General features: G+C 46.0%; 1 pseudogene; it reads left to right on the top strand.

Moving 5' to 3' along the window:
* Nucleotides 1–20758: 20758 nt before the first annotated feature.
* On the top strand, nt 20759–26313 carry LOC119321706 (annotated as a pseudogene).
* The last annotated feature ends 38424 nt before the right edge of the window (nt 26314–64737 follow it).

The following is a 64737-nucleotide window of genomic DNA, read 5'->3' as shown; positions in this document are numbered from 1 at the left end:
GAGAGAGAGAGAGAGAGAGAGAGAGAGAGAGAGAGAGATCAAACACATAGCTACTAGTACATACCCTCGGCCCCGAGGCTGAACTACTCCCTCCTCGTCATGGAGACTGCCAAGATGATGAAGATGGCCTCCGGTGATGATTTCCCCCTCCGATAGGATGCCGAAAAAGGGTTTTAGATGAGATATTGGAGGTACAGAGGCTTGCGGCGGCGGAGTCGCAGTTCTGGGGGTTTCTGTATGTATAGGAAATTTTGGCGTTGATCTCATGGCAAGAGGTGCCACAGGGAGCCCACAAGGCACCAGGGCGTGCCCAGGGGGTGGGCGTGCGCAGTTGGCTTGTGGGGCCCCTGTGGGTCTTCTGGTGCTCCCTCGAAGCTTCCAGCTGGGTCTCTTTCCTTCTAGAAAAAACCATCAAAAAGTTTCGCTGCATTTGCACTTCATTTGATATGGATTTTCTGAAAAACCAAAAACAAGTAGAAAACAACAACTGACACTAGGCACTATGTCAATATGTCAGTCCATGAAAATCATACAAAAGCCATATAAAAGTGCACCAAAACCATATAATATTGTTGTAAACATGGCATGGATACTGCATAAATCATAGATACGTTGGAGACGTATTAGCATCCTCAAGCTTAATTCCTGCTCATCCTCGGGTAGGTAAATGATAAAAGAAATAATTTATAAAGTGTGATGAAGGAAATATGCCCTAGAGGCAATAATAAAGTTATTATTTATTTCCTTATTTCATGATAAATGTTTATTATTCATGCTATAATTGTATTAATCGGAAACATAATACATGTGTGAATACATAGACAATATAGTGTCACTAGTATGCCTCTACTAGACTAGCTCGTTGATCAAAGATGGTTAAGGTTTCCTAACCATAGACATGAGTTGTCATTTGATAAATGGGATCACATCATTGGGAGAATGATGTGATTGACTTGACCCATTCCGTTAGCTTAGCACTTGATCATTTTAGTTTACTGCTATTGCCTTCTTCATGACTTATACATGTTCCTATGACTATGAGATTATGCAACTCCTGATTACCGAAGGAACACTTTGTGTGCTACCAAACGTCACAACGTAACTGGGTGATTATAAAGGTGCTCTACAGGTGTCTCCGATGGTACTTGTTGAGTTGGCATAGATCGAGATTAGGATTTGTCACTCTGATTGTCGGAGAGGTATCTCTGGGTCCTCTCGGTAATGCACATCACTATAAGCCTTGCAAGCAATGTAACTAATGAGTTAGTTGCGGGATGATGCATTACAGAACGAGTAAAGAGACTTGCCGGTAACAAGATTGAGCTAGGTATTAAGATACCGACGATCGAATCTCGGGCTAGTAACATACCGATGACAAAGGGAACAACGTATGTTGTTATGTGGTTTGACCGATAAAGATCTTTATAGAATATGTAGGAGCCAATATGAGCATCCAGGTTCCGCTATTGGTTATTGACCGGAGACGTGTCTCGGTCATGTCTACATAGTTCTCGAACCCATAGGGTCCGCACGCTTAACGTTCGGTGACGATCGGTATTATGAGTTTATGTGTTTTGATGTATCGAAGGTAGTTCGGAGTCCCGGATATGATCACGGACATGACGTGGAGTCTCGAAATGGCCGAGACATAAAGATTGATATATTGGATGACTATGTTGAACTTTGGAAGTGTTCCGGGCAAGCCCAGATTCCGCAAAATGCCATGAAATTTGAGATGGGATCCATGTATGAGAACAAAGTATGGACTTTGGTTGACTTGCCCGATGATCGGCAAGCCATCGAGAATAAATGGATCTTCAAGAAGAAGACTGACGCTGACGGTAATGTTACTGTCTACAAAGCTCAACTTGTTGCGAAAGGTTTTCGACAAGTTCAAGGAGTTGACTACGACGAGACTTTCTCACCCGTAGCTATGCTTAAGTCTTTCCGAATCATGTTAGCAATTGCCGCATTTTATGATTATGAAATTTGGCAAACGGATGTCAAAACATCATTCTCGAATGGATTCCAGGAAGAAGAGTTGTATATGATGCAACTAGAAGGTTTTGTCGATCCAAAAAGTGTTAACAAAGTGTGCAAGCTCCAGCGATCCATTTATGGATTGGTGTAAGCCTCTCGGAGTTGGAATAAACATTTTGATAGTGTGATCAAAGCATATGGTTTTATACAGACTTTTGGAGAAGCCTGTATTTACAAGAAAGTGAGTGGGAGCTCTGTAGCATTTCTAATACTATATGTAGATGACATACTATTGATTGGAAATGATATAGAATTTCTGGATAGCATAAAAGGATACTTGAATAAGAGTTTTTCAATGAAAGACCTCGGTGAAGCTGCTTATATATTGGGCATCAAGATCTATAGAGATAGATCAAGACGCTTAATTGGACTTTCACAAAGCACATACCTTGATAAAGTTTTGAAATAGTTAAAAATGGATCAAGCAAAGAAAGGGTTCTTGCCTGTGTTACAAGGTGTGAAGTTGAGTCAGACTCAATGCCCGACCACTGCAGAAGATAGAGAGAAAATGAAAAATGTTCCCTATGCTTCAGCCATAGGCTCTATCATGTACGCAATGCTGTGTACCAGACCTGATGTGTGCCTTGCTATTAGTTTAGCAGGGAGGTACCAAAGTAATCCAGGAGTGGATCACTGGACAACGGTCAAGAACATCCTGAAATACCTGAAAAGGACTAAGGATATATTTCTCATTTATGGAGGTGACAAAGAGCTCGTCGTAAATGGTTACGTCGATGCAAGCTTTGATACTGATCCAGACAATTCTAAATCGCAAACCGGATACGTGTTTATATTAAATGATGGAGCTGTCAGTTGGTGCAGTTCTAAACAAAGCGTCGTGGCGGGATCTACGTGTGAAGCGGAGTACATAGCTGCTTCGGAAGCAGCAAATGAAGGAGTCTGGATGAAGGAGTTCATATCCGATCTAGGTGTCATACCTAGTGCATCGGGTCCAATGAAAATCTTTTGTGACAATACTGGTGCAATTGACTTGGCAAAGGAATCCAGATTTCACAAGAGAACCAAGCACATCAAGAGATGCTTCAATTTCATCCGTGACCAAGTTCAGGTGGGAGACATAGAGATTTGCAAGATACATACGGATCTGAATGTTGCAGACCCATTGACTAAGCCTCTCTCACAAGCAAAACATGATTAGCACCAAGACTCCATGGGTGTTAGAATCATTAATGTGTAATCTGGATTATTGACTCTAGTGCAAGTGGGAGACTGAAGGAAATATGCTCTAGAGGCAATAATAAAGTTATTATTTATTTCCTTATTTCATGATAAATGTTTATTATTCATGCTATAATTGTATTAAACGGAAACATAATACATGTGTAAATACATAGACAATATAGTGTCACTAGTATGCCTCTACTAGACTAGCTCGTTGATCAAAGATGGTTAAGGTTTCCTAACCATAGACATGAGTTGTCATTTGATAAACGGGATCCCATCATTGGGAGAATGATGTGATTGACTTGACCCATTCCGTTAGCTTAGCACTTGATCATTTTAGTTTACTGCTATTGCTTTCTTCATGACTTATACATGTTCCTATGACTATGAGATTACGCAACTCCCGATTACCGGAGGAACACTTTATGTGCTACCAAACGTCACAACGTAACTAGGTGATTATAAAGGTGCTCTACAGGTGTCTCCGATGGTACTTGTTGAGTTGGCATAGATCGAGATTCGGATTTGTCACTCTGATTGTTGGAGAGGTATCTCTGGGCCCTCTCGGTAATGCGCATCACTATAAGCCTTGCAAGCAATGTAACTAATGAGTTAGTTGCGGGATGATGCATTACAGAACGAGTAAAGGGACTTGCCGGTAACAAGATTGAGCTAGGTATTAAGATACCGACGATCGAATCTCGGGCTAGTAACATACCGATGACAAAGGGAACAACGTATGTTGTTATGCAGTTTGATCGATAAAGATCTTCGTAGAATATGTAGGAGCCAATATGAGCATCCAGGTTCCGCTATTGGTTATTGACCGGAGACGTGTCTCGGTCATGTCCACATAGTTCTCAAACCCATAGGGTCCGCACGCTTAACGTTAGGTGACGATCGGTATTATGAGTTTATGTGTTTTGATGCAGTGAAGGTATTTCAGAGTCCCGGATATGATCATGGTCATGACGAGGAGTCTCGAAATGGTCGAGACACAAAGATTGATATATTGGATGACTATGTTTGGACTTCAGAAGTGTTCCGGGCAAGTTCGGACAAATACCGGAGTACCGGGGGGTTACCTGTAACAGCCCTAAAATTGGGTTATAAATTTTTGAGCTGTTATTCCTTCCTGGCACTCATTTTCAAAATCTTTCTCCTGAGTTTTTTGGATGACTCTGAGAATTCTTGTCATTTTCAACCTTTCAAAACCTTGCTCATGTCCTTTTTAGTGGGCAAGACCTCATTTGCCTCAGCTCCAACTCTCTCAAACCCTAATTCCAAATTTTTGGAATTTGATCATGACCTTTGTGATTACAAAGGATCTATCATTTTCCTTGAGCAGTTGATCATCCCATCTGTTCCCAGAGACCGTCCTATCCTTTTCAACCTTGGATATGCAAAAATATTGCCAAGTCCCATGCAATATTTTTGAATTATGATTTATTCCTTTTCTTGCCTTTCTGAGGAATAAAATCCAAAGGCATAGCTAGCTATCTCCTAAATTCATGTAAATTGGTGGAGTTGATATTTATGCCTAATCCAAGCTCTAGGAAAGATATTGGCCATAATTAAATAAGGAAAATTGCCTTTTCCTATTTAATACCAATATTGCATTTCTGCCATTTTCTAAAAGAACTATTATTTTTATAGCAGATAAAATTCTCACATAAATTGTGGAGCTTTTCCTTGCTATATAATCACTAGTTACATCCTTATCTCATGTTCCACAGTTCAAAAATTGGGCACAAGATCCAATGCAAGTTTCCGCCTTCTCCAAAATTTTGCAAAGGAAGTGCTTTATTCCTAATTCCAATTGAGCTGCAATTTGGCAGGGTATTTAACCTTGATAAAGAACCCATGGATACCAAAGATAAGCTCAATCCATTCATCTTAGCTCCCTATGCAATTTTTCAAAATTTCTGACCAGATTGTAACTTTGTGAAGGAAGTTCCTTCATAGAGTTTCCAAATGGGATGAAACTTTGCAATCATCTCAATTATACCAAATCATTAGCCTCCACCCAAATTCAGATCATTTCATTGATCTATGTGAGCACAGGAGCAATTCTTGTTTTCTAACCAAATTTTCAGTTTGTGAAGCAAGTATATTTTATCTTGCTCCATTATGGCTGAAAATATTCGCAAGCCTTATCCTATCCATATAACCCACATACCCAAGAGATTGGATCATTTCATGTAGCCAATATTTTCCTAAAAGTTTCTCAAGTTTCTGGTCAAAAGTGATGCTTGTGAAGCAAGTACCAATTTGGCAAGTCCATTTGGTATGAACTTTTTGCAGCATCTACATATGACCAAATCATGAGGAATTGCCAAGTGGTATCCCAATCAAACACTCCTAGTGAGTGCTCCTTCCTCATTTGTTTGTTGGGCCATATTTGAAAGTTGCACTGCAGCTATGTTAAATACTTGCCCAAATCCCTTCCAACTTCCCAGACCGTAGTCCTTTCTAGCCTAAACCTCCCAGACATCAAGTTTAGTCCTTAATCTCTCTAGTTTGATCACCAAGATGTGGCCAAGTTTGCAACAACAAACTTGTCAAGCTTGGTTCCCTCTGCTCGCCACACCTTTGCTCGTTCCATCCCCTCAGTATTAATGAGCTTTGGAAGGAGTTCTCCGCTGACAAGGGTTGGCACTTAGTTGACGACCAGAGCGTGCAATGTCGGTGGTGACCACGGGAGTAGCAGGCCAAAATGGTGGTCTCGCCACTGTTGGCTACAACATCACCCCTCCGGCTGGCACTGGCTCGTCCAAGCTTGTTAACCAGCTCAGCCTCATCATCGCCGTGTGCCTTGACCCGTTTCCCCTTTGTTTGCTTCCTCGTTGAGCCGTCGCCGTCGCTGAACACAGTGAGCTCCCGTGTGCGCTGTCGTTTCCTCGCTCCTATCCGTTTCCCCCTCTCGTCCGCGAGCATCCCTCGTCTCCATGACCCCCTGGCACTCGTCCGCGTCCCCCTCGCCACCTTCCTGCCGCTCCCCATGACCCTTGGCCGCGCGTGTGCTTCGCCGACGCACGGACACGTAGCCATGCTGCGTGTCGCCTCGCCCCTCCCCCTCGAGCTCTCCCCGCGGCTATTTAAGCACGCCCCCGAGCTCCTCGCAGTCCTCAGCCCCTCCCCAAGCCTCTCCTCGAGCCCCGGAGCTCCTCTTTTGCCCCCATGGCTGAATGGTCGCCGCCGATCCCCTCGGCCGTTCTAGCCACCTGGCCCATCCCTTGCCCCGTCCGAGCCCTCCAATGGAAGCGCCTCGCTCCAGCACCCGTCCCTAGCCCCTCGCCCCGTCCGTTCCCCCATCGGAGCACCTTGCTTGACGGCGGCCGAAGCCACCTCCGGCGCGAGCCCTGCTGCTCCTTCTCCCGTGCTCCTCGCCGGCAACAGAGACCACCCCGAGATGCGCCATTTCCTCCTAAGCTCGTGGGTAGGTCGGCCGTCGTCTGCGATGGTCGGAGCCGTCGGCAATCACCGTCGGGGCGGATGCCTCCCTCTGCCAGGCGCGCGCCCGAGCGGGAGGTGGAAGACGCAGGACAGGCGGGCCCCTCCCCACGTGACCCCACCTGGCAGCGACCCAGGCGCCCGGCCCCGCTGCCCCACGTTAACCCTGCCTCACCACGTCGGATAAGTGGCGGCGCCCCGCCGTGAGCCGCTTTCCCCGATCGAAAACGTATTTTCGGAAAAGACACTTTCTATTTAAACCGCTAGGGACCTGTTTGTAGAAATATTTTACGGACTAGTCACTGAGCTTTAAATGTCCGTATCTTTTCAACCGTAGCTCCAAATCAGGTGATTCCAAAGCCCACATCTTTGTCTCGTCGCGCCCGTTCCATTACCATCATTTTCACTATGGTTTTACATATTGAAAATGACCACTTTGCCCTTGCCCGTAAACTGCCCCCCTCCGAGAGAGAACTGTTTCCGGCAACTGTCTCCGTGATCGTTTCACACTTTTTCTGGAGTAACCCTCGACCCCTAGGCAAGCCAACCTCTTATCATGAGCCCCGAACTTGCATGTTGACTTTGCTTGCACCTCGTGTGTGTGTTTTGTTGCAGTAGTTTCTTGTCTGTTCCGTGTGCTGTTATTTTAGTCATGCTATATGTTTCTGTTATCTGTCTTGCATGCTTATGTTTTCATAAAATAAGTTGACATGCTAGTTTGATGTTGTTACTGATAATATCATGCCTCTGTCTAGTTTAGTTTCATGTTAGTAGTATCGAATGTTATGATAATTCTGTTGCACTGTTAAGTTTGCTAGCACTTGGTATTGCCATGTTTCGCGTGCTATCATTGTTCGTATGAAATGCTTGATGTTTTGCTACTGCATCGGTATGTTGCATGTTAGTAGTTACATTCATGTTAATAATGCTCGCATGATGATTGATGATGGAGAAGTTAATAATATGACTTAATAACAAACCTCCTCCGTCATCACTGGGATATCGTAGTGCCACCCAAGTCGAGCTTTCTCCAGTGCAACCACATTTACCTTATGGGAAGGTCTTGATTCGGTCCTTTGTCGTGGCTCTCACCGGTGCCTCGCGCGAGGGAAGGTTATGGGCTCGCGCTACCCTGATCAAGTAGGCGGACATAACCTTGTGTGCTCGTTTTTGTTTTTATGGTACCTTGTCCCCGTTTGGGACCGTTTTGCCACGACAATGGCTGTTGTTGTCTTTGGTAGACACGGGGCCACCCAAGACCTAGCCCTGAGGGGGAGTTGGTCGGAGTGGCCGGGGAGAGTGCATGACAAAGGGAGGGTTTCGTCAGAATGCTTTGGTCCACACGTATGGGAGTGCGAGGCCAGTGTTCCATAGTGTGGGTTAAGTGTGCTACCTCTGCAGAGTGTATTCAATCTATCGATAGCCGCATCCTTGGTCATGGGCAAAAGTTCATAGTAGGTCACACTATCAGGTCTCGGTCGAAATGGAGGATAAATTTGCTAATAACTTGTGTGATAACTAAGATGTGATAAATCTTGTGATGACTTGGACCATGAGATAATCGTGAGAAGTCATGATGATGTGTTGGTATGACCCCGAGAAGAGGTCTCGGTAAATCATGAGTGTGCTCTGAGGAGCCGTGGCAGAGTAAGTGCTTGTTGCATAAGGTTAACACGGCATGTCTTCACGGGAGGTAACTGGTAGTTTATTTTCAGCATAGTTTCCTGATGCCATGCGAGGTTTTGATATGCTATGCTTTGTTGTTGCTTTGCTAGAAGTAAGTTTGATAGCCATGCTAGTAGATGTTGTGCTGGTATTCATGCTTAGTTTGATTTATGATTAATATCATGCCATGCTTAGAAGTTGTGTAGAAGTAGACTGTTGCATATGCTTGGTTCTTGCTTTGTCATCTGTTTGTTTGGATGCTATGTATTTGGTTGTCTTGAAGTACATTCAATGTACTAACCTGGCGTGTCATGCCAGTTTTGTAGGTCGTGCCCGAATTGTTCGCTTGTTCCATCGTGCTAGGCCGTAATCTTGCCAGCCCTGTGTGTTATGGAGCCCAGCCAGAGAGAGATGCTGCCAAACCAAGACTTCTGCCGCCATTTATATGGACTTCCGCTGCCATGTAAATAGCCTTAGGGCTATGCCAGAAGATTGTATTCATCAATGATGTAATCTTTTACACATGTATTTGATGAATATTCTTGTACCTGGAATGCTGTATCATGGACCTGTCGTGCATCAGGTGTTATCCTGGGCTGACGTGCGAAGGCCCCATGCTCCATGCGGATCGGGGTGCCATAGGAGATGGTATCAGAGCAGCCACGCTGACATAGATTATCCTAGCATTAGATCACCGCTACCATCAACCCGTAATGACCCTAAGGGATTTGACCCATCCCTGGCGTCCGGCATGGCCATTGTTAATCAACAGGTGGCGCAGTCGGGACCGACACGTCCTCGCCCCACTGTCCCCATCTAGTTATCCATGGAACATGTAGTAATCCTATCCCTTCTAGTCTGCCGCACCCTTCGCCATTAAGGGAAAGGGGCCGCACCATGCAGGCCTGTCCCGCGTAGCTGCCTATAAAACCCCCTTTCCGCTAGCCATATCGCTCGCTCCTCAGTTCGCCATGTCCCTGTCGAAAAGCTTAGCTAGTAGCTCCCCAACCATGGCTCGCATCTTCAGAGATCCCAAGTTTTACACCCGCACCTGTGCCGTCAACCACACTGGCTTTCCACCCCTTCTTGCCGAGATGCTCACCAAAGCCTTTGGCTGTAAGGCTAGCCCCGATTACCTGGTGTTCCAATCGTCACCCGTCCCTCACCTTCATCGCTTTGATGCAAGAGTGCACATCAACCTAGGTCCCGCAGTAGATGGCCAGCCTTTGGTTTTACAGGGTAGAGCCATGCCTACCTCTGATTTAGCCATTTAGGCCGCTGCTGTGGAGGCTATCCTACACCTCCGAACCAAGTTCCCGCATGTAGCAACAAGGCGGGAGTTCTGCTTTTTCCCCGTTGTGGCAAAAGCAGTAATGCAACCTTCTCTTGTTAGCCAAGGAGATGATCCCGCAATCGCTCGCCTGGTGCAATATATCACTGCCCAGGGGATGATGATTTCAAAGATGCTTGCCAAATTTAGAACCACGGACAACGATGTGGTACGAGTTGTCAAGGAAACTTACCGTGAGGCTTGTAAATTCGTATCTCAAGTCATTTGCCCAACACCATCCGAACCAGTGCTATCCTCTCAGCCTGTGCTGTGGCCCAAGCCAAACATCGTCACCCTCGACAAGGCTCTTTTACGGATCCACCAGCAGCATTTGCTTGGAACGATTTCAGCCACACCTCCTGCAGTAGAGCCCCAACCCATAGAAGTGTCGGACGAGGAAGATGGAGATTGGCTCAGTCTTCGTCCTCCAGGAGAGCCCCAGTAAGACCAGTCCTCTGCATGACCTAAGTCAAGCGGTCAGTGGTTTCTGCTAGTCGATCGGTCTGTTGGTTCATCTTCGATATGAGGATAGAACCATGTATCCCACAACGAGTAGTTTTGATTAGCTCGTAGCGCGTTTGTGCCTTGATGTATGCTGGTACTTTTGTAACCCGTATGCGGTGTTATTTGCTTGCTTGCTTTTGTTTGTTTGTGTGTTTGTTTTTGCTTGTCTCTCTGTCAAGCAGAAATGTTTGACAGGGTTGGCAATGTTTGCTAACAAGATTTTAATCAGTACGACACATACACTAAAAACAACATTGGCTCGTTCCGAGTCTATAATAAAATACGTGCTGGTGTAGGTATATGTATACGAGGAGTACATATACCCACTAGCATTAAAACACCTTAGTATGATTTTTCTGGTGTGTTTTTCCGTTGCATGTTTATTGCATCTGTATGTTTAGATTTTACTGCATACTGCACGCATACCCGGTTCACCCACGAGTACAATTGGGCAGTACTCGGGGAAAAGCAAAGTCACATACCCCTCTCTATCTGTGCATACCCCGTGTGCCAGATTTTCCAAACCTAGAGCCTCGAAGAGGCATTTCCATCTGGCCATTTCTCGTCCCTAGTTCGTTTTCGTTAACCCAATCGCGTTTTTGGAGAAAGCGCTGCCATCTTTATTTCTCACGATCCATTACAACTCCCCGATACATATTTGTACTCCGATCCTACCTCGACACCTACATTTTGCGGAGCAATCCGCAAATTTTTTCGTGTGCCCTAGTTTGATTCCTGAGCTGGCGTAGCGACCTCACCCGCATCCAAACCCCTTCACCACCACCATCACTGCCTTGCATGGCGCCACAAGTCACCCTCACCGCTCCACCGCAGCACGCGATTACTCCGCTGGAGCGAATCGACGGAAAATCAAGCATGGCGGAGGACCACCCCGTGCCCCATCTTCTCCCGCACCTCGAGCCATCGCACCTAGCCGCGCGTTGTCCCGAATCCGATCATTCCCGATGAGGATCAGCAGGAGAAACCACTGATCATTGGGGTGCATCCAGCATTTTTTCGGTCGTGGAGGTAACCCATGTTTGCCCATATCTCTCCCTGGGTGTACCAATTATCGGTGCCCCAACTCGTTCAAATCTGATCGAAGGGTTAAAATTAACCCAGAGGTTTTTTCCCGGAGTGTCTATCTTTCCTGTGGTGCTGTAACCCTAGGAATCTCGAGGACGAGATTCTTTTTAAGGGGGGAAGGTTTGTAACAGCCCCAAAATTGGGTTATCATTTTTTGAGCTATTATTCCTTCCTGGCACTCATTTTCAAAATCTTTCTCCTGAGTTTGTTGGATGACTCTGAGAATTCTTGTCATTTCCAACCTTTCAAAACCTTTCTCATGTCTTTTTCAGTGGGCAAGACCTCATTTGCCTCAGCTCCAACTCTCTCAAACCCTAATTCCAAATTTTTGGAATTTGATCATGACCTTTGTGATTACAAAGGATCTATCATTTTCCTTGATCTGTTGATCATCCCATCTGTTCCCAGAGACCCTCCTATCCTTTTCAACCTTGGATATGCAAAAATATTGCCAAGTCCCATGCAATATTTTTGAATTATGATTTATTACTTTGCTTGCCTTTCCGAGGAATAAAATCCAAAGGCATAGCTAGCCATCTCCTTAATTCATGTGAATTGGTGGAGTTGATATTTATGCCTAATCCAAGCTCTGGCAAAGATCTTGGCCATAATTAAATAAGGAAAATTGCCTTTTCCTATTTAATACCAACATTGCATTTCTGCCATTTTCTAAAGGAACTATTATTTTTATAGCAGATAAAATTCTCACATAAATTATGGAGCTTCTCCTTGCTATATAATCACTAGTTCCATCCTTATCTCATGTTCCACAGTTTTGTGACGGAAGTACCTTCATAGAGTTCCCAAATGGGACTGCAATCCTCTCAAGTATACCAAATCATTAGCCTCCACCCAAATTCAGATCATTTCATTGATTTATGTGAGCACAGGAGCAATTCTTGTTTTCTGACCAAATTTTCAGTTTGTGAAGCAAGTATATTTTATCTTGCTCCATTATGGCTGAAAATATTCCCAAGCCTTCTCCTATCCATATAACCCACCTACCCAAGAGATTGGCTCATTTCATGTAGCCAATATTTTCCTAGAATTTTCTCAAGTTTTTGGTCAAAAGTGATGCTTGTGAAGCAAGTACCAATTTGGCAAGTCCATTTGGTATGATATTTTTGCAACATCTACATATGACCAAATCATGAGGAATTGCCAAGTGGTAGCCCAATCTAACACTTCTACTGAGTACTCCTTCCTCATTTGTTTTCTGGGCCATATTTGATAGTTGCACTGCAGCTATGTTAAATACTTGCCCAAATCCCTTCCAACTTCCCATGACCGTAGTCCTTTCTAGCCTAAACCTCCCAGACATCAAGTTTAGTCCATAATCTCTCTAGTTTGATCACCAAGATGTGGCCAAGTTTGCGACAACAAACTTGTCGAGCTTGGTTCCCTCTGCTCGTCACACCTTTGCTCATTCCATCCCCTCAGTCTTAATGAGCTTTGGAAGGACTTCTCTGCTGACAAGGTTTGGCACTTAGTTGACGACCAGAGCGTGCAATGTCGGTGGTGACCACGGGAGTAGCAGGCCAAAACGGTGGTCTCACCACTGTTGGCTACAGCAGCACCCCTCCGGCCGACATTGGCTCGTCCAAGCTTGTCAACCAGCTCAGCCTCATCGTCGCCGTGCGCCTTGACCCGTTTCCCCTTTGTTTGCTTTCTCATTGAGCCGTCGCCGTCGCCGAACACAGTGAGCTCCCGTGTGCGCCGTCGTTTCCTCGCTCCTGTCCGTTTCCCCCTCTCACCCGCGAGCGTCCCTCGTCTTCGTGACCCCCTGGCACTCGTCCACGTCCCCCTCGTCGCCTTCCCGCCGCTCCTCATGACCGTTGGCCGCGCATGCGCTTCACTGGCACATGGACACGTAGCCGCGCCATGTGTCGCCTCGCCCCTCCCCTTCGAGCTCTCCCCGCGGCTATTTAAGCACGCTCCTGAGCTCCTCGCAGTCCTCAGCCCCTCCCCAAGCCTCTCCTCGAGCCCCGAAGCTCCTCTTTCGCCCCCATGGCCGAATGGTCGCCGCCGATCCCCTCGGCCGTTCTAGCCACCTGGCCCATCCCTTGCCCCGTCCGAGCTCTCCAATGGAAGCGCCTCGCTCCAGCACCCGTTCCCAGCCCCTCGCCCCATCCGTTCCCCAACCGGAGCACCTTGCTCGATGGCGGCCGAAGCCAGCTCCGCCGCGAGCCTTGCTGCTCCTTCTCCCGTGCTCCTCGTCAGCAACAGAGACCACCTAGAGATGCGCCGTTTCCTCCTGAGCTCGTGGGTAGGTCGGCCTTCGTCTATGATGGCCGGATCCATCGGCCATCACCGTCGGGGCGGATGCCTCGCTCTGTGAGGCGCGCGCCCGAGCGGGAGGTGGAAGACGTAGGCCAGGCGGGCCCCTCCCCGCGTGACCCCACCTGGCAGCGACCCAGGCACCCGGCCCCGCTGCCCCACGTTGACCCTGCCTCGCCACGTCGGATAAGAGGCGGCGCCCCGCCGCGAGCCGCTTTCCCCGATCGAAAACGTATTTTCGGAAAAGACACTTTCTGTCTAAACCGCCATGGACCTGTTTGTAGACATATTTTATAGACTAGTCCCTGAGCTTTAAACGTCCATATCTTTTCAACCGTAGCTCCAAATCAGGTGATTCCAAAGCCCACGTCTTCGTCTCGTCGAGCCCGTTCCGTTCCTATCATTTTCACTATGGTTTGACATATTGAAAATGAACACTTTGCTCTTGCCCGTAAACAGCCCCCCTCCGAGGGAGAACTGTTTCCAGCAACTATTTCCGCGATTGTTTCACACTTTTTCTGGAGTAACCCTCGACCCCCAGGCAAGCCAACCTCTTATCATGAACCCCGAACTTGCATGTTGACTTTGCTTGCACCTCGTGTGTGTGTGTTTAGTTCCAGTAGTTTCTTGTCTGTTCTGTCTGCTGTTATTTTAGTCGTGCTATATGTTTTTGTTATTTGTCTTGCATGCTTATGTTTTCATAAAATAAGTTGACATGCTAGTTTGATGTTGTTACTGATAATATCATGCCTCTGTCTAGTTTAGTTTCATGTTAGTAATATCGAATGTTATGATAATTCTGTTGCACTATTAAGTTTGCTAGCACTTGGTATTGCCATGTTTCGCGTGCTATCATTGTTCGTTTGAAATGCTTGATGTTTTGCTACTGCATCGGTATGTTGCATATTAGTTGTTGCATTCATGTTAATAATGCTCACATGATGATTGATGATGGAGAAGTTAATAATATGACTTAATAACAAGCCTCCTCCGTCATCACTGGGATATCGTAGTGCCACCCAAGTCGAGCTTTCTCCAGTGCAACCACATTTACCTTATGGGAAGGTCTTGATTCGGTCCTTTGTCGTGGCTCTCACCGGTGCCTCCCCCGAGGGAAGGTTATGGGCACGCGCTACCCTGATCAGGTAGGCGGACATAACCTTGTGTGCTCATTTTTGTTTTTATTGTACCTTGTCCCCGTTTGGGACCGTTTTTCCACGATGGTGGCCGTTGGTGTCTTTGGTAGACACGGGGCCACCCAAGACCTAGCCCTGAGGGGGAGTTGGTCGGAGTGGCCGGGGAGAGTGCATGACAAAGGGAGGGTTTCATCGAAATGCTTTGGTCCGCACGTATGGGAGTGTGAGGGCAGTGTTCCGTAGTATGGGTAAAGTGCGCTACCTCTGCAGAGTGTAATCAATCTATTGATAGCCGCGTCCTCGGTCATGGGCAAAAGTTCGTAGTAGGTCACACTATCGGGTCTCGGTCGAAATGGAGGATAAATCTGCTAATAACTTGTGTGATAACTAATATGTGATAAATCTTGTGATGACTTGGACCATGAGATAATCATGAGAAGTCATGATGATGTGTTGATATGACCCCGAGAAGAGGTCTCGGTAAGTCATGAGTGTGCTCCGAGGAGCCGCGGCAGAGTAAGTGCTTGTTGCATAAGGTTAATACGACATGTCTTCACGGGAGGTAACTGGTAGTTTATTTTCAGCATAGTTTCCTGATGCCATGCGAGGTTTTGATATGCTATGCTTTGTTGTTGATTTGCTAGAAGTAAGTTTGATATGCCATGCTAGTAGATGCTATGCTGGTATTCATGCTTAGTTTGATTTATGATTAATATCATGCCATGCTTAGAAGTTGTGTGGAAGTAGACTATTGCATATGCTTGGTTCTTGCTTTGTCATCTGTTTTTTTGGATGCTATGTATTTGGTTGTCTTGCAAGTACATTCAATGTACTGACCTGTCGTGTCATGCCAGTTTTGTAGGTCATGCCCGAATTGTTCGCTTGTTCCGTCGTGCTAGGCCGTAATCTTGCCAGTCCTGTGTGTTATGGCCCAGCCAGAGAGAGATGCTGCCAAACCAAGACTTCTGCCGCCATTTATATGGACTTCCGTTGCCATGTAAATAGCCTTAGGGCTATGCCAGAAGATTGTATTCATCAATGATGTAATCTTTTACACATGTATTTGATGAATATTCTTGTACCTGGAATGTTGTATCATGGACCTGTCGTGCATCAGGTGTTATCCTGGGAGGACGTGCGAAGGCCCCCTACTCCATGCGGATCAGGGTGCCACATTACCGGAACTCCCCACGGAGTGTAATGGGCCTATTGGGCCTTAGTGGAGAAGAGGAGGGGCGGCCAAGGCAGGGCCGCGAGCCCTTCCTCCTCTAGTCCGAATTGGACAAGGAGGGGGGGGCCTTTCCTTCCCCCTCTCTCCTCCTTCGCCCTTCTCCTACTCCTACTAGGAAAGGAGAAATCCTACTCTCGGTGGGAGTAGGACTACCCCCTTGGCGCGCCCTCTTCCCGGCCGCCCGCCTCCCCCTAGCTCCTTTATATACGGGGGCGGGGTGTTGGAAATATGCCCTAGAGGCAATAATAAAATGGTTATTATTATATTTCCTTGTTCATGATAATTATCTATTGTTCATGCTATAATTGTATTAACTGGAAACGGTAATACATGTGTGAATATATAGACTACAACATGTCCATAGTGAGCCTCTTGTTGACTAGCTCGTTGATCAATAGATGGTTATGGTTTCCTGACCATGGACATTGGATGTCATTGATAACGGGATCACATCATTAGGAGAATGATGTGATGGACAAGACCCAATCCTAAGCATAGCACAAGATCGTGTAGTTCGTTTGCTAAAGCTTTTCTAATGTCAAGTATCATTTCCTTAGACCATGAGATTGTGTAACTCCCGGATACCGTAGGAGTGCTTTGGGTGTACCAAACGTCACAATGTAACTGGATGACTATAAAGGTGCACTACAGGTATCTCCGAAAGTGTCTGTTGGGTTGGCACGAATCGAGACTGGGATTTTTCACTCCGTATGACGGAGAGGTATCTCTGGGCCCACTCGGTAATGCATCATGGTAATGAGCTCAATGTGACTAAGTAGTTAGTCACGGGATCATGCATTACGGAACGAGTAAAGTGACTTGCCGGTAACGAGATTGAACGAGGTATTGGGATACCGACGATCGAATCTCGGGCAAGTAACATACCGATTGACAAAGGGAATTGCATACGGGATTGCTTGAATCCTTGACATCATGGTTCATCCGATGAGATCATCGTGGAACATGTGGGAGCCAACATGGGTATCCAGATCCCGCTGTTGGTTATTGACCGGAGAACGTCTCGGTCATGTCTGCATGGTTCCCGAACCCGTAGGGTCTACACACTTAAGGTTCGGTGACACTAGAGTTGTTATGGAAATAGTATGTGGTTACCGAAGGTTGTTCGGAGTCCTGGATGAGATCCCGGACATGAGGAGGAGCTCCGGAATGGTCCGGAGGTGAAGATCGATATATTGGACGAAGGGTATTGGAGTCCAGAATTGTTCCGGGGGTACTAGATGATGACCAGCGTGTCCGAAAGGGGTTTCGGAGGCCCAGACAAGCGTTGGGGGGCCTTATGGGCCAAGGGGAGAGGGCACATCAGCCCACTAAGGGGCTGAGCGCCCCTCCCACCCCATCTCATGTAACCAGGAGAGGTGGGGGCACCACCCCTAGGGCAGCCGCCCCTCCCGGCTTGGGGGGCAAGTTTCCTAGGGGGTGGGGGCACCCAAACCCATCTAGGGTTTCCCCTATGGCCGCCGCCCCTCCCCTAGGGAACCCTAGGGCGCCTCCCCCTCCTCCCTTCCCCCTATATATAGTGAGGGAGAGAGAGGGCAGCCGCACCCTTCCCCTGGCGCAGCCCTCTCCCTCCTCCAACATCTCCTCCTCCTCCGTAGTGCTTGGTGAAGCCCTGCCGGAGAACCACGAGCTCCATCACCACCATGCCATCGTGCTATCGGAGTTTTCCCTCAACTTCTCCTCTCCCCTTGCTGGATCAAGAAGGAGGAGACGTCACCGGGCGTGTGTTGAACGCGGAGGCACCGTTGTTCGGTGCTTAGATCGGATTCGGCTGCGATCTGAATCACTTCGTGAACGACTCCACCGACCGCGTTCTTGTAACGCTTCCGCTTAGCGATCTTCAAGGGTATGAAGATGCTCATCCTCTCCCTCCCTTGTTGCTAGAATCTCCATAGATTGATCTTGGTGATGCGTAGAAAATTTTGAATTTCTGCTAGGTTCCCCAACACGGGGGGCACCCCAAGACACATAAGTTGATCATTGATCTTTAGTCGTGTGCGGTGCCCCCTCCACCATAATCCACCTCGGTCATATCGTAGCAGTGCTTAGGCGAAGCCCTGCGTCGGTAGCTTCATCAACATCGTCATCACGCTGTCGTGCTGAGGGAACTCTCCCTCTAAGCTCTACTGGATCGTGAGTTCGTGGGACGTCACCGAGCTGAACGTGTGCAGATCGCGGAGGTGCCGTACGTTTGGTACTAGGATCGGTCGACCGTGAAGACGTACGACTACATCAACCATGTTGTCATAACGCTTCCGCTTATGGTCTACAAGGGTACGTGGATGACACTCTCCCCTCTCGTTGCTATGCATCACCATGATCTTGCGTGTGTGTAGGATTTTTTTTGAAATTACTACCTTCCCCAACATGTGAATGCTAGCATAGTGCATAAGTTTGATGAATGATAATTTCAATTACTTTTCCTAGCATCATAACAACAACTCTTTCTCATAAAACTCATCATGATAAAGTAGCAATCAATTCACATGTTATGGTTCAAACAATGCATTCTCTTGAAACCTAACAACCTATGTTCTTAGTCACCAAACGATTCAATTCAACTTATTTTCAACAAAATCTAAGTAAGAGCTCCACATACTCAATTATGATATAGTATTCTATGATTGCTAATACTCAAAGCATATTTTTAGAACAAATAACATGCATCGAACACGGAGAAAGATAGGGGCTTAATTTTTGCCTCCCAACTCATTTATCATAGAGATAACTGTCAACAACAATAATTCATGATAAAATATATTTGATTGGCCATATATCTCCGGATCTCCCCCCACCACATGATGCTTGCCAACTAGAGAATAATTGAGGTTGAAATTAGAAGTAATACTATTGACTCTGTGTATAAGGTTTTCCCTAGTAGTGTACTATCGTTGCACCTAACGATATCCTAAGACCCGGAAAACTTGATCACCAACAACACTTGAGCCAGTCCTAGAGGCTGGGCCAGGAACCTATTGTTTGACCGTTTATCATTCCACACGTGCATATGAGTTTTCCACTGAATCACATTCCAGGATCATAACAGTTATAGCATGAAATATAAACTCTTAATTATGAATAATGGAAATATAATAATACAATATTATTGCCTCTAGGGCATGTTTCCAACACGCAAGATGTTCGACAGTTTGCCCCCAAGGTACAAATGGACTCCGCTGACGAGTTCTTTTTCCACAGTTTCCTCTGTAACTCCGACGATTCTTCATTTGATGATGAGGAGATGGTGGCTGCCGTGGTGGTCCATGACCGCCTTAATAGGAAGCAACCATTGTTCTGGGGCACGATCCCGGCACACTCCGGCGTTCAATCTTAACCGAAAGAGCGGCCATTTCCTTCTTTGAAAGGACTACTTTGAGACAACCAACCCGCTCATCAAACATCACCAATTCTGGCGCCGTTTCCGTATGGCTAGGCATGTTTTCAACCGTAATCAGGATAGGATGGTCGGATACGATAAGTATTTAGAGTGCAAGGAGGATGCCTTTGAAAAGATTGGCTTCTCCTCGTATCAAAAATGCACTGCAGCTATCCGGATGGTTGCATACTGAGTGCCCGGTGATCTCGTTGATGAGTACTTTAGTATGAGCGGGTCTACTAGCTAGAGTCCATGTACATGTTCTGCAAGGCTGTGGTTGCAGTGTTTGGCCCTGAGTACTTGAGAGAGCCGACTGCTGAAGATACAACCCGCTTGTTGGCGATGAATGCCAGTAGGGGCTTCCCCGGGATGCTTGGCAGCATAGACTGCATGCATTGGGAGCGAAAGAACTGCCCTTATGCTTGGCAAGGGCAGTACAGGGGCCATGTCAGGACTTGCACTGTCATACTTGAGGCTGTGGCCTCACAAGATCTCCGGATCTGACACTCTTTCTTCGGCATGGCCAGATCACACGATGATATCGATGTGCTTCATCGGTCGTCGGTGTTTGCAAGGCTTGCCGAAGGAAACTGCCCACCGGTGAATGTTGACATCAACGGCCATAACTGCAACAAAGGATACTACCTAGCTGACGGTATCTATCCTTCATGGACCACTATTGTGAAAACAATCCCCCATTCTGTCGGAGAGAAGAGGAAGAGATTTTCCCAAGAGTAAGAGAGTGCTAGGAAGGATGTCGAGCGTGCTTTTGGTGTTCTGCTATCTCGATGGGACATTGTTCGGTATCCTACTAGTACTTGGAGCACCAAGAAGTTATGTGAGGTGATGACTACTTGTGTGATCATGCACAATATGATCGTAGAGGATGAGCGTTCGGAACGTATCTACGATTAAGGGTTTCAGTTCCAGGGTGATAATGTTGTGCGTGAGCATGGAGGAGCAGCGGCAATATTTGAACAGTTCATCCAATTTCATCATCAGATGCGTGATTGGAAAACTTACATTCAGCTGCAAGATGATTTGGTTGAGCATATGCGGGCTCTGTTGGCAACCAATAGATGTATCTTGTTTACAATTTAATTTCTATTCGGCTTGTAGACATAATATATTTATTTGGGTTGTGGAACTTTGCTATATTTATTTGCTTGTGTGATTACGCAAAATACGTGTATATTGATTAAAAAAACCGATGACAAACCGGCCACGCGGTCAAATATGACTCGGCGCGTTGAACGCACTGCCAACCCAAACAAAAAAAAAAGCAAACACCAAACGGGTATCCGACCTCAATGGACAAAAAAAAAAGTGACAAAACGCGCATCCGGGCATGTTGGAGTTGCTCTTGGTGTCCGCGTTAGAGACCTAACGCACTGTGCACGCCCTTGCCGTCGGCTACCAAAGCAATGAAACGCATACGGATGGGCAGGAAGTCTTCCTCCGAGTCGTCGACTTTGTCGCCAACCTCACTCGAACTCCTCGCCCTCGACGGCTCTCCATTCCCGCCTTCACTCACCGCCTTATCCCCTCCCACCGGCGGGTGCAGAGGAGACCAGCCACCCGCTGTCTCGCCGCCGGATTAGGCCGCTGATCGAGTTCGCGCACTCGCTTCGACCGGCCTCTTCCTGCCCAGCGCCGCGCCGAGGCAGGTGGAGGACGAGATGGCGCTACGCAGGCAGCGGACGGTGAGGTGAGCCGCGGCAGCTAGCTCTTCGTTCTGTTTGCTTCTGGTCAGGGGTCCAGCATTTACGGCCGTGCTTCCGCGCGAGTTTCGGAGTTGGGAGCTCTGCAGGATCAGTCTGATACCTGAAAAATACAGTCTGGATCCTATTATTATTAGTCCATTAGAGCATCCATGTATGCGTGTTGGGTAAATTTTTTTAGTTGTTAAGCTATACTAGAATGGTGGTTGTTCCCTTTTTGGTTGATCTGGTCGGCAAAAATTAGCATCTGTCAGTAAAGTGAAAGGCAGCACCACCTAAGCTAAAACTGTTGATGGAGAACTAAATCTATTTAAAGTAGAATATTCCTCTGCTTACTTGATATAGAATGAAGAATATTGCTTCTGAATTGTACTCCCTCCGTTTCTAAATATTTGTTTTTCTAGAGATTTCAACAAGCGACTACATACGGAGCAAAATGAGTGAATCTACACTCTAAAATATATCTATATACATCCGCATGTTATAGTCCATTTGAAATCTCTAGAAAGACAAATATTTAGGAACGGGGGAGTAAATAATTGTAGTCCATGTTGTTAGTGTGTGTGTGGTGTTGGATCTTGTTGGTGCGTACTCCTGTGTGGTTTGCTTTATCTATACTCCTATATAAGTGTACCAATTTTGAATCCAACTCAGAGTATCAATCCTAACCATTAATCTCATAAATCTAACGGCTCAGAGCTGAGGGATTCGCAGTGAACAGTAGCTTCAGTTGCCTCTATCGTGTTCTGGAACCATCCAATCTTCGTTCCCCCAAAAAAGGCCCACGCATGTCCCATGGGCCTCATGGCCGCGTCCCTTTTGAGCTGCAGCAAGTCTGCAAGTCCCCTAAAAAAAAAGCAAGTCTGCAAGTGCAAAGGGGCTACATTTCTTCTGGCATGGAATAGCTTATCTTTGTTTATTTACATTAATTCAAATCTCTTTCACCAAAAACCAATAAATGGGGATTGTCCTTAAGTTCGTCCATCCACAATGTTCAATTACTTTGATAATTTGTCAGGACACACTATGATGTTAAGACGTGCATTGCACGTGTATGTAAACTAGTATATAAAGCGGGGCAAAAGCATTTTTCAGTAAGGAGCAAGAGTCAAATGGTTATAGCCCATGTTGTTAGTAAGGAACAAGAGTCAAATTTATTGTACACGGTTCAGATGTTGGGGAAATCTGGTGCTAGGGTCCAACCAATTTTTTTGTGCTGCCGCCATTCACAGGTTCGATGAGGAGATGGGGATGCCACCGCCACCAATTCAACAGGAACAGGCAGCATTACCTGCTATTAATCTTGCTGTCGCGAGCTCAGGGGACATACCAATTCAACAGAAACAGGCAGCATTCCCTGCTATTAAACTTGGTGTCGCGAGCTCAGGGAGCAACAAGATTTTTGATCCATCAAGTGACTTCATCTTGACATGGAACTGCATTTTCCTTTTTTCATGCTTGCTTGCTCTATTCATAGACCCCCTGTACTTCTACGTGCCAAAAATCGTCTACGGCACCCCCTATTCCTGTGTCGGGACAGACAGGCGTTTAACCATCATCGTTACATTATTACGATCAATTACCGATCTTTTATATGTGATTCGCATCATACTGAAGTTCAGAACTGCAATTTTTAAGAAGAGCTCAACCTTGGGGATTTCTGAAGGAGGATATTTCGTCAGAGACCCTAGAGAGATTGCATGGAAATATTTGAGATCTGACTTTGCAATTGATGTGGTGGCTGCACTGCCTTTGCCACAGGTAACTTGCTAGTCCTTTTTTTTGTTCCAAGTGGAATGCAAGTAGTTCTAATGAAGTAATGATGCCTGGTTTTAGGATGTTTGTCATGTAAGTATGTGCAATGAATGTTTAATCTTATTTAACACGGATATGCTATACGAAGTGTGAAATTGTAAGATAGGAATGAACTCAAATAATTTTCTTCATCGCAGTTGCAATCCTATTTTTTTGTGAAATTAAAAGTATATATAGTTCTGTTTGAGTGCAGCACTGCATTGGACATGATGAAGAAATATTATATAGGTTCAACCACTCTCTCTCTCTCTAAATGAGCCCTTCGGATTGTCTGTAAAGGACATTCTAGAAAAAGATTACCTGAAATTAAATTTTGCACTTTCAGTACAGTGGATTATTTCAGAACTTCGAGGGGCCTCAACCTGCTGGTGAGATCCTGCACCCATGTTCGTATCAACTTATGTGACTCTGTGGTTCAACCTGGGCGAATTTCTTCCCTAACGAAATTCAAGAATCTAACGCAGAACTCGTGGAGCTTATGAGACAAACCACTGAACTTTTTTTTCCCATTCATACTCCCTCCGTCCCCATTTATATGGCGCACACATATTTCTAGGTTCGACTTTAACCATCAGTTTGACCAACAAAATGTGAGTTAGGTGTTACAAAAATTATATCATTCAATTTATGTTAGCTTCCAACAGTACTAGTTTTATGACATATAATTAACATATCGTTGGCAAAATTGATGGTTGAAGATTAATCATGGAAAACGAGGGTGCCTTGTAAATATGGACAGAGGGAGTACAATCATTGTGAATTATCTATGTTATGTAAGGGCAAATTTATTGTTCCGTGCGGCCTAGAAGCACTGCATCTCAATTTCTCATTTATTTATTCTACTTATGTATCTTTACTTAATGTGCAGATCATAGTCTGGTATTTGATACCAGCTATCAAATATTCCAATGCTGAGCCCAACGATAACATTCTTGTGCTTATAGTTCTTGCTCAGTATCTTCCAAGACTATATCTCATATTCCCTTTAACTTATGAAATTATCAAAGCTACCGAAGTTGCTGCGAAGATTGCCTGGCAAGGGGCTGTATACACCCTGTTGCTTTACATGATAACTAGTCATGTACGGTATCTATATGCTTTTATAGGCAACCTTTCATCGTTTGATATGTATTGCAATTTTCTTAGGATCCCCTGCTCCTCTTCATTCAGGTACTAGGTGCAGTATGGTACTTGCTATCTGTTGAACGCCAAACAGCCTGCTGGAAAATGAGTTGCAGGAATGAAACTGGTTGTGATATTAGGTACCTGGATTGTGATATGGCACCAAATCAGAAATGGGCTAGTACGACTGATATCTTCCATAGCTGCAATGCTAGTGATACCAGCATCACATTCGACTATGGCATGTTCCTGCCTACACTGTCAAATCTAGTGCCTGCTCAGGGTTTCTTGATAAAGCTAGTCTATTCACTTTGGTGGGGTTTACAGAATCTAAGGTATTTCTGCACTGGACATCTTCATATCAAACTAGAGTACTAAGTGAGAACTTACGTTGCAATTTCCTTTACAAACAGTTGCTCTTTGATACCGTTATATTTAGAAACAGAGGGTGTATTTACAAACAATTGCTTTTTATATTTCTGCTCCGTTCATAAATGTAAGACGTTTAAATTAAGCTGCCAAAACGTCTTATATTTAGAAACAGAGGGTGTATTATGTAAGTTGAAAGCTTTGATGAGAACCATAGAATCTTACTCTTTCAGTTTCGGCTGAATCTTGTCGGTATTGATAAATGGCTCTCTAACATGGTATATCTCCCTTCCATGTTCTTGACAGTTGCTATGGCCAGACTATTTCTGCTAGCACCTACATTGGTGAGACACTGTTCGGTATATTCTTGGCAGTATTCAGTCTTGCCTTGGAATCATCCGGCCTGGTCTTGTGTGTGTATTTGATTGGAAATGTGCAGGTACATTTTACATACTTACTTACGCTCTCTATATTGTAGAAGTTCACTATTTATGTGCATGGAACTTATCATTTTAATCAGAATGTATAAATGTAAACTGTTTTTTTAGAACATACTATCTTACATTGTTATTACTGCAGACCTCCCTCCAATCTAGCACTGTGAGGGAGGATGAGTGGAGATTAAAGCAAAGAGATACGGAGGAGTGGATGACATACCGCCAACTTCCTGGTGAACTGCGGGAAAGAGTTAGAAAATTTATCCAGTACAAGTGGCTTTTAACTCGAGGTGTGGATGAAGAGCATATATTTCAGGTTCTACCAGAGTATCTGCGACGTGAAATAAGACGCCACCTTTGCTTGGATCTTGTTCGCCGGGTAAATACTTTTACACGACTATGTGGAAATACATAACGAATGCACTGGACTTTTTTCAAATGCACTAAACTTTCGGACTAGACTTCTTGTTATCATTATCATGTGCTAATCTCTCTTTGGATTATGAGGTTTCAGGTTCCGTTTTTCTCCCAGATGGATGACCAACTTCTAGATGCCATCTTTGCGCGTCTTGTATCATCACCGTGCACAAAGGGCGCATACATTATCCGTGAGGGTGATCCGGTGACTGAGATGATCTTCATCATTCGCGGGAAACTGGAAAGCTTCACAACAAATGGTGGCCGCATAGGCTTCTTCAATTCAATTACACTGAAACCCGGTGATTGCTGCGGTGAGGAACTTCTTGGATGGACTTTTATCCCGGAGCCTACCAGTTTGCCAACAGCCGCTCGCACAGTGAAGGCGCTCACAGACGTGGAGGCCTTTTTACTTCAGGCTGAGGATCTCAGGTTCGTGGCCAGCCAATTCGGGCGGTGGCATAGCGAGAAGCTGCAGCACACTTTCCTCTACTACTCGCACCATTGGAGAACGTGGGGCGTGCGCTTCATCCAAGCTGCCTGGCGGCGGTACAGGACGAGAAAGATGGCGAAGGGCCTGAGATCAGAAGACTCGAATGGTGAAGAAGGGCCTCCACGGAAGAAGAATCTCCAAGAATGATGGCCGCGAAAATAATGGCTGGGAACAGGAAAGGGCTTCAGGCCGTAAAAGAGTTTCCTCGACTAAAGAAGCCGGATCAGCCAGATTTCTCAGCTGAACCTTATGTAAGGTACGTAACTGATATAATCCTATCCACAAGACCACAACGTCCGCTGATCCTGCTAGCTCTGCTGACAGTTAGTCTTCTTTGCTGCATGGAGGAGACTAGTCCGGTTGGAATTTGGATTCACATAATTTGGATCCCCTTAGAATGCTATAATTAACTCTGAATCTAAATGCCCCCGCAAAAAAAAAAAAAAAAACTCTGAATCTAAATGCACGGTGAGACACCTGACTGAAAGAGGCTCGACAGGAAATTACGCATATGATTTAGTCGTCGTTGCGTTGTACATTCAGATGTATCTGTGCTTGTAACATCATTGGCACGCGCCGCCATGCTGACCGCCAGAGCTTCAAATAAATTCTAACGTTGAAGCCATAGTCTGTGGCTGTGTTTGATAACAAGGTTGCAAAAAATAAAGTATTGAGAAACTACGGTATTTTAGTCCGTAGGTACAACAAATACCACAATTTTGACAGAGTAGCATGATTCCTAATGTTTTATATCTATATACGTAAGAGTACGGAAAAAAGATCTAGCGGACAAGAACTCACCAGCATGCCTAGGCAGGACCATCGGATGGAAGATGGACAGAGGCCAGAGACGGATGGTTTGGCCGCCGATCCGGCGGCTGGCCATCCCCGGAGTGGCTGGTCCCCTATAGAAACTGGTGGCCTCTGCGTTAGCTGCATACCCAGATTTATATCTCCTTCTGGACCATTTAATAGTTGAAAAGAGAAAAGAGGTTTGCTCATCTCTACTGCAAGGGTGAAAGATAACTTATGAGGCTATTGTTTGGCATGATATATGTCGGGAAATGCATGCAATCACTCGGGTGTCACACACCCCTATATGAACATAGTATTAAAAAATACCAAGAAATTAAAAAAACTCTAGAATTTTGGGACATCAAATTTGGGTTAACCATTGTACACCCGTGTTCAGTTTCGTGGGAAACGAGTGCATGTGGTATTCTCGGTAAAGAAGTAAAATTAAAACTATGTATAGAAAAAAAACGTTTGGATGGATCGTATGTCGGACCGTATTTTCTTCGCATTCATCCAAACAGTTCTTTTTTCCATACATAGGTTTTTTTACTTCTTTATCGAGAATACCATGGGCACCCGTTTCCCATGAAACTGAGCATGGGTGTACAATGGTCACCCAGGTTTGATATGCCAAAATTTCAGATTTTTTTTGTGTGGATTTGCTATATTCATATAGGGGTGTGTGGCACTCAAGAGCCACAAATCCTCATCCAAGATATGTCATGCTATTGTTTGCAGTTTGGTTCATGTTCCTTGTTTTGGAACTACTAATGACATCTTGGCCAGAACGTTTCTTCTGAATTTATACGAATCAAGTATTCATTATTCTTTTGTCATAACATAATAATAAAGTTCATAGTATGGTCAAAATAAAATTGAAAGAACTCTTTTTTTAGAAAACTTCCAATCTATTCATCAATTGACAAAGTAGTACAAAGAACACCAAAAGCTACATCTAGGTTCTTAGACCACCTAGCGGCGACTACAAGCACTGAGCGAGCCGAAATCCGCCGCCATCATTGCCCCTCCACCATCGGAGACGGACAAACCTTGTTGTAGTAGACAGTTGGAAAGTCGTCGTGCTAAGGCACAGGGACCAGCGCATCATAACATCAACCGCCGCTGATGAAGAAAAGCGTAGATCGGAAGCATCCAACTTGTAAACACACGAATGTAGACGAATGAAGACTGGATCCAAGCGGATCCACCGAAGACAAACACCAACGAATCCCGCGAGATTCGCCGGAGACAAATCTACACACACCTTCCGAAGATGCTAGAAGCATCGGCAGGGCGGGGGCTAGGCGGGGAGAACCTTATTCCATCTTCAAGAAGCCGTCGTCATATCGTCTTCCTGACCAGAACACAAACACTAACAAAACTCAAAAAAACGTGTAAAAACCAATCCCTCCCGCCGACGAAAATCAGGATCCACCACATTCATGGTCCTAAGATCACACGAGGTGAGGCAGGCCGGCGGCTGCGCGGCGTGAGGCAACAGAAACCCTAACGATGGTTGCCCTCGTGCGTACGAGTCGAAGGGGTACCAACCAAATTGAAAGAACTCTTAAGAACCAAAGTAACAAAGACTTCCAACAATTGACTGTTAAATCAACAACTTTTTGTGTCATGCAGCGAGCACTGTGGGTAAAGCATTTTTGTTTCATGATCACCCCTTATCGTCTTGTTGGAGTATATTATGGCAAGCGACTCGATCCCTCAGTGATTCTCTTCTTCAACAAAATCTTCTGCCTTTTAGTCCAGAGGAACCTGGTCGGCTTCTTGTCATGACAGTCCTAGCACTCCAATTCCAACCTACTATACAGGAACACGTCCTCTAGATTGACCATCGTTGCCATAACACGTTTGACATAACTAACAAAATAATGTTCAAATTAAAAGCCAAAGATGACGAGTGTGACCAAATTGTGGGGTTGGAAATCAACTGCGGCCGAGCCCCACTCTACGCCCTTGTGCTTGCTATAGCTAGAATTATGTTTCCTCTTCTCCTCGCCCATTTTCATTGAACACAAATCACCCCATAACTACTTGTCAGCAATATGAGAAAGATAAAAAACTATCAATGGGCACACATATGTATCTGGTGAGAAAATCTTAAAAAAACAAATATTAAGCCCATGTGGCTAAAACAGATCTTTAGGTAAGCACATACTACCATGTATAGCTCCTTTAGTAAGGGTGCGGCTTCAAGAATGTGTTGGGGAACGTAGCATGCAATTTCAAAAAAATTCCTAGGCTCACGCAAGATCTATCTAGGAGATGCATAGCAACAACAGGGGGAGAGCATCTTCATACCCTTGAAGATCGCTAAGCGGAAGCGTTTATCAACGCGGTTGATGTAGTCGTACACCTTCACGATCCATCCCGATCAAGTACCAAACGTACGGCACCTCTGCGTTTAGCACACGTTCAGCTTGATGACATCCTTGCCTTCTTGATCCAGCAAGACGGGCGAAGTAGTAGATGAGTTTCGGCAGCACGACGGCATGGTGACGGTGTTGGTGAAGAACAATCTCCGCAGGGCTTTGCCTAACCACTACGGAAACTATGACAGGAGATAAACTAGAGGGGACGGGGTTGCCGGCTGCTACTTCTTCAGCTTGCGTTGGTTTTTCCCTTGAAGAGGAAAGGGTGATGAAACAAAGTAGAGATAAGTATTTCCCTCGGTTTGAGAACCGAAGTATCAATCCATTAGGAGACAACGCACACATCACCGAATACCTGCACAAACAATCAAACAATTTGCACCCAATGCAATAAAGAGGTTGTCAATCCCTTCACGGTTACTTGCAAATGTGACATCTGATAGAGATAAAGTAAATATTTTTGGTATTTTTGGTTCATAGATCTGAAAGTAAAAAGATTGCAAAATAGTAGACCGGAAACTTATATGATGAAAAATAAACCCGGGGGTCATAGGTTTCACTAGAGGCTTCTCTCAAGATAGCAAATAATACGGTGGGTGAACGAATTACTGCCGAGCAATTGATAGAAAAGCGCAAAGTTATGACGATATCTAAGACAATGATAATGAATATAGGCATCACGTCTGTGTCAAGTAGACCAAAATGATTCTGCATCTACTACTATTACTCCACACATCGACCGCTATCCAGCAAGCATCTAAAGTATTAAGTTCGTAAAGAACGGAGTTACGCATTACGTAAGATGACATGATGTAGAGGAATTAACTCAAGCAATATGATGAAACCCCCATCTTTTTATCCTTGATGGCAACAATGTTGGGAAACATAGCATGTAATTTCAAAAAAAAAAAATCCTACGCTCACGCAAGATCTATCTAGGAGATGCATAGCAACGAGAGGGGGAGAGGGTGTCCACGTACCCTCGTAGATCAAAAGAGAAAGCGTTAACTTAAGGAGGTTGATGTAGTCGAACGTCTTCTTGAGTCAACCGATCAAGTACCGAACATACGACACCTCCGAGTTCTGCACACATTCAGCTCGATGACGTCCCTCGATCTCTTGATCCAGCAGAGTGTTGATGGAGTCAATGAGCTACGTCAGCACGACGGCGTGATGACGGTGTTAGTGATGTGATCCACGCAGGGCTTCGCCTAAGCACTACGATAAAATGATCGGAGGAGTAAACGGTGGAGGGGGCACCGCACACGGCTAAGAAAACGTTGTGCCTTTGGGGTGCCCCCTGCCCCCGTATATAAAGGAGGGGAGGAGGAGGCCGGCCACCAAGGGGCGCGCCATGGGGGGGGAGTCCTAGTAGGACTCCACTCCTAGTAGGATTCGCCCCCCTTTTTCCTTCTTTTCGGAGTAGCAAAGGGGGAAAGAAAAAGGGAGTAGGAGAGGGAAAGGGGGGCGCCGCCCCCACCCCTTTTCCAATTCGGATTGGCAAGGGGGGCACATGCCACCTCCTATGGCCAGCCCTCTCTTCTCCACTAAGGCCTATGTGGCCCATTAACTTTCCCGGGGGGTTCCGGTAACCTCCCAGTACTCTGAAACTTCTCGAAATCATTCCGGTGTCCGAATGTAACCATCCAATATATCAATATTTTCCTCTCGACCATTGCGAGACTCCTCATCATGTCCGTGATCTCATCTGGGCCTCCGACCAACCTTTGGTCACTAAGGGAGTCCTGGATTAAGGGGTCCTCGGACAGCCGGACTATATGTGTATGTCGGACTGTTGGGCTATGAAGATACAAGATAGAAGACTTCGTCCCGTGTCCGGGTGGGACTCTCCTTTGCGTGGAAGGCAAGCTTGGCGATTCAGATGTGTAGATTCCCTTCTCTGTAACCGACTCTGTGTAACCCTAGCACCCTCCGGTGTCTATATAAACCGGAGGGTTTAGTCCGTAGGACAACAACAATCATAATCATAGGCTAGCTTCTAGGGTTAGCCTCTATGATCTCATGGTAGATCAACTCTTGTAATACTCATATCATCAAGATCAATCAAGCAGGAAGTAGGGTATTACCTCCATAGAGAGGGCCCGAACCTGGGTAAACATCGTGTCCCCCGCCTCCTGTTACCATTAGCCTTAGACGCACAGTTCGGGACCCCCTACCCGAGACCCGCCGGTTTTGACACCGACATTGGTGCTTTCCTTGAGAGTTCCACTGTGCCGTCACCATAAGGCTTGATGGATCCTTCAATCGTCTACAGCGATGCGATCCAGGTGAGGTTTTCCTCCCCGGACAAATCTTCGTATTCGGCGGCTTCGCATCGCGGGCCAACTCGCTTGGCCATCTGGAGCAGATCGACAGCTACGCCCCTGGCCATCAGGTCAGGTTTGGAAGCTTGAACCACACCGCCGACATTCGTGGAGACTTGGTCTTTGATGGATTCGAGCCCATGACAGATGCGCCCTACAGCCACGATGAGCATGACCTAGATCTGCCATCGGACGGTGCTCAGGAGATAGCACTTGTAACTGCTCCGGCCCTAGATCCAGAGCAGATTGTGCCGTCCGAAGACGGGAGGATGGACCCCGCCACGGAAGCCGCATACTCAACGGCGCTAGAGCCAAACACAGATCTAACCTCCAACGAGGCATGTGTCATCGGACCCTCGGACTCATCTCCGGCTATAGGTTCTGAACCGCGTGTATCCGCGCCCATCGAATCTGACTGGGCGCCAATCTTGGAGTTCAGCTCCGCGGACATCTTCCAACACTCACCCTTGGGCGACGTGTTAAACTCATTAAAATCTCTCTCCTTGTTAGGAGATTCTTGACCTAACTATGTCCGGCTTGAGTGGGAAGCGGACGACGAAGAACTTCGTTACCCACCCACCACCCACTTGATAGCCACTGTCGACGATTTGACCGACATGCTTGACTTCGACTCTGAAGACATCGACAGTATGGATGATGATGTGGGAGAGGAACAAGAACCACTGCCCATAGGGCGCTGGACAGCCACCTCGTCATATGACATTTACATGGTGGATACGCCCAAAGGAGACAATGGCGAGGACAAAAAGGATACAATTGAGGATAAGTCTCCTGAGAAGCAGCCGAAGCGCCCACACCAGCGGCACTGCTCTAAACCTTGCCATGGTAAAAACAACGATACCGGCACAAGAGACAATAGCACTCCGGATGATGCCGAAGACGAAGACGACCCCGCCCAGCCAAGCTTCGAACAGGTCGGACGGGAGGATGAGCTAGCCAGCCCTGATGAACAGACCATGGATGAAGACTCGGAGCATGCTACATCTTGAGCTTGAGTTGGTTTTCCTTGAAGAGAAAAGAGTGATGCATCACAGTAGCGTAAGTATTTCCCTCATTTTTTAGAACCAAGGTATCAATCCAGTAGGAGGCTCCTCAAAAGTCCCACGCACCTACACAAACAAACAAGAACCTCGCAACCAACGCGATAAAGGGGTTGTCAATCCCTTCACGAAAACTTGCAAAAGTGACATCTCATAGAGATAATATGATAAGATAAATATTTTTGGTATTTTTATGTTATAGATTGGAAAGTAAAATATGCAAATAAAAGTAGATGGAAAACTTACATGATAAAAGATAGACCCGGGGGCCATAGGTTTCACTAGTGGCTTCTCTCAAGATAGCATAAGTATTACGATGGGTGAACAAATTACTGTCGAGCAATTGATAGAAAAGTGCATAGTTATGAGATTATCTAGGCATGATCATGTATATAGGCATCACGTCCAAAACAAGTAGACCGACTCCTACCTGCATCTACTACTATTACTTCTCACATCGACCGACTCCTCCTGCATCTAGAGTATTAAGTTCATAAGAACAGAGTAACGCATTAAGCAAGATGACATGATTCAGAGGGATAAACTCATGCAATATGATATAAACCCCATCTTTTTATCCTCGATGGCAACAATACAATACGTGCCTTGCTACCCCTACTGTCACTGGGAAAGGACACCGCAAGATTGAACCCAAAGCTAAGCACTTCTCCCATGGCAAGAAAGATCAATCTAGTAGGCCAGACCAAACTAATAATTCAAAGAGACTTGCAAAGATAACCAATCATACATAAAAGAATTCAGAGGATATTCAAATATTTCTCATAGATAAACTTGATCATAAACCCACAATTCATCGGATCTTGACAAACACACCGCAAAAAGAGTTACATCGAATAGATCTCCAAGAAGAGGAAGGAGAACTTTGTATTGAGAATCAAAGAGAGAGAAGAAGCCATCTAGCTAATAACTATGGCCCCGAAGGTCTGTGGTAAACTACTCACAACTCATCGGAGAGGCCTTGGTGGTGATGGAGAGGCCCTTCGTGGTCGATTCCCCCTTCGGCGGAGCGCCGACGAAGGCTCCAAGATGGGATCTCGTGGATACAGAAGGTTACAGCGGTGGAATTAGGCTTTCATGGTTCTCCTGGATGGTTTCGGGGTACGAAGATATATATAGGCAAAGGAACTCGGCCAGGGGAGCAACGAGGGACCCACGAGGCAGGGGGGCGCGCCCACCCTTACTGGGCGCGCCGGCCACGCTCGTGGCCGCCTCGGCTGCTTCTTGACGTCCACTCAAAATCTCCTGGATTGCGTTTGTTCCAAAAAGATCGCTGCCGAAGGTTTCATTCCGTTTGGACTCCGTTTGATATCCCTTTCCTTCGATATACTGAAATAGGCAAAAAAACAACAATTCGGGATGGGCCTCCGGTTAGTAGGTTAGTCCCAAAAATGATATAGAAGTGTAAAGCAAAGCCCATAAACATCCAAAAACAGGTAATATAATAGCATGGAACAATCAAAAATTATAGATACGTTGGAGACGTATCAAGCATCCCCAAGCTTAATTCCTGCTCATCCTCGAGTAGGTAAATGATAAAAACAGAATTTTTGATGTGGAATGCTACCTAGCATATTTCTCAATGTATTTATCTTTATTGTGGCATGAATGTTTAGATCCAAATGATTCAAAATAAAAGTTCATATTGACAAAAGAATAATAATACTTCAAGCATACTAACTAAGCAAACATGTCTTCTCAAAATAACATGGCAAAGGAAAGTTCATCCCTACAAAATCATATAGTTTGGTCATGCTTCATTTTCGTTACACAAGAATGCTCTCATCATGCACAACCCCGATGACGAGCCAATCAATTGTTTCATACTTTAGTAATCTCAAACTTTTTTCAACCTTCACGCAATACATGAGCGTGAGCCATGGATATAGCACTAAGGGTGGAATAGAATATAATGATAGGGGTTATGTGGAGAAGACAAAAAATGGAGAAAGTCTCACATCGACGAGGCTAATCAATGGGCTAGGGAGATGCCCATCAATTGATGTCAATGCGAGGAGTAGGGATTGCCATGCAACGGATGCACTAGAGCTATAAATGTATGAAATCTCAACAAAAGAAACTAAGTGGTTGTGCATCCAACTTGCTTGCTCATGAAGACCTAGGGCATTTTGAGGAAGCCCATCATTGGAATATACAAGCCAAGTTCTATAATGAAAAATTCCCACTTAGTAAATGAAAATGACAACATAGAAGACTTTCTATCATAAAGACCATGGTGCTATTATGAGCACAAGTGTGGAAAAAGACAGTAGCATTGTCTCCTTTTTTTGGGCCTTTCTTTTTTTCTTTTTTTTATTTGGCCTTTTTTGGCCTTTTTTATTAGGGACAATGCTCTAAAAAATGATGGTCATCACACTTCTATTTACTTACAACTCATGAATTACAACTCGATACTAGAACATAGTATGACTCTATATGAATGCCTTCGACAGTGTATCGGGATATGCAATGACTCAAGAGCGACATGTATAAAAATTATGCATGGTGGCTTTGCCACAAATACGATGTCAACTGCATGATCATGCAAAAAGCAATATGACAATGATGAAGTGTGTCATAATAAATGGAACGGTGGAAAGTTGCATGACAATATATCTCGGAATGGCTATGGAAATGCCATAATAGGTAGGTATAGTGGCTGTTTTGAGGAAGATATAAGGAGGTTTATGTGTGATAGAGCGTATCGTATCACGGGGTTTGGATGCACCGGCGAAGTTTGCACCAACTCTCAAGGTGAGAAAGGGCAATGCACGGTACCGTAGAGGCTAGCAACGATGGTAAGGTAAGAGTGCGTATAATCCATGGACTCAACATTAGTCATAAAGAACTCACATACTTATTGCAAAAATCTACAAGTCATCAAAAACCAAGCACTACGCGCATGCTCCTAGGGGTATAGATTGGTAGGAAAAGACCATCGCTCATCCCCGACTGCCACTCATAAGGTTGACAATCAAATAACACCTCATGCTTCAAATTTGTCACACAACAGTTACCATATGTGCATGCTACAGGACTTGCAAACCTCAACACAAGTATTTATTAAATTCACAATTACATCAACTAGCATGACTCTAATATTACCACCTTCATATCTCAAAACAATTATTAAGCATCAAGTTGATCATAGTATTCAATTCACTTCCTAAGATAGTTTTTATTATACCCAACTTGGATGCCCACCATTCTAGGACTAATTTTATAACCATAGCAAATACCATGCTGTTCTAAAAGACTCTCAAAATAATATAATTGAAGCATGAGATGTCAATAATTTCTACAAAATAAAACCACCACCGTGCTCTAAAAGGATATAAGTGAAGCACTAGAGCAAAACTGCATAGCTCAAAAGATATAAGTGAAGCACATAGAGTATTCTAATAAATTCCGAATCATGTGTGTCTCTCCCAAAAGGTGTGTATGGCAAGTATGATTGTGGTAAAATAAAAAGAAAAGACTCATATCACACAAGATGCTCCAAGCAAAACACATATCATGTGGTAAATAAAAATATAGCTCCAAGTAAAGTTACCGATAAACAAAGACGAAAGAGGGGATACCTTCCGGGGCATCCCCAAGCTTAGGCTTTTGGCTGTCCTTGGATATTGCCTTGGGGTGCCATGGGCATCCCCAAGCTTTGGCTTTTGCCACTCCTTATTCCATAGTCCATCAAATCTTTACCCAAAACTTGAAAACTTCACAACACAAAACACAACAGGAAATCTCATAAGCTCCGTTAGTGCAAGAAAGAAAAACCACCACATAAGGTACTGTAATGAACTCATTATTTATTTATATTAGTGTTAAACCTACTGTATTCCAACTTCTCTATGGTTCATACCCCCCGATACTAGCCATAGATGCATCAAAATAAGCAAACAACACACGAAAAACAGAATCTGTCAAAAACAGAACAGTCTGTAGCAATATGTAACTTTCAAATACTTATGGAACCTTAAAAATTCTACCAAAATAGGAAGTCCTAGGTAATTTGTCTATTCATCTACAGCAAGACGAATCAACGCAAAAGCATGTTTCTGTGATTTATTGAATTTTTTCTCGTGCATGCAAAGTTTCTGTTTTTCAGCAGAATCAAATTAACTTTCTCCCAAGGTTATCCTATAGGTTCTACTTGGCACAAACACTAATTAAAACATGAAAACACATCTAACCAGAGACTAAATAAATTATTTATTACTAAACAGGAACAAAAAGCAAGGAACAAAAATAAAATTGGGTTGCCTCCCAACAAGCGCTATCGTTTAACGCCCCTAGCTAGGCATAAAAGCGAGAATAGATCTAAGTATTGCCATCTTTGGCATTCAATTCATAAGTGGCTCGCATAATAGATTCATAAGGTAATTTAACTTTCTTTCAGGGAAGTGTTCCATGCCTTTCCTTAACGGAAATTGGAATCTAATATTCCCTTCCTTCATATCAATATTGCACCAATCATTCTAAGGAAAGGCCTACCAAGAACAATAGGACACAAAAGATTGCAATCAATATCAAGAACGATAAAATCTACGGGAACATAATTCCTATTTGCAACAATAAGAACATCATTAATCCTTCCCATAGGTTTCTTAATGGTGGAATCCGCAAGGTGCAAGTTTAAAGAGCAACCATCAAATTCATAGAAACCTAGCACATCACATAAAGTTTTCAGAATTGTGGAAACACTAGCACCCAAATCACACAAAGCGTAGCATTCATGATCTTTTATTTTAATTTTTATAGTAGGTTCCCACTCATCATAAAGTTTTGTAGGTATAGAAATTTCCAAATAAAGTTTTTCCTCATAAGATTGCATCAAGGCATCAACGATATGTTTAGTAAAAGCTTTATTTTGGCTATAAGCATGAGGAGAATTCAACACGGATTGCAACAAGGAAATACAATCTACTAAAGGACAATTATCATAATTAAATTCCTTGAAATCCAATGTGGTGGGTTCATTACTATGCAAAGTTTTAACTTCTCCAATCCCACTTTTACCAATTTTAGCATCAAGATCAAAATACTCCAAATTATCGGAACACTTTTTAGCCAAAGTTGATTTACTTCCAGTCCCATAATTATCAAGATTCATATTGCAAAACAAAGATTTAATAGGGGACACATCAATAACTTTTAGATCTTCATCATTATTTTCATGAAAACTAGAAGAACACGCTCTAACAAAGCAATCTTTCTTAGCACGTAACCTAGCGGTTCTTTCTTTGCACTCATCAATGGAAATTCTCATAGCTTTGATAGACTCATTGATATCATGCTTAGGAGGAATAGATCTAAGTTTCAAAGAATCAACATCAAGAGAAAGTCTATCAACGTTCCTAGCCAATTCATCAACTTTAAGCAATTTTTCTTCAAGCAAAGCATTGAAATTCTTTTGAGAATTCATAAATTCTTTAACACTAATATCAAAATAAGAGGGCATCTTATTAAAATTTCCATAGTAATTGTTGTAGGAATTACCATTATTATTAGAGAAATTACTAGGGAACGGCCTAGGACTAAAGTTTCCTCTATACGCGTTTTCACCAAAATTATTCCTACCAACAAAATTCACATCCATAGATTCATTATTATTCTCAATCAAGGTAGACAAAGGCATATCATTAGGATCAATAGTGGAACTCTTAGAAGCAAAAAATTTCATAAGTTCATCCATCTTTCCACTCAAAACAATAATTTCTTCTATAGCATGAACTTTTTTACTAGTAGATCTTTCGATGTGCCATTGAGAATAATTAACCATAATATTATCAAGGAGTTTTGTAGATTATCCTAAAGTGATTTCAATAAAAGTGCCTCCCGCAGCCGAATCTAAAAAATTTCTAGAAGCAAAATTCAATCCGACATAAAAGTTTTGTATGATCATCCATAAATTCAAACCATGAGTGGGGCAATTGCGAATCATCAATTTCATTATTTCCCAAGATTGGGCAACATGCTCATGATCAAGTTGTTTAAAATTCATAATATCGTTTCTAAGAGAGATGATCTTAGCAGGAGGGAAATACATAAAAGCATCTTTGCACTTATTCCAAGAATCAATACTATTTTTAGGCAAAGACGAAAACCAAGTTTTAGCATGATCTCTAAGTGAAAACGGAAATAACTTCAATTTAACAATATCATTATCCGTATCTTTCTTCTTTTGCATATCACACAAATAAACAAAATTGTTTAGATGATTAGTGGCATCTTCACTAGGAAGGTCGGAGAATTGATCTTTCATAACAAGATTCAACAAAGCAGCATTGATTTCACAAGTTTCAACATCATTAAGAGGAGCAATCAGAGTGCTAAGGAAATCGTTATTATTGGTATTGGAAAAGTCACACAATTTAGTATTATCTTGAGCCATTGTGACAAGCAATCCAACACACAAGCACACAAAAAGGCAAGTGAAAGAGAGAGGAGAACGGGAAAGAGAGGGCGAATAAAATGGCAAGGGTGAAGTGGGGGAGAGGAAAACGAGAGGCAAATGGCAAATAATGTAAATGCGAGGGAGATGAGTTTGTGATGGGTACTTGGTATGTCTTGACTTGAGCGAAGACCTCCTCGGCAACGGCGCCAGAAATCCTTCTTGCTACATCTTGAGCTTGCGTTGGTTTTCCTTGAAGAGGAAAGGGTGATGCAGAAAAATAGCATAAGTATTTCCCTCAGTTTTTGAGAACCAAGGTATCAATCCAGTAGGAGGCTCCTCAAAATCCCACGCACCTACACAAAAAAACAAGAACCTCGCAACCAACGCGATAAAGGGGTTGCCGATCCCTTCATGGAAACTTTCGAACGTGAGATCTGATAGAGATAATATGATAAGATAAATATTTTTGGTATTTTTATGTTATAGATTGGAAAGTAAAAGATGCAAATAAAAGTAGATGGAAAACTTGTATGATAAAAGATAGACCCGGGGGCCATAGGTTTCACTAGTGGCTTCTCTCAAGATAGCATAAGTATGACGGTGGGTGAACAAATTACTGTCGAGCAATTGATAGAAAAGTGCATAGTTATGAGATTATCTAGGCATGATCATGTATATATGCATCACGTCCGAAACAAGTAGACCGACTTCTACCTGCATCTACTACTATTACTCCACACATCGACCGACTCCTGCCTGCATCTAGAATATTAAGTTCATAAGAACAGAGTAACGCATTAATCAAGATGACATGATGTAGAGGGATAAACTCATGCAATACGATATAAACCCCATATTTTTATCCTCGATGGCAACAATACAATACGTGCCTTGCTGCCCCTACTGACACTGGGAAAGGACACCGCAAGATTGATCCCAAAGCTAAGCACTTCTGGCATGGCAAGAAAGATCAATCTAGTAGGCCAAACCAAACTGATAATTCGAAGAGACTTGCAAAGATAACCAATCATACATAAAAGAATTCAGAGGAGATTCAAATATTTCTCATAGATAAACTTGATCATAAACCCACAATTCATCGGATCTTGACAAACACACCGCAAAAAGAGTTACATCGAATAGATCTCCAAGAAGAGGAAGGAGAACTTTGTATTGAGAATCAAAGAGAGAGAAGAAGCCATCTAGCTAATAACTATGGACCCGAAGGTCTGTGGTAAACTACTCACAACTCATCGAAGAGGCCTTGGTGGTGATGGAGAGGCCCTCCATGGTCGATTCCCCCTCCGGTGGAGCACTGGCGAAGGCTCCAAGATGGGATCTCGCGGATATAGAAGGTTGCGGTGGTGGAATTAGGTTTTCGTGGTGCTCCTGGATGGTTTCGGGGTACAAAGATATATATAGGCGAAGGAAGTCGGTCAGGGGAGCCATGAGGGGCCCACAAGGCTGGGGGCGTGCCCACCCTTACTGGGCGCGCCGGCCACCCTCGTGGCCGCCTCGGCTGCTTCTTGACGTCCACTCCAAGTCTCCTGGATTGCGTTTGTTCCAAAAAGATCGCTCCCGAAGGTTTCATTCCGTTTGGACTCTGTTTGATATCCATTTCCTTTGATATACTGAAATAGGCAAAAAACAGCAATTCGGGCTGGGCCTCCGGTTAGTACGTTAGTCCCAGAAATGATATAAAAGTGTAAAGTAAAGCCCATAAACATCCAAAACAGGTAATATAATAGCATGGAACAATAAAAAATTATAGATACGTTGGAGATGTATCAGAGCACGATAATTACATGCTCTCTCCGAGGATGAGGTGAGCCTCGGTGATGAAGAATTTACCGTGCCTGAGGATCCTGTCGAGCAGGAGCGCTTCAAGCGCTGGCTTATAGCCACTGCAAAGAGCCTGAAGAAAAGGCAGCACTAATTTCAAGCTGATCAAGATATGCTCACTGATAGATGGACCGAGGTCCTGGCAGCCATGGAATACGGACTCGAGCGCCCAACCAAAGGTTACCCGAAGCGCAGGTTGCTACCTCAATTCGAGGACGAGGCACTAGAGCCCTCACTACCATCTCACGATGCGGCTGACCGACCACTGCGTGGCCGAGATAAAGCGGCGTATCAGTCCGAACACCAGCCCGCATCGCGTCACCGAACAAATAGAAACACAAAAGCTCGGGGATACACACATGACCTGCAGTATGACTTGGAAAACAAAGCAGGACATCCCAGATCGATCTACGGATTGCGGGGGCGCGCCCAAACGCGCGACGACGACCGCCACGCTGGATATACTAAAACATGTCTGGGCCGAATATAGCAGACCAGCTCCATTCGAACTGCGTCGCGAAGTAGCCCGGCATAGAGGCTCTGCACACCTCCTATGCTTGACTGATGAAGTAAGGGAACATGAATTCCTAGAAGTGTTTAAACGCGTAAACATTGAATCATATGATGGGATAACAGACCCCGCGGTATGGATCGATGACTTCCTTCTCCATATACATATGGCCCGCGGTGACGATCTCCATGCCATCAAGTATCTCCCGCTAAAACTCAAGGGACCAGCTCGACACTAGTTGAACAGTCTACCCGAAAATCCATTGGCAGTTGGGAGAACCTGGAAGACACATTCCTTGACAACTTCCAGGGCACCTATGTCCGACCTCCGGATGTTGATGACTTAATCCATATAACCCAACAGCCCGGAGAGTCAGCCAGGAAATTCTGGACTTGATTCTTAACTAAAAAGAACCAAATCGTCGACTGTCTAGATGCCAAAGCCCTAGCGGCCTTTAAGCATAACATCCATGACAAATGGCTCGCTCGACACCTCGGACAAGAGAAGCCGAGATCCATGGCAGCCCTTATGATGCTTATGACCCGCTTATGTGCGGGCGAGGATAGCTGGCTAGCTCGTAGCAACAGCACCTCAAGTAAACCTGGAACTCCTAAATCCAGAGATAATAACGGCAAGCCCCGACACAGCAAACACAAGCGTCGAAACAACAACGTTAGCACCAAAGACACGGCTATCAACACCAGATTCAGCGGCTCTAAGACCGGTCAAAGGAAGAAACAATTCAAAAGGAACAATCCGGGCACGTCCAGTCTAAACCGCATACTCGACCATCCATGTCAAATTCATGGCACCCCAGGTACACCAGCTAATCATATCAACAGAGAATGCTGGGTCTTCAAACAGGTCGGCAAGTCAAATGCCAAAAGCAAGGAGAAGGGGTCGCAGAGCGATGACGATGACGAGGAGCCCCGGCCACCGAAGACAGGAGGGCAAAAGAAGTTTTCTCCACAAATCAAAATGGTGAACATGATATACGCCACCCATATTCCCAAGCGGTACCAGAGGCGCGCACTTAGGGACGTCTACGCAATGGAGCCAGTCGCCCCAAAGTACAACCCATGGTCGTCCTGCTCGATCACCTTTGATCTCAAGGATCATCCGACCAGTATCCGTCATGGCGGTTCAGCCGCCCTAGTCCTTGACCCAATAATTGACGGATTCCACCTTACGTGAGTCCTTATGAACGGCGGCAGCAGCCTGAACCTGCTTTATCAGGACACAGTGTGCAAGATGGGTATCGATCCTTCAAGGATCAAACCCACCAAAACCACCTTTAAAGGTGTCATATTGGGTGTTGAAGCCTGCTGTACAGGCTCAATCACTCTGGAAGTGGTCTTCGGATCCCCGGATAATTTATGTAACGAAGAGTTAATCTTTGATATCGTCCCTTTCCGCAGCGGCTATCATGCACTGCTCGTACGAACCACATTTGCACAATTCAATGTGGTGCCACACTACGCTTATCTTAAGCTTAAGATGCCCGATCCACATGGCGTCATAACAGTAAATGGAAATACGAAACGCTCCCTCCGTACCGAAGAGCACACCGCCGCCTTAGTAGCAGAAGCACGGAGTGGCCTCTTTCAATTGAACCTCAATTCGATGGCCAAGCTCCCGGACACTGTCAAAAGAGTCCGAACTACCATGCGGTAGGATAGCCCAGCTCGTCAAGAGCTCAACTAACAACTTCGGCAACAGACGGAGGCATAACTAGGTTGTGTCCCACAATGCGGCTCAACCGCTCTGGGACACAAAAACATTTTTTTTCATTTTCTTCTCAGGTTCACTTTTGTTTAGGCTACCACTGGCGACCTGGCGACCGGACCTATGAAGGGACGGACATACCAAGGAGGGAAACATCTCAAACGTGCAAGGGAATCCCTAGATATTACACTTGACGATCATCCCATTATTCTTCGGATCCGCATACAACTCCCCCTGGTCTCAGTAGGTTCCGAAGTCATATTTCTTTTTATTGCACTACTTGTACCCATACGCTTTGACATATTATTCAACTACAATTTTCGACTTTATATGACGTTCACTTGCTGTTCTTCTTTATTGATAATTTCTGTCAAGTAGCAGCCGTACACTCTGGTACGCCTTAATATGCCAGGGGCTTCGTAGTACCCATAATATGACAAGAAAGACCGAACACCTTTGCGATCATTCGGCACCCCAAACTTATAGCATTATATGCATCGGATCCGAATCATGTCTTGGGTCAATAGTTGGGTTGCCTGGCTCCTGTGCTTGCCACCCTACGTTTCACTATATCGGCTAGGGTAGTAAAGGGAGAACTATTGCGATTGTGTCCTGGTTCTTCCGGATGAGCACCTTACTAGAGAAAGCTGAAAACTGACTGTCATGATACAACGAGAGTTGGTCAGCTGTTCGAGAGGTCACAAAATCTTTAGCGATTTATTTCGCATTATGCGATAACTAATGCATCATGTGATGGATCGGTTCTTACCGATCAGGTGTTTATAGAACCCCAAGTTCGGTCTTCCAAACACTAGGGGCTGCGCCTACCTTTCTTTTGTCAAACTCCTATGGCTAAGTGAGGGTGATAAAGCCTTATAGTCCGATTGCCTGGTTCACTGCGCTAAACACCTCCTTCAAGGACCCAAAACTGGGGTAAAGAGTGTTTAGATTTATCCCGAACACCCCCGTACTTCCTATGTGGGGGCAGAAGCCGACGACTGGCTAACTCTCAGAATTAATATAAAAATGGCCGCACAGGAGGTAAATTTTTTAAATAACAAGCATTATATTACATAGCGACCTTGTTCCATATTACAACACGGGATAACATGAATGTATTCATGGGAATATAATATCCTTGGCACATTGCTCCGCCACAAGGCAGGATCCCTCCAGGACACTATCGTAATACAACTCGGGCTTGCAGTGCTCCTTCCCTGCAGGCGGTCCTTCGGTCATCAGATTTACAACATCCATCTTCGCCCAGTGCACCTTGGCGTGGGAAAAAGCCATTTGCGCACCTTCAATACAGACTGACCGCTTGATGGCGTCAAGCCGAGTACAGGCACTAACGAGCCGCTTCATGAGCCCAAAGTAGCTGCTGGGATTCGCCTCGGCGGGCCATAACCGGATAATCAAATCCTTCATGGCTAGTTCGGCCGCCCTATGCAGCTCGACCAGCTATTTCAGCTGATCGATAAAGGGCCCTGGATGTTCTAGCGCAAGATATTGCGACCAAAACAGCTTCTCCGTAGAGCTCCCTTCTTCAGCTCGGTAGAATTGTGCGGCATCAGATATGCTGCGCGGTAGATCCGCAAACGCCCCTGGAGAACTCCGAATTCGGGTCAGTAAAAGGAATCTTTCCTTCACATACTTGCTTTGCATAGAAAAAGCCTTACCCGCCGCGATCTTTGTGGCCTCCTGGATTTCCTGGAGGGCGCCTTGGGCTTCGCCCCGGGCATCGTGTGCGGCTTGACGATCCTTGGTGAGTTCGGATTCTTTATCTGTCAAACTCTGATCCGGTCTTGCACCTCCTCACGACCTCTCGAAGCTCTTGTTGAACTTCAATGACCCTGGTCTTGTGCTTTTCACGAATAGCCTGCTCCTTGGCTGCCTTCTTTTCGACCTCAGCCACTGCCTTCTTAAGAGCCTCGACTTCAGTCGTCGCTCTTGATACACATGATGACATTTTTTCATCACATTCAATCATTCATTCGTACTGAATGCAAACAAGGTTTTGCATACCTTGGCTATCCTCCAACTGCTTCGTCACTTGGCCGAGCTCTTTTTCGGCCCGCTCCAGACTCTGCTTCAGTCGGGAGACTTCCGTAGTATGAGAGGTGGCAGTCAATAAAGACGCCTGCTTAGACAAAAAAAGGTATTGCATGGTAAAGTCTCCTGTGAGCATATATTTGATCCTCTATTCGGCTTTTCTTTTCGAACACCGAATAGTGTATCAGAGGCTACTATCTATACTATGACACTCTTTAAAACCTCACCAATTACCTCAAAGCCTGTTAGAAGGCTGGTGCAGGCTTCAGTCAGCCCGCTTTCGGCAGATTGAATCTTCTCAATCACCGCACCCATAAGGGCACAGTGTTCTTCAATGATGGAAGAGTTCTTCAGCGCTGCCAATAATGTATCTGGCACCTCTGGCTGGACAGAGGACGCCGGTGGAATAGGCGCACCCCCTTCTGTTGAAGGAGGTTGCCTTCTCGAATCTGGAGCCGTGTTGGTCTCCGAAACTGTGTCCGGTTGGGGGCTGAATTTAGGATGGCCCCCGCCATCAGTATCTCGGGGGGTCTCCTCCCCCATGTGTCCGGCTGCCAAGGTTTGACCCTATGGCGCCGCCTTGACGGTCTTCCCAGCTCCTCCTTGTCCTAGGCCCCTTTGGGGCAACACCTCGGTGTTGTCCACGTGTTTCGGGGAGGAGGCCGTCGGGGGAGTCCCGCTGTCCATCGCGTCTGAGCCTAGTGAATCCTCCGATGAGGATTGCTCGACGTGGGACCGGGCCGGACTGCAAAATGCGTGACTCAATATGTTAACGATATGCGCTAGTGAGTCCGGATATACCAATGTGTCCGGGTTTTGTGTACTCACGATTTAGCCAGGGGCTTGACCCTGTGATCCCACTCTGGGCTGCTATCGGTGGCGGTGGTGAATTCGTCCGGAAGGGTGGCTTTCCCCTTCTTAGACGATCCGGCATCCAAGCATATGGAGGCCGTCCTCTTCTTTCTCCCCCTCGCTGGGGGGGGATTGGCTTTCCTCCTCCTCTTCCTCATTCTCTTCGGAGGAGGAGCAGGCCTCAGAGTCTTCGGACACCATGTCCGAAGTACCCTTGCAACAAAGGCCGCCCCTGGTCTCTTTGGACTCCTTCTCGGCCTTCTTCTTCGGCGCCTTGTAAGGCGCCGGGACCATCATCTTCATCAGAAGAGAGCCGGCTTGTTCTTATGGCAGCGGGGCCCGACAGTAGATCCGCTCCGCCTTCTTCGTCCAGCCCTAGGAGAATTGTTGGAAAATATATTAGGCATTTCCCTCAGGGTACGCGAATAAAGCATACACCTTGCCAACATGTGAAAACTTACCGAACTTGTGGGACGGGACAATTTGTACCTGCGGTCCTCGGTTGAGTCCGGCCACGATTTGCCGACTTGAAGAGCACCTTCCAGATGTCTTTGTGCGTTGTGCCGAAGAACTCCAGTAGGGTATGGTGCTTGGCCAGGTTGAATTCCCATAAATTGCAAGCCCTGCATTAGCATGGGAGAATCCGGCGAACTTATAGCACCTGGACTACATCGACAAGTTTGATGTTCTTGTCTTCCATGCTCTTGATACACACCTGGAGCACTGCCAGCTCGTCTGACGAAGACCAGTCTAGGCCCTTCTTGGGCCAGGACGTAATCCGCAATGGGGCTCCGGATCAGAATTCGGGAGCTGCGGCCCATTTTCTGCCGCATGGCTCAGTGACATAGAACCACTATTGTTGCCACCTTTGACGAAATCATTGAAGGTACCTGATGGCATGTAAAGTTGGGCATTTTGCTCACCATGGCGCCTCCGCACTCGGCGTGTTTGCCGCCTACCACCTTTGGCTTCACCTTGAAGATCTTTAGCCATAGTCCGAAGTGTGGAGGAATGTAGAGGAAGGCCTCGCACGCGACGATGAATGTCGAGATGTTGAGGAAGGAATTGGGGGATAGGTTATGGAAATCTATCCCGTAGTAATACATAAGGCCGCGAACAAATGGGTGGAGGGGAAACCCTAGCCCACGGACAAAGTGAGGAAGGAATGCAACCCTCTCGTGGGGTTCCGGAGTGGGAACGATCTGTCCCGCTGCCGGGAGACGGTGTGCGATCTTTTTCGCCAGGTATCCGGCCTCCCAAAGTTTCTTGATACCCTTCTCCTTTAGAGGCGAGGCCATCTGTCGGTGTCAAAACCGGTGGATCTCGGGTAGGGAGTCCCGAAGTGTGCGTCTAAGGCTAATGGTAACAGGAGGCTGGGGACACGATGTTTACCCAGGTTTGGACCCTCTCTATGGAGGTAATACCCTACTTCCTGCTTGATTGATCTTGATGATATGAGTATTACAAGAGTTGATCTACCACGAGATCGATGAGGCTAACCCTAGAAGCTAGCCTATGGTTATTATTGTTGTTCTTGTCCTACGGACTAAACCCTTCGGTTTATATAGACACCGGTGGGGGCTAGGGTTACTCAGAGTCGGTTACAGAGAAGGAAATCTACATATCTGAATCGCCAAGCCTGCCTTCCACGTAAAGGAGAGTCCCATTCGGACACGGGACGAAGTCTTCTATCTTGTATCTTCATAGTCCAAAAGTCCGGACAAAGTATATAATCCGGCTGTCCGAGGACCCCTTAATGCAGGACTCCCTCAATAGCCCCTAAACCAGGCTTCAATGACGATTGAGTCCGGCGCACAGATTGTCTTCGGCATTGCAAGGCAGGTTCCTTCTCCGAATACTCCAAAGTCGATCTTGAACACAAGAACTGTGTCCGGCTCTACAAAAGAAAATTCCACATACCACCGTAGAGAGTATAATATTTCATGAATCTAATCTGCTGATAGTTTATTCACAGCGTGACATCACACCATGGTCTGGTTATTATTCGAACCATTTTATTAGCCTTCCACAACACGTTTTACGAGGCGGCTTCATTGGAACGTCTTGTCGAAGCAGAGATCGTGTCCCCTTATCACGGGATACTCATGAATACGAGTGTGGGTAACTCAACCGAGCTATTAGCACGGTGCTTGGGGAATAAGCGAGCTACATGGCATGTGGGGAGGTGCATGATCTGCCTTTATAAAGGGATAAGGATTCCCCTCTCACACCCACCCCTTCTGCTTCCTCTGCTCATCCATTCTCGAGCTCCAACGCCCAAGCTTTCGCCTTCTCCGCAAAAAACACTCCAGACATGTCCGGTGCGGGAGGCAAGTGGATGGCCTCCTCCGTCAAGAAGGAAGACATCAAGAAACTCTGAGGGGCTGGATATTTGTCCAAGGACATCACGCATCGGCTTCCAGCCAAGGGGCAGGTCGTCCCTACCCCGGAGCCCCAGGAAAGGGTGGTATTCCTCTCCCATTTCGTCCGCGGGCTGGGATTCCCCCTACACCCATTCTTCCGCGGACTAATGTTCTATTACGAGCTCGATTTCCACGAGTTGGACCCCAACTCCATACTCAACATCTCGACATTTACTGTCGTGTATGAGGCCTTTCTCCGCATCCCGCCTCACTTCGGCCTTTGGTTGAAGACTTTCAACATGAAGCCAAAAGTGGTGAGCGGCCAACAAGCGGAGTGCCGAGGCGCCATGGTGGGTAAGATGCCCAATGTCACCTGGTTCGAAGGCTCTTTTGTGGATACCATAAAGGGGTGGCAATTGGGGTGGTTCTACATCACCTAGCCGCGCGACACTAACTGGGCAGCGACCCCCGAATTCCGATCTGGCGTTCCCATGCGGCTCACCTCCTGGAAGGAGAAGGGCCTATCCTGGGGCTCCGTGGAAGAACTGACCAGACTCCAAACATGTGTCCAAAACATGGTGAGCAAGAAAATCAAGCTCGTCAATGTGATCCAAGTCATGCTCTTTCGCCGGATCCTTCCGTGCTAGAGACGGGTTTACAATTTGTGGGAGTTCGACCCAGCCGAACACCAGATGCTGAAAGAGCTCTTCGAATCGATGCATGAAGACATCTGGAAGGTGCTGTTCAAGGCCGGTGAGACACCGCCGCCCACGACTGAAGATCGTGGGCTTAGCGCAAAACGTCAAGCTAATCCGGTGAGTTATCATATTCACGAGACATGCCCTTTTACTAAAATGAACTAATCTTTCAGGATTGGGTAGCGGTGGCGGAGAGGATCGATTATCCGGCCCTACAACCTAAAGATATAGAATCACCCCTCCTGATGAGGATGTTATTTCCGGCACCCTATGAGGTGCCGGAGAAGAAGGCCAAGAAGGCGGCTATGGGGACCAGAGATGGTCTCCGACGCAAGGGTGCCTCGGGCATGACGTCCGAGGACACCGAGACGAGCTCCTCCACCAAAGACGACGACGAGGAGGAGGAAATCCGTCCCCCACCTATTGGGGGGAGGAAGAGGAAGGTCTCCACACATGGGGAGGCCGACACCTCCAAGAAGGGAAAGACTTCCCTTCCAGACTACTCCACCGCGGCTACCAACAGCAGCGAGGAGTGGGACACTGGTTACTAAACATTTGGGGAGCAAGGTCCCCACGGACTCCGAGTTTGGGGGCCACAGCCGGTTTGGCCCCAAGCCGAATTCGGCTCCGGAAACCCAAAAGGTTACGGACTTGGGAAAGAGGGTCGCCCCTAGCAAGGGGAGCGAGCCGTCTGCACCGATGACCTCCGTCCATCCGGAGGCACCGAACAAGTTGCTGGAAGCGCTTTATGGCGCTGCCATTGATGAAGAACATCGTGCTCTGATGAGTATGGTGATTAAGAAGGTTCAGTCCGTCAAAAGCGGACTGATAGAAGCCTGTGCTAGCCTTCTAACAGGATTTGAGGTAAGCAATAAAATACTGGAAAAATATCCCAGTATAGACAGTAGCCCCTGATGCTTTGTTAGGTGTTCGAAAAGAAAAGCCGAACATAGGATCAAATAATAATCGCAGGAGTCTATCAAAAGGTGTCTTATGTGAATAAGCAGGCGTCATTGCTAGCCACTGCCACTCGTACTATGGAGGTCTCTGGACTAAAACAGAGCCTGGAGCGGACCGAGGAAGAACTTGGCCTTGTGAAGAGGCAGCTGGAGGAGAGCCAAGGTATATAGTACTCTGCCTGTATACTTATTAGTGATAATTGGTTCGCGCTGACGAAAGCATTATGAACTGTTGTAGGGGCCACGACTGAGGTGGCAACCCTGAAGAAGGCATTAGCCAAGGCTGAAGACAAAGCGGCCAAGGAACACGCCGCATGCGAGAAGCATGAGGCCCGGGTCGGCGAGGTGCAGCAAGAGCTCCAGGATGCCGTTAAGAAGTGTGAATCCTTGGAGCGTGACTCAAAGACTAAAGAGTCCGAGCTTGCCAAGGCCCTCTAGAGCGTGCAAGACACCAGAGCCGAAGCCCAGAGAGCCCTCCAGGAAGTCCAGGAAGCCCAAAAGTTTGTGGCGGGTAAGGCATTTGTTATACAAAGCAAGCATGTGAAGGAAACATTCTTTTTTATTTACCCGAATTCAGAGTTCTCCAGGAGCATTTGCGGATTTGTCGCGCAGCATAGCAGACGCCGCGGAATTCTACCGAGCCGAAGAAGGGAGCTCGACGGAGAAGTTGTTATGGTCCCAGTACCTTAGGCCAGAGCATCCGCGACCCTTGAGCGACCAGCTGAAGCAGTTAGTCGAACTGCACAAGGCGGCCGAACTGGCCATGAAGGACCTTATAGTCCGGCTGTGGCCGGCCGAGCCCCTGCCTAACAGTTACTTCAGACTCTTTAAGCGGCTTGTAAGTGCCTGCCTGCGACTTGACATCATAAAGCGGTCGGCGTGCATTAAGGGTGCACGGATGGCGTTTGCCCATGCGAAGATGCATTGGGCAAAGATGAATGCCAAGCCGCTGATGACCGAGGGACCGCCAGAGGGCAAGGAGCACCATCGTCCCGAGATGTATTATGATGGATTCCTGGAGGGAGCCCGCCTTGTGGCGGAACAATGCATGAAGGATATAATATTCGAATGAATACATTCATTTTATCCTATCCTGTAATATAAAACAAGTTCACTACGCAATATGTATTGCATGTTTATTTAAAATTGTCTCTCCTGTGCGGCCGTTTATGAAATTTTGAGAGTTGGCCAGTCGTCGGCTTCTGCCCCCACATAGCTAGTACGGGGGTGTTCGGGATGAATCTAAACACTCTTTATCCAAGTCTTTTGGTCCTTTAAGGAGGTGTTTAGCACGACGAACAAGGCAATCGGACTATACGGCTTTATCACTCTCACTTAGCCATAGGAGCTCTATAACTTTAAATTTCGGCAAAGCCCCTAGTATTCGGAAGGCCGAACTTGGGGCGCTATACACGCCTAAATCGGGCAATAACCGATTCCTCTCTTGAAGCGGAAAAAATCTTTAAGGATTTTGAGACCTCTCGAACAGCGACTAGCTCTCGCTACATCATGACAATCAGTTTTCGGCTTTCTCTACTGAGGTGCTCGTCCAGAAGAACCGGGACACAATCGCTGTAGTTCTCCCTGTGCCGCCTTAGCCGATATAGCGGAACATAAGGTGGCAAAACATGGGAGCCGGGCAAACCCAACATTTGACCAAAGACATGATTCGGAGCCAATGCATATAATGTTATAAGTTCGGGGTGCCGAGCTATACTATAAAGTGTTCGGACTTTCTTGTCGTGTTATGGGTGCACTGAAGCCCCTGGCGAACTAAATGTACCAGAATGTACGGGTGCAATTTTGTAATAAATACACAGTCGAGGAAAATGAATGAAATAATAAGTTGACACTGTAAATTGTTTTCCATTTTTATTTGAATGATACGTCAAGGCGTATGTATACAAGTGGTGCGATAAGCAAGTAGGGCTATTTGACATGCCTTTCCCAAGAGCGAGCTGCATGTGGGTATGTAAAACAGGTATAACGATCGTTAGCAGAGACCACCTGGGGATTCCCTTGTATGTCCATGCTCCTTAATTCCTTGGTATATCCGTCCCGCTATGGGGCCGGTGATCAGGTTACCAGAAGAGCCTCACGAAGAGAAAAACCTGAAAGAGAGAAAAAGGTGAAGGTGTGCGGATCCTCGGGCGGTTGAGCCGCATTGTGGACAGTGTTCTAGCTGTGCCTCCGTCTATGCCCATGGTACCTTAAGTGCGTAGTTATGTACGCGCGACACAAATTGTGCCGCTTGGCTGGGACTAGAGCGGAGGCCGAATTGCTAGATGAGCTCTGGGCGAGCCGGATGGTTCTGTTGTAGAGCAGTTCAGACTCGTTTAAGATTGTCCGGGGGCCTTATTGCCGAATTGAGGTTCTGCCTAAAAAGGCCGCTCTGTGCTTCTGCTGCCAGTGCCGCGATGTGCTCCTCAGTGCGGAGGGAGCGCTCCGTATTCCCGTTGACTGTTATGACACCGCGGGGGCCGGGCATCTTGGGCTTGAGATAGGCATAGTGTGGTACCACATTGAATCGAGCGAATGAGGTTCGTCCAAGCAATGCGTGATAACCGATGTGAAAGGGGACGATGTCGAAGATTAACTCCTTGCTTCGGAAGTTATCCGGGGATCCGAAGACTGTGATTGAGCCTGTGCAACAAGCCTCTACACCTGGTATGACACCTTTGAAGGTGGTTTTGGTGGGTTTGATCCTTTAGGGATTGATACCCATTTCACGCACTGTATCCTGATAAAGCAGGTTCAGGCTGCTGCCACTGTCCATGAGGACTCTTGTGAGGTGGAATCCATTGATGATGGGGTCAAGGACCAGTGTGGCTGAACCGCCATGACGAACGCTGGTTGGATGGTCTCTACGATCGAAGGTGGTCGGACGAGAAGACCATGAATTGAATTTTGGGGCGACTGGCTCCATCGCGTAGACGTCCCTTAGTGCGCACTTCCATTCCTGCTTGGGGATATGGGTGGCGTATATCAGATTCATTGTTTTAACTTGGGGAAGAAATTTCTTCTGTCCCCCTGTGTTCGATGGCCGGGGCTCCTCGTCGTCATCACTATGGAGCCCCTTTTCCTTATTTTTGGCATTTAACTTGCCGGCCTATTTGAACACCCTGAAGGAAATATGCCCTAGAGGCAATAATAAAGTTATTATTTATTTCCTCATATCATGATAAATGTTTATTATTCATGCTAGAATTGTATTAACCGGAAACATGATACATGTGTGAATACATAGACAAACATATAGTCACTAGTATGCCTCTACTTGACTAGCTCGTTAATCAAAGATGGTTATGTTTCCTAACCATAGACATGTGTTGTCATTTGATTAATGGGATCACATCATTAGAAGAATGATTTGATTGACATGACCCATTCCGTTAGCATAGCACTTGATCGTTTAGTATATTGCTATTGCTTTCTTCATGACTTATACATGTTCCTGTAACTATGAGAAATATGCAACTCCCGTTTACCGAAGGAACACTTTGGGTACTACCAAACGTCACAACGTAACTGGGTGATTATAAAGGAGTACTACAGGTGTCTCCGAAGGTACATGTTGAGTTGGCGTATTTCGAGATTAGGTTTTGTCACTCCGATTGTCGGAGAGGTATCTCTGGGCCCTCTCGGTAATGCACATCTTTATAAGCCTTGCAAGCAATGTGACCAAATGAGTTGGTTACGAAATGATGCATTACGGAACGAGTAAAGAGACTTGCCGGTAACGAGATTGAAGTAGGTATTGGATACCGACGATCAAATCTCGGGCAAGTAACATACCGATGACAAAGGGAACAACGTATGTTGTTATGCGGTTTGACCGATAAAGATCTTCAAAGAATATGTAGGAACCAATATGGGCATCCAGGTTCCGCTATTGGTTATTGACCGAGAATAGTTCCAGGTCATGTCTACATAGTTCTCGAACCCGTAGGGTCCGCACGGTTAACGTTATGATGACAGTTTTATTATGAGTTTATAAGTTTTGATGTACCGAAGTTTGTTCGGAGTCCCGGATGTGATCACGGACGTAACGAGGAGTCTCGAAATGGTCGAGACATAAAGATCGATATATTGGAAGCCTATATTTGGACATCGGAATTGTTCCGGGTGAAATCGGCATTTTACCGGAGCACCGGGAGGTTACCGGAACCCCCCGGGGGGTTATTGGGCCTACATGGGCCTCGAGGGAGAAGAGGGAAGGAGGCAGGAGGGGGCCGCGTGCCCCTCCCCTTCCTAGTCCGAATAGGACAAGGGAAGGGGGGCGGCGCCCCCCCTTTTCTTCTCCTCTTCCTCCTCTTTCCCCCCTTCTCCTATTCCAACTAGGAAAGAAGGGAGTCCTACTCCCGGTGGGAGTAGGACTCCCCCTTGGCGCACCCTCCTTGGCCGGCCGCCTCCTCCCCCTGGATCCTTTATATACGGGGGCGGGGGGCACCCCATAGACACACAAGTTGATCTACAGATCGTTCCTTAGCCGTGTGTGGTGCCCCCCTCCACCATATTCCACCTCGGTCATATCGTCGCGGAGTTTAGGCGAAGCCCTGCGCCGGTAGAACATCATCATCGTCACCACGCCGTCGTGCTGACGGAACTCATCCCCAAAGCTTTGCTGGATCGAAGGCCGGGGATCGTCATCGAGCTGAACGTGTGCTGAACTCGGAGGTGCCGTACGTTCGGTGCTTGGATCGGTCGGATCGTGAAGACGTACGACTACATCAACCGCGTTGTGCTAACGCTTCCGCTTACGGTCTACGAGGGTATGTGGACAACATTCTCCCCTCTCGTTGCTATGTCATCACCATGATCTTGCGTGTGCGTAGGATTTCTTTTTGAAATTACTACGTTCCCCAACAGTGGCATCCGAGCCAGGTTTTATGCGTTGATGTTATATGCACGAGTAGAACACAAGTGAGTTGTGGGCGATACAAGTCATACTGCTTACCAGCATGTCATACTTTGGTTCGGCGGTATTGTGAGATGAAGCGGCCCGGACCGACATTACGCGTACGCTTACGCGAGACTGGTTTCACCGTTACGAGCACTTGTGCTTAAAGGTGGCTGGCGGGTGTCTATCTCTCTCACTTTAGCTGAATCGAGTGTGGCTACGCCCGGTCCTTGCGAAGGTTAAAACAGCACTAACTTGACGAACTATCGTTGTGGTTTTGATGCGTAGGTAAGAACGGTTCTTGCTAAGCCCGTAGCAGCCACGTAAAACTTGCAACAACAAAGTAGAGGACGTCTAACTTGTTTTTGCAGGGCATGTTGTGATGTGATATGGTCAAGACGTGATGCTATATTTTATTGTATGAGATGATCATGTTTTGTAACCGAAGTTATCGGCAACTGGCAGGAGCCATATGGTTGTCGTTTTATTGTATGAAATGCAAACGCCCTGTAATTGCTTTACTTTATCACTAAGCGGTAGCGATAGTCGTAGAAGCAATAGATGGCATAACGACAACGATGCTACAATGGAGATCAAGGTGTCGCGCCGGTGACGATGGTGATCACGACGGTGCTTCGAAGATGGAGATCACAAGCACAAGATGATGATGGCCATATCATATCACTTATATTGATTGCATGTGATGTTTATCCTTTATGCATCTTATCTTGCTTTGATTGACGGTAGCATTTTAAGATGATCTCTCACTAAATTATCAAGAAGTGTTCTCCCTGAGTATGCACCATTGCGAAAGTTCTTCGTGCTGAGACACCACGTGATGATCGGGTGTGATAGGCTCTACGTTCAAATACAACGGGTGCAAAACAGTTGCACACGCGGAATACTCAGGTTAAAATTGACGAGCCTAGCATATACAGATATGGCCTCGGAACACGGAGATCGAAAGGTCGAGCGTGAATCATATAGTAGATTTGATCAACATAGTGATGTTCACCATTGAAACTACTCCATCTCACATGATGATCGGACATGGTGTAGTTGATATGGATCACGTAATCACTTAGAGGCTTAGAGGGATGTCTATCTAAGTGGGAGTTCTTAAGTAATATGATTAATTGAACTTCAATTTATCATGAACTTAGTCCTGGTAGTATTTTGCAAATTATGTTGTAGATCAATAGCTTGCGTTGTTGCTTTCATATGTTTATTTTGATATGTTCCTAGAGAAAATTGTATTGAAAGATGTTAGTAGCAATGATGCGGATTGGATCCGTGATCTGAGGTTTATCCTCATTGCTGCACAGAAGAATTATGTCCTTAATGCACCGCTAGGTGACAGACCTACTGCAGGAGCAGATGCAGACGTTATGAACGTTTGGCTGGCTCAATATGATGACTACATGATAGTTTAGTGCACCATGATTAACGACTTAGAATCGGGACTTCAAAGACGTTTTGAACGTCATGGACCATATGAGATGTTCCAGGAGTTGAAGTTAATATTTCAAGCAAATACCCGAGTTGAGAGATATGAAGTCTCCAACAAGTTCTATAGCTAAAAGATGGAGGAGAATCGCTCAACTAGTGAGCATGTGCTCAGATTGTCTGGGTACTACAATCGCTTGAATCAAGTGGGAGTTAATCTTCCAGATAAGATAGTGATTGACAGAATTCTCTAGTCACCACCACCAAGTTAGTAGAACTTCGTGATGAACTATAATATGCAAGGGATGATGAAAACAATTCCCAAGCTCTTCGCGATGCAAAAATCAGCGAAGGTAGAAATCAAAGAAAAACATCAAAGTGTTGATGGTGGACAAGATCACTAGTTTCAAGAAAAAGGGCAAAGGGAAGAAGGGGAACTTCAAGAAGAACAACAAGCAAGTTGCTGCTCAAGTGAAGAAGCCCAAGTCTGGACCTAAGCCTAAGACTAAGTGATTCTACTGCAAAGGGACTGGTCACTGGAAGTGGAACTACCCCAAGTATTTGGCGGATAAGAAGGATGGCAAAAGTGAACAAAGGTATATTGGATATACATGTTATTGATGTGTACTTTACTAGTGTTTATAGCAACCCCTCGGCATTTTGATACTGGTTCAGTTGCTAAGAGTAGTAACTCAAAACAGGAGTTGCAGAATAAACAGAAAATAGTAAAAAGGCGAGGTGACGATGTGTGTTGGAAGTAGTTCCAAGATTGATATGATCATCATCGCACACTCCCTATACTTTCGGGATTAGTGTTGAAACTAAATAAGTGTTATTTGGTGTTTGCGTTGAGCATGAATATGATTTGATCATGTTTATTGCAATATGGTTATTCATTTAAGTAAGAGAATAAATTGTTGTTCTGTTTACATGAATAAAACCTTATATGGTTACACACCCAATGAAAATGGTTCGTTGGATCTCGATCGTAGTGATACACATATTCATAATATTGAAACGAAAAGATGCAAAGTTAATAATGATAGTGCAACTTATTTGTGGCACTGCAGTTTAGGTCATATTGGTGTAAAGCGCATGAAGAAACTCCATGCTGATGGGATTTTGGAATCACTTGATTATGAATCACTTGATGCTTGCGAACTGTGCCTTTTGGGCAAGATGACTAAAACTCCGTTCTCCGGAACAATGGAACGAGCTACTGACTTATTGGAAATAATACATACCGATGTATGCGATCCGATGAGTGTTAAGGCTCGTGGCAAGTATCATTATTTTCTAACCTTCACAAATGATTTGAGCAGATATGGGTATATCTACTTGATGAAACATAAGTCTGAAATAGTTGAAAAGTTCAAAGAATTTCAGAGTGAAGTGGAAAAATCATCGTAACAAGAAAAATAAAGTTTCTACGATCTGATCGTGGAGACGAATATTTGAGTTATGAGTTTGGTCTTCATTTGAAACAATGCGGAATAGTTTCGCATCTCACGCCACCCGGAACACCACAGCGTAATGGTGTGTCCGAACGTCATAACCATACTTTATTGGATATTGTACAATCTATGATGTTTCTTACCGATTTACCACTATCATTTTGGGGTCATGCATTAAAGATAGCTGCATTCACGTTAAAATGGGGCACCACCTAAGTCCGTTGAGACGACACAATATGAACTGTGGTTTGGCAAGAAACCAAAGTTGTCGTTTCTTAAAGTTTGGGGTTGCGATGTTTATGTGAAAAAGTTTCATCCTGTTAAGCTCAAACCCAAATCAGAGAAATGTGTCTTCATAGGATACCCAAAGGAGAAAGTTGGGTACACCTTCTATCACAGATCCGAAGGCAAGACATTCGTTGCTAAGAATGGATCCTTTCTAGAGAAGGAGTTTCTCTCGAAAGAAGTGAGTGCGAGGAAAGTAGAACTTGATAAGGTAATTGTACCTTCTCCCTTATTGAAAAGTAGTTCATCACAGAAATCTATTCCTGTGACTACTACACCAATTAGTGAGGAAGCTAATGATGATGATCATGTAACTTCAGATCAAGTTACTACCGAATCTCGTAGGTAAACCAGAGTAAGATCCGCACCAGAGTGGTACGGCAATCCTGTTCTGGAAGTCATGTTACTAGATCATGATGAACCTACGAACTATGAAGAAGCGATGGTGAGCCCAGATTCCGCAAAATGGCTTGAGGCCATGAAATCTGAGATGGGATCCATGTATGAGAACAAAGTATGGACTTTGGTTGACTTGCCCGATGATCGGCAAGCCATTGAGATTAAATGGATTTTTAAGAGGAAGACATATGCTGATAGTAGTGTTACTATCTACAAAGCTAGACTTGTCAAAAAAGGTTTTTGACAAAGTTGAAGGTGTTGACTACGATGAGATTTTCTCACTCATATCGATGCTTAAAAGTCTGTCCGAATCATGTTAGCAATTGCCGCATTTTATGAAATCTGGCAAATGGATAACAAAACTGCAATCCTTAATGGATTTATTAAAAAAGAGTTGTATATGATGCAGCCAGAAGGTTTTGTCAATCCTAAAGGTGTTAACAGAATGTACAAGCTCCAGCGATCCATCTATGGACTGGTGCAAGCATCTCGGAATTGGAATATATGCTTTGATGAGTTGATCAAAGCATATAGTTTTATACAGACTTGCGGTGAAGCCTGTATTTACAAGAAAGTGAGTGGGAGCACTACAACATTTCTGATAAGTATATGTGAATGACATATTGTTGATCGGAAATAATGTAGAATTATTCTGCAAAGCATAAAGGAGTGTTTGAAAGGAGTTTTTTCAAAGAAAGACCTCGAAGAATCTGCTTACGAATTGAGCATCAAGATCTATTGAGATAGATAAGGACGCTTGATAAGTTTTTCAATAAGTACATACCTTGTCAAGATTTTGAAATAGTTCAAAATGGAACCGTCAAAGAAAGAGTTCTTGCCTGTGTTGCAAAGGTGTGAAATTGAGTAGAGACTCAAATACCGACCACGGCAAAAAATAGAAAAGAGAATGAAAGTCATTCCCTATGCCTCAGTCATAGGTTCTATAAAGTATGCTATGTACCAGACCTATTGTATACCTTGCTCTGTATTTGGCAAGGGAGTACAATAGTGATCTAGAAGTAGATCACTGGACATTGGTCAAAATTATCCTTAGAGAAATAAGGAGATGTTTCTCGATTATGGAGGTGATAAAAGAGCCCATCATAAAAAGTTACAACGATGCAAGCTCTTACACCAATCCAGATGACTCTAAGTCTCAATCTGGATACATATTGAAAGTGGGAGAAATCAGCTAGAGTAGCTCCGTGCAGAGCATTGTGGACATAGAATATTTGCAAAATACATACGGCTCTGAATATGACAGACCCGTTGACTAAACTTCTCTCACAGGAAAAACATGATCATACCTTAGTACTCTTTGGGTGTTAATCACATAACGATGTGAACTAGATTATTGACTCTAGTAAACCCTTTGGGTGTTGATCACAGGACGATGTGAACTATGGGTATTAACACATACAGATGTGAATATTGGTGTTAAATCACATGGCGATGTGAACTAGATTATTGACTCTAGTGCAAGTGGGAGACGGAAGGAAATATGCCCTAGAGGCAATAATAAAGTTATTATTTATTTCCTCATATCATGATAAATGTTTATTATTCATGCTAGAATTGTATTAACCAGAAACATGATACATGTGTGAATACATAGACAAACATATAGTCACTAGTATGCTTCTACTTGACTAGCTCGTTAATCAAAGATGGTTATGTTTCCTAACCATAGACATGTGTTGTCATTTGATTAATGGGATCACATCATGAGAAGAATGATGTGATTGACATGACCCATTCCGTTAGCATAGCACTTGATCGTTTAGTATATTGCTATTGCTTTCTTCATGACTTATACATGTTCCTGTAACTATGAGAAATATGCAACTCCCGTTTACCGGAGGAACACTTTGGGTACTACCAAACGTCACAATGTAACTGGGTGATTATAAAGGAGTACTACAGGTGTCTCCGAAGGTACATGTTGTGTTGGCGTATTTCGAGATTAGGTTTTGTCACTCCGATTGTCGGAGAGGTATCTCTGGGCCCTCTTGGTAATGCACATCTTTATAAGCCTTGCAAGCAATGTGACCAAATGAGTTGGTTACGGAATGATGCATTACGGAACGAGTAAAGAGACTTGCCGGTAACGAGATTGAACTAGGTATTGGATACCGACGATCAAATCTCGGGCAAGTAACATACCGATGACAAAGGGAACAACGTATGTTGTTATGCGGTTTGACCGATAAAGATCTTCGAAGAATATGTAGGAACCAATATGGGCATCTAGGTTCCGCTATTGGTTATTGACCGAGAATAGTTCCAGGTCATGCCTGCATAGTTCTCGAAGTAGGGTCCGCACGCTTAACGTTACGATGACAGTTTTATTATGAGTTTATAAATTTTGATGTACCGAAGTTTGTTCGGAGTCCCGGATGTGATCACGGACGTAACGAGGAGTCTCGAAATGGTCGAGACATAAAGTTCGATATATTGGAAGCCTATATTTGGACATCGGAATTGTTCCGGGTGAAATCGGCATTTTACCGGAGCACCGGGAGGTTATTGGAACCCCCCGGGGGTTATTGGGCCTACATGGGCCTCAAGGAAGAAGAGGGAAGGAGGTAGGAGGGGGCCTCGCGCCCCTCCCCTTCCTAGTCCGAATAGGACAAGGGAAGGGGGGCGGTGCCCCCCTTTCCTTCCCCTCTTCCTCCTCTTTCCCCCCTTCTCCTATTCCAACTAGGAAAGAATGGAGTCCTACTCCCGGTGGGAGTAGGACTCCCCCTTGGCGCGCCCTCCTTGGCCGGCCGCCTCCTCCCCCTGGCTCCTTTATATAGGGGGGCGGGGGGCACCCCATAGACACACAAGTTGATATACGGATCGTTCCTTAGCCGTGTGCGGTGCCCCCCTCCACCATATTCCACCTCGGTCATATCGTCGCGCAGTTTAGGCGAAGCCCTGCGCCGGTAGAACATCATCATCGTCACCACGCCGTCGTGCTGACGGAACTCATCCCCGAAGCTTTGCTGGATCGGAGCCCGGGGATCGTCATCGAGCTGAACGTGTGCTGAACTCGGAGGTGCCGTACGTTCGATGCTTGGATCGGTCGGATCGTGAAGACGTACGACTACATCAACCGCGTTGTGCTAACGCTTCCGCTTACGGTCTACGAGGGTACGTGGACAACACTCTCTCCTCTCGTTGCTATGTCATCACCATGATCTTGCGTGTGTGTAGGATTTTTTTTGAAATTACTACGTTCCCCAACACACCCAACAGTCTCTGTTGGTGTGGTTGGCTGGTTTATTGGGGGTGCCATGGATTTGACATGGACGATCGAGGATGCGGTCCAAACTGGACGCACCCAGATTGTTTCTTTAAAATGGCTTCTTCCGCTGACCGGACTTGGAGCCACTGAATCCGGCATTGACGGTCGTGTCTTCGGCGTTATCGCCATTATTTCGACGCTTGAATCTATTGCGTCAGGGTTTTCCGTTACTATCTCTGGCGTCTGAAGCGCCAGGCTTTCCTGATGTGCTGCTGCTACGGGCTAACCAGCTATCCTCACCGGCGCAAAAGCGGGTCATAAGTGTTGTGAGGGATGCCATGGATTTCGGCTTCTCTTGGCCAAGGTGTCGGGCTAGCCACTTGTCGCGTATGTTATGTTTAATGGCCGCTAGGGCTTCGGCATGTAGACAGCCAACAATCTGGTTCTTTTTAGTTAAGAATCAAGTCCAGAATTTCCTGGCTGTCTCTCCGGGCTATTGGGTGATATGACTTAAGTCACTAGCGTTCGGTGGTCGTACATAAGTACCCTGAAAGTTGTCGAGAAATGCATCTTCCAGGTTATCCCAACTGCCAATGGAGTTTTCTGGCAGACTGTTTAACTAGTGTCGAGCTGGTCCCTTGAGTTTTAGTGGGAGGTACTTGATGGCGTGAAGATCATCACCGCGGGCCATGTGAATATGGAGAAGGAAATCTTTAATCTGGACCGCAGGATCGGTTGTTCCATCATATGGTTCAATGTTCACGGGTTTAAACCCTTCTGGGAATTCATGCTCCATTACTTCATCCGTGAAGCATAGGGGCACTACAAAAAAAGACACATCCGTGACATTTTGGGCCGAACGAATTTTTTTTGTCATACATATGACACTTCTATGACGATAATTTTGATAAAACCCGGTATCATCATAGATGTGGCGGGCTCCTACTTCTATGACAAAAAATCATGACAGAAAATGGGCTTTTCTTCCTAGGCGGGCCGGATACGCAGCTGCATGACATTCTTTGGGCCGTCCATGATGGAAAAAACCATGGTAGAAGCGAGGGCGAGGAAAATTTTGGGGAGTTCCCGGTTACGGTGGGAGGTCGGGGGTCGAGCGATGCGCGTTTCTTTTGTACACGTACGCGTGTGTGTGCGAGGAGTTGGCCTAACTGAACCGGAGCGAGGCATTGGGCTCTAACTGAACCCGAGCGATTGCACTGCAGGCTACGCGTTACTGAACCCGAGCGATCGATCGATGGCTGTTAACTGAACCCGATCGAGCGATTCCTTCGCTACTACTGCTAACTAAAGCCGATCGATGCTGCCTTTGTGATGAACAGTAAGTGTTGCGGGGGGGTGGGTGGGGGGGTTGGATGAACAGTGAGCGGTGGCGTTGCCTCTGGATGAACAGGACCCCGTGGTGTGGAGGGCTGGATGAATAGTAGACGGTCGAGGGGTGCCCGTGGAGGGGTGGTTGAACAGGACCCCGTGGTGTGGAGGGCTGGATGAATAGTAGATGGTGGAGGGCTGGATGAACAGTAGAAGGTGGAGGGGTGGTTGAACAGTAGCCGGTGGAGTAGCGCATGGTGGAGGCTGGATGAACAGGAGCCCGTGGAGGCTAGAGGAGGTCGACGATAGCCCGTGGAGGCTGGAGGAGGTCGACGGTGGAGATGAACAGTATCCCGTGGAGTCCCGTTTTGCAGTACGCCACACCCCTCCCGATGAACAGGACCCCCGTTTCGACCGTAGGAGGTCCGTTTCATCCGTTTTGCGGTACGCTAGACCCCTCCAGATCAACAGGACCCCCGTTTCGACTGTAGGAGGTCCATTTCATCCGTTTTGCGGTACGCCACACCCGTCCCGATCAACAGGACCCCCGTTTCGACCGTAGGAGGTCCGTTTCCTCCGTTTTGCGGTACGCCAGACCCCTCCCGATGAACATGATCCCGTTTCGAACGTGGTCGGTCGAACACAAGGCAGTTTCCTCCGTTGTGCGGTGCGCCAGGCCTCATTTCCATCACCTGTTCCGTCCAAGCCCTCCCGATGAACACGACCACGCATTCCGTTCCGACCCAGCCGGTTGGCTCCCATGCGTTCCTTTGACTCCCGATGAACACGACACATTCTGTTGCCTCCCCATGAACACAACGCATTCCGTTGCCTCCCCATGAACACAATGACGACGTTGTTTCTCCGTTCCGACCCAACCATGTACACGAGTCATGGCCGTACGTATGCACGAGTAGGCATTCGAGACCCCACCCGTATGTACATATGTGGCCGTATTTTCTTTCTTGCACCCTGGTCGTTGTACGTACGTGTACATGCTACGTGTGCGCCTCTACTACGACACGTACGCGCCTCTACTACGACACGTGCGCGCCTCTACATCGACCATTATATATGTACGTACACATTCGCGACCAGAATGACAACGCTACGTACGCTTTGACCAGGTGGGTCCCGACAGTCATGCACTTCCTTCCGTGCGAAGATGTAGCCGGTGGGTCCCAGCAGTCAGGGGGGCGAATCATTTTTTTCCTGGACATACTTCCTTGCGTGCGAAGATGTAGCTGGTGGGTCCCAGCAGTCAGGGGGCGAATCGTTTGTTTTCCGGACGCACTTCCTTGCGTGCGAAGATGTAGCTGGTGGGTCCCAGCAGACAGGGGGAAACATTTTTTCGCGAAATAGGGTGGCCCATCCGGTGGGTCCCCGCTGTCAGGTGGAGGAATAATTATTTTGCGCGTAATAAGGAGGCACTTCCTTGCTGCGGCCGTGGACCCGGCTGTCAGCCTCTCCACGTACATTCCACGTCCGATGGAAGCCATTCCTTGACCACGTTGACCACGCCGTGCCGAGAGCACCAGGGTGGTGGATGACGGCGAGGCCTAGGAAGGGGACGACGCAGAGCCGGGGAAGACGCGGCAGTGGATGCCCACGGATAGAGGAGTATGAGGGTTCACTCGTTCGGCTGCGGTGTGAGGCTGCCGTCGCCGCAGAATAACAGGGGGTGTGGGTGCGTAGAGGGATGGCCTGGCCAGCGGTGGGAGTAGTAGGGGGCGGTGAGGCCTCCACGGCATCACAGCCAGCCATGGGCAGCAGGAGCAGGCGGCACAGCGTTGCTTTGGGCGGCTGGAGCAAGAAGACCAGAGGTTGAAGGAGCACTACGACCGTTGGATGGACATCGTACGGTCACTGGAGCTAGAATCGTTCATATATTAACTAAAGTTGACAAAGGCCTCCGTCCCAGTCAACTTAGTAGGCCCACAAGTCAGCCTCCCACCAAGGTGGGTCCCAGCTAGTAGGGGGTATTCATTTTTTTGTGCGTAATAAGGAGGCACTTCCGGTGGGTCCGAGTTGACAAC

This window comes from Triticum dicoccoides, chromosome 6B (genome assembly GCF_002162155.2).
Source record: "Triticum dicoccoides isolate Atlit2015 ecotype Zavitan chromosome 6B, WEW_v2.0, whole genome shotgun sequence".
Classification (NCBI taxonomy): Eukaryota; Viridiplantae; Streptophyta; class Magnoliopsida; order Poales; family Poaceae; genus Triticum; species Triticum dicoccoides.
This window is presented reverse-complemented; position numbering and strand designations above follow the sequence as displayed.